General features: G+C 36.6%; 1 protein-coding gene across 1 annotated transcript; it reads right to left on the bottom strand.

The window, feature by feature from the left end:
* Window positions 1-14,254: 14,254 nt before the first annotated feature.
* Window positions 14,255-63,537, bottom strand: sema3d (sema domain, immunoglobulin domain (Ig), short basic domain, secreted, (semaphorin) 3D). The gene is made up of 18 exons (XM_067420138.1): window positions 63,305-63,537; window positions 50,231-50,443; window positions 37,801-37,961; window positions 35,612-35,674; window positions 34,803-34,922; window positions 34,547-34,640; window positions 33,477-33,605; window positions 31,611-31,753; window positions 29,365-29,479; window positions 29,187-29,256; window positions 28,797-28,941; window positions 28,294-28,516; window positions 27,920-28,008; window positions 27,765-27,806; window positions 26,749-26,906; window positions 25,693-25,757; window positions 25,052-25,188; window positions 14,255-15,805 (listed from the first exon to the last, which is right to left on the bottom strand). Exons 2-18 carry the CDS (start codon window positions 50,409-50,411, stop codon window positions 15,428-15,430), a joined length of 2,313 nt encoding a protein of 770 aa, XP_067276239.1. The 5' UTR covers window positions 50,412-50,443; window positions 63,305-63,537; the 3' UTR covers window positions 14,255-15,427.
* Between the last annotated feature and the right edge of the window lie 8,552 nt (window positions 63,538-72,089).

Genomic DNA, 72,089 nt, shown 5'->3' with positions numbered 1-72,089 from the left:
AGCAGGACTGTACAAACGGATGGATGGATGGATGGATGGATGGATGGATGGATGGATGGATGGATGGATGGATGGATTTAACTACTACACCAAACTATAGGCTACCCATGAATCAAAGCAAATACACAAACTTCGTTGAAATAAAAAAAATAAAAAAATAAAAAAAAAACAGATTGGTGAGATACAGATTTCCAGAGTTTCTGTACAACATAATGCTGACCAGCATGTTTATTAAATTATAAAGACCAGTTAATATGAAGCACTGGAATTTTTCAGCTATTGCATAATGTGTGTGTCTTACTTAGACAGAACAGGATGCATGATAAGGCCTGGAAAGAAAGAAAAAAAAACATAACACATGTCGGTAAATGTAATAACTCAATACAAATATAACTGGATAATCCAATAGAAAAACCTCATAGTCCACATCAGGACTGAAGTACAATTAGGCAGCTCCTTTATGTGTTGGATGCCAGTATATCATTTACCTGATTAAACAGTACATGCTGAGTGTTTCTTTTGGCATTGTTAGCTCTCGTTTACTCAGCTGGGGTTATTCGCTATGCAACATTCATGCAAATTCCAGCATGCAGTGGATTTAAAGTAATTAGTATTTTCACATGAGCTTTTGAGGCTTTCCACAACAAAACAGACTAGACTTTTGTTTCTAAGTGATTTAAAAAAGGATTAGATTGAATTGGCCCCCTCTCATTAGAAAACACACACACACACACACACACACACACACACACACACACACACACACACACACACACACACACACACACACACACACACACACACCCACACACCCACACACCTTTCTATATGTTAGCTCAGTCAATAAAAAAACTACAAAACTTTGAAGATACTCAAAACTAGTATTGCATTAAATGTGCATGCTGTGAAGTTTTATTTGTGATTAAAATACTAACAACGTTGACATGTGTGGAGGTGTTTTATGCACAGAATGGGCTGGCTTCCTGGACTCAATGGGTAGCCTGGGCTTTGGAACTTGAAATAATTGCAGAGATAAAACGCCTGGAGAAAAAGTCTTGACCCTTATCAGCTGACTAAAAATACATCCAGCGATCAGCCTGCCGTGTGCTGTCTGATTTCATTACACTGACAAAATATGAATGCAACTATTCATGCCTGCCGCATGCGCAAGTCTGACCAAATAAATCACCAAACATAATCAGAGTAAATCAGAGCCTCAGAGTAAAAGAAAAATCATGAGATAAAGTTTAAAATAATAAATAATGTTACATTGTGATGTATAACACCAAACTGTGAGAAATAAGGTCTCAATTTTTAGATATTAAGTCAAACTGTACACTCTTAGAAGAAAAGGTTCTATCTGCGCTACGTATTTATAACCCCTTAAATGTTCTATATAGAACCCTTTTAAAGGGTAAAAGGGGTTCTTTCTTTTCATTATAGAACTTTTTTAGCATAAAAGCTTCTTTGGAGTTGAGTAATGAACCCTATGGTTCTAGTAAGAAACCCAAGGAACCCTTTTTTGTAAGAGTGTACTCAACTCCAAAGAACCTTTTATGCTAAAAAGGATCTATAATGACAAGAAAGAACCCTTTCAAGAATCCTTTGGCACTTAAAAAGGGTTCTATATAGAACCTTTTAGGTGTTCCAAATATGTAGCACCGATAGAACCTTTTAAGGTTAATGTAGATAAAAAATAAATTGATGAAAATTGTAAAAAAAAAAAAAAAAAAAAAAAAATATATATATATATATATATATATATATATATATATATATATATATACTATAATATATATATATATATATATATATATATATATATATATATATATATATATATATATATATATATATACTATAATATAATATATATATATATATATATATATATATATATATATATATATATATATATATATATACTATAATATATAAAATATATATATATCAAGTCAGCTTAGATCTTCATCACCATTGGTGTCCACATGTTCAAATCCAAAGTCATCACCCTCTTCAGGAGTCTGGTGTGAGATTTGAAAGCAATGAAGGGCTTGAAAACTTCATTTCAAAAAACAAAAAAGTTTCCCACATTCAAATTACTCCCTTTTTAATGTGCAAATGGACAAATCAGAACATTTAAAGTGCATGATGGAAGCTACTAAACTCCATTCCTATAATTCTCCCAATTGGGAAAATATATAAAAATAAAAGTCTTAACATTAGATAAAAGTGAAATGCAAGTCTCTTAATAGTCTTACCAAGGTTAAGGAAAAAGCGTTGATGTGGTCAGTACTTCTGAATCTGTTTTTTTTAGGCAGGATTTTCAGCTGTTGTCACCTGCCATCATCCATGGATATAAAGAGATGGTGGAAGGAAGAAGACTGCATGAAGAAAAGAAGTAAGGGATATGGCAAAAGACATAATCTGACACAAAAGACATGTTCTGCGGTGTTCTTCAGAAACATGCTACCAGTCAGTGTGCTTTTAATTCCTGTGCAGGGGTGAATCTGATCTCTGTCTTGGCCTATAGTGAATGGGGGAGAGTGGAGAGTGTATCAGTGATCAATAGAGCACAAGAACACTAAATGACACATTAAAACCTGTCACAGGAAACCTGGTTTGTCAGTCATTTGTGTGTTAGTGTAGTGATTCATTACTTAGCTTTTTAAAGATATAATTTGATTATACAAAAATGCTAAAAACAGCAATTGGGTTGTTTTAAGCAAACATTTAACCCAACCATTGGGTTAAAACAACCTATTTGCTGGGTTTGTTCATATTCTACTCAGCTTGGGTTATTTGTAACTGATCAGTTCTTTCAGTTCTACGACTCCCACCAATCAAAGGTACTTCCTTATTTACGTGGCTTTATTTATACAGCCGCTACACTGTAAAAATGTTTTGTTGTTTTTTGTTGGTTTAACTTAAAAAAGTGAGTAACCTGGTTGCCTTAAAATTTTGAGTTTATTGAAATAAAAAAATTGAGTTGATACAATGAAGGAAATTTGTTTAATAAATAGAAACTCAAAATATTATTGAATCTGAACCACATAAAAAAAATTGATAAATCATGAAAATAGCACTATTTGGCATGTTTCACTGCGTTATTATATTATTAAAAGATTATAAAATATTATAATCTTTTAATAATATTTTAATAAAGGTTGTCGAATCTCAAAAAATGTTCATTGTATTAACTCAAAATTTTAATTTCAATGAACTCAAATTTTTAAGGCAACCAGGTAACTTTTTTTCTAAATATTTTTTTTTTTACAGTGTATAAGTATGCCGCACAATATAAGAACTCCTATCATCCCACCTCCTCCCCAGTGCCACCTGTAGAGATCTGCTAGGGGGGTTATGTTATTCTGTAGCAGCCTTTCCTTGTTGTTATCTAGACTAAACTGAACATTATGTATTTGCTCAGCAGCAGCAGCGTAGTAGATCTCGACCAAAATCAAGCCTATGTACATTACATGCTCTATGCTAATAAAATGCTGGCTGAATCTATCCACTTCGAGAGTTGTCACAATGAAACCTCTTAGATGTAAAAAGCTCAAGGAAAATGTATTTACCCCTTTAAAGACAGATTCATGTAGTTTGTTCACTAAACACTTTAATAAAAACATATTTTCTATACCAAAAGCTTACTGAATGGTGACTTCAAGATCAATGTTAATACCAGTCCATAATTAAAGAAAATTCCATGTCCTGGCAACCTACTTTACATCTTGTGGTTTAGGAAATAATTTCTAAATTTCATGTAAAATTACATGTCAAACCTGTGCTGTCTTAAAACCATGCTTTCTCTCAAGGCTCGCCAGGCGTATTCTACAATTCTGGCCAAGTAAAAGTAAGAGTTAGATTGATGTTTCTGCCTTAATAGATGTCCCAGAGGACAGAAGACTGACAGCATTCAATTAAATTTTCCGCTCTATTGTATTTTCTTCTGAAAAAAAAAAAAAAAATAGGAGCCTTTCTTCAAGGCCAATGAAATGATATTGTGATTTGTATTAAATAATCAGCACAGGAAATAGTGCTCATGGTTACGATAGTAAGACGTTTGAATGAAATTATCTCTGACATGCACTAAGAGGTTCATTGTGGTTTCCACAGCGCAGCTCTGAAAAATCGCCAAAATCCTGTCAAACGGCTGCTCACTTACGCAAGCTAACTGAGACAGAGTTTATGCACAGCACCGATTTAAAGCTCATTATGTTATTAGTGCCTAACATGCTTGCTGAGCTCCAACAAACTTGTCTTGTCAGTTCTGTCTATGGATAGGTCAGGTCAGCTATATCGGAAATAAACAGGTCGAATAGATGTTTGTTTGTTTGTTTGTTTTGTTAAATGAACTATATGTACACACCCACACACACCTATACATTAACACACTTTTATTTCACTTCTAGAATTATGTAAATACTCGATTGTCAATTACTGCACTATTGTGGTTTGTATGTCTTTATGTCAATAAAAAATAAATAAATAAATAAATAAATAAATAAATAAATAAATAAATAAATAAATAAATAAATAAATAAATAAATAAATAAATAAATAAATAAATAAATAAATAAATAAATAAAGTAAAATAAATGAACTATATGTAAAAATGTATTTAAATAAATAATGGGAGGGGTAATTAATTTTTTATTTCTATAATAAGTATAGAAATAAAAAGTTTATCCCTCTCTTGTCAGCTTGGTGCATGTGAGCGCAGCGCACGCTGTGGACGTCATATAAGGACGCACACTCAAAAGTAATCCGGTTAGGTTGCGTACATGGGGAAGCAGGTTGGTGTATTTACGTGCCAATTTTGCTAAGAGCGGATAGCGCTTTTCATTGTCTCTCCACCATGCTAGTGGATTAGCAGTAGAGACAATTGGTTGTTCTTGGAGATAGCGGGTTAACTCAGTGTCAGCGCGCGCTCTGATCGGTAAAGGGGCAGAGATTTCAGACCTCCGGTTATTAAGGAGATCTCCAAGATTTCTCTTCTTAATAGGGGGAGGTGCACAGACCTCTCCCGAATCATCTCGAGCAGTAGCAGCCTCCGAAGCACCACTAACTCCGCCCCCACTAGCGGCGTGCTCCACTTTATTCCTATGAGTGACATCAAGTGACTTCAACGCTTCAGCACAGTATTCCGGGAAGGCAGCGCTGCATTTGAACTGATTTGAACGCAGAAATGACGGGAAGCTTCACAACATCGCTTCAGTCGCATCTCAAAGTGGATTTCCACGCCATTGCTGTCACAGGACTTCACCAAATCATACCAAAGAAGTGTGTTTTTGACGGAGCGGTCCCAGCGATAAAGGTTCACGTCGGTGAGTAAAACTGCTTCAAATGTCTGTGCTGTTGCTTATCGTCGCGTGAGTAAACGTCAGTAAACGACACGATCGCGTGCTTCGTCATTCAAATGCGCTAACGGTTACTCCATTGTTGTTCTATGTATAACGTTACACTAGTCTGACGTGCAAAACCGTTTTGCTTGCTACTGCTAATGTTTAGTCGCATACAATTGTCCATAAACCGAATCATGTTCTCATAAACTGCGAGTAAACACACACAAATGTTGACAGGCCACTAAATACAGTACATACCACAGAGACGGACATCCTGATGTTGCCGTTTCTCCGGTTCAATTTATTTCAGCCTCAGATTTGATTCTGGATCACATATCTATTAGCTGAGATCGATAGCCATGGGTTTCTCCACGCTTGAGGACGTCACCGCTTTGTTCGCGATCGTCATTCTTTAGCTCCGCCCACACGATACGCCTCCAGGCGCTCTGTTTTTTCCGGAAAGACTCGGTACAGCCTATATTTCTTTTATAAATATAATAAAACTAAAGACTTTTCGGAGATATGAAGGATGCAATACTACTCTATAGGTACTCAAGATTGACATGAGATGAAACTGAGTGTTTCACCCCCCCTTTAAAATTTTGAGTTCATCGAAATAAAATTTTTGAGTTAATACAATGAACATTTTTTTGAGATTTGACAACCTTTATTAAAATATTATGAAAAGATTTTGTAAGCATATTGGGTAATTGTGTGTGTAATTGTGTGTGTTTTATTTCTGAGGACGCAGTGAAACATGCCAAATGATTTATCAAATTTTTTACAGTCCACTGCTGCAGATCTACAAACGTTCCTGCAGCCTATCTGGCAACCTCGAGTCAAAGGGGAGGGGCAGAGGGGATACATCGCTCTACAGTTGAAAGGGATTGCAGTACGAGTTTTGGCCACAATCTTACATATTCTTCCTCTAGTAATTTTGCAGTGTTGTTTTAAATGGAATGAACAGTTGGAGGATAACAGTTTATGACCCAAAACCAGTTGTGAAGAATGAAGTCCAACAGTCAGGAGTGCAATTAATTAAAGAACAATTTACTGAAGAATAGTTTGCAGTTTCAAGTCTCACAAGGAGTTCGTACTCCCCGCTCTCTCTCTACCAGATTTTTGTACTGAAATCCACTGCCGCTTCAGATTCAATGTAAACACACTAACAGTAACTGTAAAGTCTCAGCAGATAAACTCTTTTCTGATCATTTGAGGCTCTAAATTGATCCCCTTTAAAGCAATGAAGGGGTATGAAGGAAATTCAACAATACAATTATTGTCGGACTGACTGTTTGATGTCTGATGCTTTTTAGGTTATATCTGGTTAGTGTTATTGCAAATGACATTGTTCCTCTGTGTTGAGTGATCCATGAAAAGGCTGCAGTGCCCTGCCACAACCTTTTACCCCCAAACCCTGGGAGCGCAGGGTCAAAGGTCAGGCCAGTGGTTTGTGAGTTAACTGTCAGATTATTTAAAATATATTTAGGTGGGCAAAGGAAAAACAAAGCAGTCACAAAAATACTGTTGCCATTTTAATATAATTTACAAACTTCAAACATCATATATTTATTACCAGTCATCAAAATTGATTATTCTTTAATCTTCGAAACATCTGCATGGCGACGCTCAGCAACGGCAGGTTTAAGCCAAAAGGCATCCTCCGTCATCTTTGATGTCAGTGACATCAGCGGCCTTTTCAGAGCTCCTTCTGACCCCAAATCAACAAACATTTACCCATAACACATGATCAAGACGGGGCAGAACTGAATGCACGTCAGTCCATGCAACTCAATCCCAAACCATCCTACCTTTGACCTCCATCAGTTAAATCAATTCAGATAATTATGGGTCCAATGGAGGGAGATTATTTGTTCTTTACTGACTCAGTTATGTGCAATAGGGTGTTTCGTAAGATAGTATTTATTGCATTATTTTAGTGTAATTTGTCTTACCCTAATGGTGTCTTTTGAACATTATCAGGGTTGACTAGTAGGAATTCTCTGTAAATACAGGCTCATACTGTTCGTATCTTCAACCAGCTGTGGCCTGTAATTTCAGAGATGGTGGAACAAGGAAAATTATGATGCTGCCTAAACACAGACATACAAATGTTTCCTGTGAATGAAGCCATCACTCCACAGGTGTGTGTGTGTGTGTGTGTGTGTGTGTGTGTGTGTGTGTGTGTGTGTGTGTGTGTGTGTGTGTGTGTGTGTGTGTGTGTGTGTGTGTGTGTGTGTGTGTGTGTTCAGCATGCTGTGGCAGCGTTCAGGTGGAGAGACCCTGTGCATAAATCAGGTGTGAACCATATAGGTAGTCATTACCCTCTCAGGAGTAACAACTGTTTCTTTCTCTGTCATACATTCCTCCTGCCCTTCTTCCCTCAGGACACTATCAATATTATTCTCCTTGTCATTGGCTTAAAGGAAGCTCCTCTCTCTCTCTTTCTATCTGTCAGCGCTGTGGTACACATCTGGAGCAGTGTAATTGCCCTGTAATATTCTGCCAAACATACCTTGTACCTCCTTGATATCTCAATCCTTTAGATTTTTTCATGACATTTGTTTTGATAAGTCAATCCTGTCAGCTCCTTCATTCAAACACACACACAGACAAGCATGCCTGGGTATGTTTTTTTTTGTTTTTGTTTTGTTTTTTAAGCTTATCTTTAAGTAAATGATCAGTCAAAGAATGTAATCTGACATAAAAGTATTAATGAAACTTACCCACAATGAAGTGTTTAAAAAAGAGTCTTTTAAGCTAGAAAAAAAATGTAAACGTTTTTTTCCTCTTTTTTTAAAGCAAAGGCGCTGTTCTTTTTTTAAATATATATATTTTAAAAAAATATACATATATATATATATATATATATATATATATATATATATATATATATATATATATATATATATATATATATATATATACACACACACACACACACACACACACACACACACACACACAGACAGAATGCCATTACCTTATTTTATCTTTAATTCAATAAATACTTACTGTCATACCAATATAACTTCCAATATAAAATAGCCAATTCAGCTTAAATGATTAGTTTTTCATGTCCATCTAACCAATTTCACCTGCTGACATACATATTTACTTCTTAGATAAGCATAATTGTGCATAGTTTGATACTAGACTTTTAATATTATTTTTTTTTAAAAGGCCTAAATTTATAGCAAGAATCAAAACTGGCCTCTAGTTTTCCATTGGGTTCCTGCATTCTCTCTTGGATAGGTGTTCCGATTTGTTCTAGCTTTTAAATAAACAATGAAGCTTCAAAAACTCTCAAACGCATGGTCTGAAATATTCATCAGCTTTGTTAACAAAGAGAGAGGGCGAGAGAGTGAACGCTCTTATAAACTCAGCAACATAGCCGAGAATAATAGATAAGAAACCAACACAAAATATCAGTGCTCATTTCTCCATTTTCAACAGGCAAAACGTACAATTAAAGTGATAGTTCGCCCAAAAATTAAAATTCTGTCATCATTTAATCACCCAGTTGCTCCCCAAGTTGCTCCAAACCTTTATGAATTTCTTTGTTCTGCTGAACACAAAAGATTATATTTTGAAGAATATGGGTAACCAAACAGATGATGCACACCACTGACTTCCATAGCGGTGGAGAAAAAATACTATGGAAGTCAAGCAACCAGCAACAATTTGGTTCCAGCATAATTCAAAACATTTTCCTTTGTGTTCAGCAAAGGAAAGAAATTCATAGGTTTGAAGAATCCACATGAAGTTCGTATAATTATCTGTATCCCTCTTTTTTGCCTCTCCACAGGCTTTTGGAAAACCGCATGCTTGCCGTAAGGAATGCGCGAACCCCGTGCCGGACACCGCGGGAGCAAATCACAGAAAAAACTCTGCATATAACTACTGATGATACAACCACACATTCCTCAAATACTCAGATCTCAGCTGGAGAAGAAGCAACTTTATACAGTTATGATAATGCCGAAATGGTATGTGGTTTTGCGCCAGGTTTTGTAGATCATCTATTTGTATGTCCTGTAGAGGACGCAGTCATCTTGTGTCCTGTGTCCACTGGGACACTGTAAGACACATTAGTCAGTTTGAGTCATATCTGCAAACATGCACTTTTTGGGATCAAGAATGGACTGACCTACAGCAGTGTCTGCATCATGGCCCATGCACAGCTATATTTTGACAATGTAGTTTTGTTGACGTGAATTTTATGCAACTGACACATGCAAATGAAGTTGTGATCAATGACAGTTTCCACAGACCTAAAGCATCATTAGTGGTTGAATTAATCGACTGTCTGTGCAACTCATAATTTGTGATGTGTCAAACATTACTTCAGTTGCATAAAATTAATGACAACAAAACTGTTCGTTGTCACAATGTAGCTGTGTAACATTAGCTTTGCATGAGAACACGTAATAGCCAAATATAAGGAATTATATACACAAAGATAACGTAAACCTAAATCAGTTTAAAATCACAAAGCACAACAGCTGGTTATGTGTTAAAGTACCAGCTTATTAACGTGTTTACCAGAAATATGTTGATGCTCTAAAGGCTAAAATTAGACAAGCACTGAACACAGATAAGTGATGATTATAAAACGTTTCAGATCACAGTCCAACCCAACACATGGTAGCTGAGCGAAAACATCTTTACTTTCATTAAAGTCGGCAGCCAACATTGATAAAATATGCAAAATCTGAGCCAAGTTGCAAAACTGCGTCCCAATTCAGTCCAGACATCTTCCAAAAGACTAGAGGGAACCTGACTTGACTTTTGACCACATCGGATCAGACCTGCTCTTCTACTGCCTTTTTTATCGAGGCAAAATGATCATATTTACAAGATAAATTCACATAAATGCAACCACAATGTCATATATACCGTACTGTACCATGTGGGAAATTATTTTGAGCCATGACTTTTTGAGTTGAGCATGTGTCAATTAAAGAATCATTGAGAAACAAATGGGTACAGGTCAAATTCATACAGTTCATTTTTTGTATTGTGTACTGGTGGGGAAAAAATGCTACAAGTATTAATACATTATATTATATTAATTATATTATATTATATTATATTATATTATATTATATTATATTATATTATATTATATTATATTATATTATATTATATTATATTATATTATATTATATTATTATATGATGTATATAATTATATAATATAAATGTTTTACTGTTTTACATATTTACTAAAATATGATTTAGGTCTCTCTCTCTCTCTCTCTCTCTCTCTCTCTCTCGCTCTCTCTCTCTCTCTCTCTCTCTCTCTCTATATATATATATATATATTGGCATCTTTTACTATTACTAATACAAATACTGATGAAAATGGTTTTTAATTTTTTTTTAATTAATGATAGACATTCAACATTACAGTATAAGATATATCAATTTTAACATTCATTAGGTTTAAAAAGAATAACTTTTAATGTAAGTGAACTTAAAATAATCGTTACATAAACCCATTATAATCAATGCCATGATTTACCTGTGGCCTTACTTCCAATCGAACAGGTCGGAAATACACAGAAACGGAATAAAGTTATCAAACAGTCTACACTGCATAAATAATACATAAATATATGAATCCTACAATTTTCTCCGTTACCTTTGTTTTTGAGTAACAGTAATGACAGACATCACTGGTTTATTAGGCTGCTGTCACTTTAAGACCTGCCGCTGAGGTCTGCCCTGACGTTATTTAACTAATTTAAGACTGCTCATATGAGAAATTTTGGCATAATTCTGTGTGTTATTGTTCGTTCAGGCCTAAAATAGAACTCGATTCTGGTGCACTGTCTGTGACCACGATAGTGGCGCGTTCTCTTCTGTCTTGACGCGCTTAAAGGGTTTAAAAGCATTTGCATGAATAAGAGCGTGATCATATAATGTAACGCTATTATCTGGCTAGCACCAGACCAAGCTCAATGTAAGATTGAACATTGGTCTAGGGAGTCTGTTCTGTATTTTCTACGGCACAAGAGGCGATAAATGAGCATTATTCAAACTGATTAGGACTTTGGATAGTCCTAATCAGACCACAAGAGGCGTGATTAACGAGCATCGATCCATCGCTTCGCAGGTGGATAAACCAGTCTGTGATTGGTTGCCGCAAAAGTGTAACAGAAGCAGTAGAAATGAATGCAGAGGTTTCCAGACTAATTTGGCAGGCGAAATCAAATCGCCGGTTGATCAGGCTGGGTTTATCCAGTCTAGTAACGCTAGCCAAAAGATGATAGCAAAACGGATGTTGCATTAATTGCGTTAAAAAAAATGTATTGCGCTAAACTGAAAAAAAAAATTGCATACATTAACATACTAATTTTGAGAGCACTAAAATAAATAACACAAAAAGTAAATTAAATAAAAATGAATCAAAATTTTTAAAAGCATGTACAAATAAGATAAATGTTTTATTCGAACCAAAATTACATGAATCGCAATTTTAATTCCCAAACTCATAAGTAGCAGCATTTAAACTGACTATTATTAGCAAAGACACTCATTGTTACAGACAACACCCAGCTGAGTCTAATCTATCCGATTGAATCTCTCTCGCATGCTCTTTCTCTCCGCCTCGGTCTCTTTCTGTCAGTCCGCTCCACCTTTGACCTGCCACGGCACGAAGTAGAACATCTCTGTTAATAGATGCTCTTGTATGGTTAAAGAGCTCAAGCGATCACCACTACAGGAGGGCATTCTGGAGAGAAAAGATCACTTTCTGCTTGTCTTGGCCGTGGCAGGAGGTACGGGAAGAGAAAGCGGTATTACTCAAGACTTTAGCACTGATAAATGAGTTCACCCATCAGCCCAGAAACAGTCATTTCTCCTTCACTGCACTCCCCATGTGGTTGTCACTGCCATCCCCGGACGTGCCCCGACTCGGACAGAAAAGCCTTGTTGTCGGACCCAGAGCAAAAACGGATCCTGTGTTGGTTTACCGGAACAACGCAGTTCATTTAGGACTTGTTTACTTGTGTAAAATGATCATTAATTAAGTTTATAAAGGAGTAAATAGTTTATTTTCTCCCTTTAAATAAATGAACAAAACAGAAATAACATAATGAGTTTGTTCGTGTGTGCGAGTGTGACCTACTGACCTTGACTTCCTCAGCAGGGCACCACATGCACTATTGACCAAACGAGAGGAGAGGAGAGGAGCCCTGACCTTGAAAACACAAGCACACATGCTTCAGGCGGCGAGGTTATCTGAGGTCACACTCTATTGTAAAGTATGTGTGAGGACTTCACTCCCTCTCTAATTTGACCTCGATGAATCTCTCAGATCAATCATTACAGCAGCGCTGCGTGACTCTTGTTCAGATGTGAAGTCATGGGATATGAGATATAACTGTGCCTAGAGTGTGTATGTGCGTATAGAAGCGTGATTATGAGGCTGTGACAGAGATCTGGGGTCAGATTGTTTCATCTATATTACATCACAAATATTGAACTTGTGTTTAACCCTTAAATGATTTTTGTATCCTAAGGGATAGACATTTGAGAACATGGGGGAGGAAGTGAGTGCGACCATTTTCAATACAAAACAGAGGTATAACCCTCCTTTTCTTTTTCTAAATATAAAACACTGACATTATTACATTATTATTAGTGCTGGGCAATCGATTACTTGTGATTAATTGCAACCAAAATAGGGATATATATATACATATATATATATATATATATATATATATATATATATATATATATATATATATATATATATATATATATATATATATATATATATATATATATATATATATATATATATATATATAATAATTACTAAGGACTAATAATTATATTAAAATTAGTCCTGCCGAACCAATTAATTGTGATTAATCACATCTTAAATAAAAGTTTGTGTTTAGATAATACATGTGTGTGTACTGTGTATAATTATTATGTATATATAAATGCACACACATCCAGGAACATATATTTAAGAGAAATGTATTATATATAATATATGTAATATATATATATATATATATATATATATATATATATATATATATATATATATATATATATATATATATATATATATATATATATTTTTTTTTTTTTTTTTTTTTTTTTTTTTTTTTATATGTGTGTAAGCTGAATTGGCTATTTTATATTGGAAGTTATATTGGTATGACAGTAAGTATTTATTGAATTAAAGATAAAATAAGGTAATTGCATTCTGTATGTGTGTGTGTATATATATATATATATATATATATATATATATATATATATATATATATATATATATATATATATATATATATATACACACACGTTTTGTGTACCTTTATTTTGGATTGGATATGATTTATCACGAGTAATCGATTTGACAGCACTAATAAAAAAATTAAATGAAATGAAGACATTCAACTGAAATTATTATTATATTATGATATCCATGTCATTGCATATTATTAGTTATTTGTTTCTTAATAGTCTCAAATTAGCTAAGTAAATTGCTTACTTTAAAGATCGTAAAAAAGGCTATTCTGTCATCTAATCACCACATACACGTTTCATATGATTTTCATACTAGATATTGTATAGCTTTAAAAGTCTTGGAATGTAGTGCACATTACAGGGTCATATAGACTCCTTTTAGGGCACTTTTTTGTATTTTTGTAGCTTGATAAGACCGTGGTACCCATAAACTGACACTATGGAAAAATTAGCCTGGATAGTCTGCTAAATTTCCTCTTGTTTTCATCTGAAGAATAAAAATTCATACAGTTTGAGCAACATTAAGAGATGAAGACAACATCTCTTTAAATAATAAATAAGTCACTGTCCTTTCTCCATTGCGCAGTTAAGTAGAAATAAAAAAGAGTTTATTTCAACACCATGGTCATTTTAAATAATGTCATATGCCATAAACAAAAGACAAATTGCAAAAATAATGTATTTTACTCAGTTAAAATTAAATGCTTGGTTAAAACTGTAATCTCAAAAGAGAACTCTATGTAAATAATGCTAAAGCATGCACAATCTCATGTACAAATAATATAAATATTTACATACATTCAACATGAATGCATTTTTATTCTTGGTTAAAACTAAAGCGCAATGAACTGGTGCCATGTTATGACAAACCCTAATTTATGACATTTTTAGAATGAACAATTCTGGTTTCAAGCATCGCTTTTATGTTTATAGATACATGATTTTATTATACAATACATTGCTCCATAGATTTTGACCTTTTTTTAAGGCAAGACACTACAGGGAAATCGGGTAACATTTTAACTAATAAATATCACTGTACTTCCCCAGTTGATTAATCAGAGTACATTAAGACAGTTGTTTTGTATTACAAGTTTTCTAAAATTGTGTTTTTATATGAAAATGATGTATTGTTTAATTAAATATGCTCTAATTTATATAATTATAATTTGGTTAAAGTCAGGTTCAACATTATTTTACATATTAAAGTTGTATAGGGCTTTTGGATATCTCACAATAAATCAGAAAATACCATAAACAGGCAGAGAAATCTATATTTTTAGGAATAACATGATATATAAATCAGGTAAATATAAAACAATACAAAACCTCTATATAATTCTATACAAAACCCCTCTGTAAAAAAGTCTAAGTGTCAAATTGGAATGTTTGGTTCATGAAAGTACTACTAAAGTGGAGATTTTTGGCCCAAATAGCAAACAATATAAAAATTTACCAGTGCAAACAATATTTTTCCTGTAGTGTCTTGCCTTAAAGATCAGCCAAGAAGACTGGTCGCATTGATATTTTTGCAAAAAAAAAATATTTTTAAAAGTTAAAGAATCAGTGGGTCATATTTGATCAGTTAAAATGAAAACAAGATAAATGTTTAATGTAAGATTGATTACTGATTGAAATGTCCTTCCTGGAGGACATGTTGCTTTGCGTAAACAGACTGGTCAGGAGATTTCTGTATTTGTATTTGGTTTTGAGCTTGTTTGAGTTCATTTAATCCACATCCAGTGGCTCCCAGGGCACTGTGACCCTTCTAACCTCACTCGACTCCACGAGTCATTGGCACTCCTAGTGGTGACGTCGGTTCCTGCTCTTGCGGATCTCTTGGACATGCTTCCATTTGCCCTTCTGTTTTTGCTTCTTCTCTCTGTGCCAGAGCGTTTCACAGTACTCATCTAGAGAGCGTGCAGGGCCACTCAACATGCGCAGATAGTCCTTATAGCGCTGACGGGGTTCGGTCACGGTAGGGTTTTCTGATGATTCCCATATAGCAGGTTGGTGTCCGTGGAGCTGTCCGTGGTCCAGGACGTGCAGAGTGAGGTGGAGGAGGTTACGGGTGAAGCTGTGCTCCTGGGAGGTGCAGAAGTAGGAACCTGCGTCGCTACGCTGGAGCCAACGGATCAGCAAACCTCTCTCGGTTATCAGCACACGCTCATCTGGTTTGATCTGCAACAAACAGAATTGTTAGGTTTCTTTTATAAAAAATAAACCACATTAATATACTTTCTTGAACACACACACCAACTTAATCACATCCAAACAGTGAATTCATGTCACTTGCTGGGTTTATTCTCATAAATCATTCCGCCGAGGAACCCACAGCAAGACTCCCTGAAGGTCAGAGATCAGTCTTTAACCTCTGCGCTCCCCTTCCTGCTGACCTCACATTACACCATCTTGATTGGTCATTAGAGTCTTATTATACAAATTTGACAAGCTGACCACATGTTAATGCTAACAAGACAGAAAAGCAGAAGAAAAAGGGGGGTAGAGAAAGTTTTGAGAAATGACAGGGTCTACTTTCATCTCAGGATGTTTGCATGATCTATTGCACTGATCTATTTGCAAGGTGTCCATCTTTCTGGTCACCTCTGACATTATAAAGTGCTCTGTGCATACAAATCAGTTTGTGACCATACACACAAAAACATTTAAAAACAAGACTCATTTTAATCAATCAGCCTACTTCAATGAACCGATTCAAAGATGATTTGAATTTTATATTTTATAAATATAAAAGACGGTTTATATTTTAGAGCTCTGAAATGTGTACAGATTTCATAGTAATCTGCATACAAATGTCATTTTCCCATGCATGTCACACCATATTCTTATACAGAGAAAATTACCTGAGGATGCGAGTTGCGTAATGCTGGAAGTTATCGCAAAAATGTACCATGGATACAAAATACCAAAAATACAACATATTGCCAAAAGTATTGGGACACACCTCCAAATCATTGAATGCAGGTGTTCTAATACTTCTGTGGCCAAAGGTGTATATAATCAATCACCTAGGCATGCGTATGCTTCTACAAACTTTGTGAAAGAATAGGTTGATCTCAGGAGCTCAGTGAATTCATGTGTGGTACCGTGATAGGTTGACACCTGTGCAATAAGTCCATTCATGAAATTTCCTCACTACTAAATATTCCACAGTCAACTGTTAGTAGTATTATAACAAAGCAGAAGCAATTTGGAACAACAGCAACTCAGCCGTGAAGTGGTAGGCCATGTAAAAATCACAGAGTGGGGTCAGCGCATGCAGAGGTGCACAGTGCTCAGAGTCAATGACCTCCAAACTTTTTGTGGCCTCAAAGGGTTAGTTCACCCAAAAATGAAATTTATGTCATTAATAACTCACCCTAATGTTGCTCCACACCCATAAGACCTCCGTTCATCTTCAGAACACAGTTTAAGATATTTTATATTTAGTCCGAGAGGGTATCCAATTGAAAGGGAATAAAAACATCATCAGAGTAGTCCATATGTGACATCAGTTAGTTCATTAGAATCTCTTGAAGCATCGAAAATACAATTTGGTCCAAAAATAACAAAAACTACGACTTTATTCAGCATTGTCTTCTCTTCCCTGTTTGTTTTCAATCCTCAAATAAAGATTCAAAAGGTCATGAATCAGCAAATAGATTCATGATTTGGATCGTGTGTCAAACTGCCAAACTGCTGAAATCATGTGACATTGGTGATCCGAATCATGAATCAATAAGCTGATTGTGTGTGTGACCGTTTGAAACTTTATTTGAGGTTTGAAAACAAACGCGAAAGAGAAGACAATGCTAAATAAAGTCGTAGTTTTTGTTTTTTTTGCACCAAAATGTATTTTCGATGCTTCAAGAGATTCTAATTAATTAATATTTTAAACTGTGTTCTGAAGATGAACGGAGGTCTTACGGGTGTGGAGCGACATTAGAGTAAGTCATTAATGACATACATTTAATTTTTGGGTGAACTAACCCTTTAAGATTAGCTCAAGAAAAGTGCGTAGAGAGCTTCATGGAATGGCTGAGCAGCTGCATCCAAGCCTTGCATCACCAAGTGCAATCCAAACCGTCGGATGCAGTGGTGTAAAGCAAACCCTACTGGACTCTAGAGCAGTGGAGATGTGTTCTCTGGAGAGACTAATCACGATTCTCTATCTGGCAACCCAATGGACGAGTATGGGTTTGGCGGCTTCCAGGAGAACGTTACTTGTCTACCCAGTGCACAAAACAAGTTCCATTAAGACATGGATGAGTTAGTTTGGTGTGGAGGAACTTGACTGGGCTGCACAGAGTCCTGACCTCAACCTGACCGAACACATTTGGGATGAATTAGAGTGGAGGCTGCGAGCCAAGCCTTCTTGTCCAACATCAGTGACTGACCTCACAAATGCGCATCTAGAAGAATGGTCAAAAATTTCCATAGACATACTCCTAAATCTTGTGGAAAGCCTTCCCAGAAGAGTTGAAGCTGTTATAACTGCAGAATTAAAAACTGGATGTCATTAAAGGTCCTGTTCTTCACAATCCCATCTTTCAAACTTTAGTTAGTGTGAAATGTTGCTGTTAGAGCATAAATAATACCTGTAAAATTATAAAGCTCAAAGTTCAATACCAAGCGAGATATTTTATTTAACAGAAGTACCCTTTCAAAGCCTACAGCGAACGGCCGGTTTGGACTACACCCCTGCACTTCCTTTTGTAATGACGTCAGTTTGTTGACTAACCCTCCGCCCACAAGAAAATGCAAAAAAGGGGGCGTGGTCTTGTTGCTCTCCCACGTGGAGAAGAGCGCACATTGAGCGCTTGCATCTCCCCGTTATGGTAAGAGGCGGGACCTCTCCGGGCAAAGTGCGCTAAGCTGCTGTCCAATTACAACACGGGAAGCGCTGACCCAATCAGAGCTCGTTACGTATTTCTGAAGGAGGGACTTCATAGAACAAGGAAATCATCAGGCCCTTTTTAGGACAGAGAAAACAGCGGTGTACAGATAAGTAAATTGTGTGAAAAATACTGTTTTTTTACACGCGAAACATGAACTCATGTTATATTTTACACTGTAAACACAATCAAAGCTTCAAAAACACACGAAAAACGAGACCTTTAAAGTTAATGTGCATGTAAAGGAAGACGTCCCAAATCTTGCTGATAGATATCACAATCTTTTTTATTTAATTGTATAAATCAGTTTGATTTTAGTTTCATTGGTTGCATAAATTTGGGGTTTTGTTTGATGCTGTCAGTCAAAATAAGACCTTGATTATGTGAGATGAATTTCACATATTTTCACACATCATATTCCTTTCTGGCCATTGCACTCTTTAATATCAGTTTCTCCATCCATTCGCCTCCCTTCCTTCCGTTCATATCTGCCTATTATTTCTCTCCCTTTCATTTTTCCTGTTATCTGTGTTTTTGAGTTCTCCTGCTGTAGTCGTGGACTAAATCAATACAGCTGTGCAGTGCAGAGAGGAGGGAAAGAAAGCTTCAAAGCATACCAAATCCCTGTAAAACACACACAAACTGCTTATTGCTACATTGACTTGGGCTAATCTATCTGCCATCTAAAAGATGCTTAGAGGAAATGCAATTGTCATGATTGCACAAAACAACTTTTTCGATTTGGAATTTAAATTTGGAGTACAACTATAAATCATACCCTCCAGAAGCATGTCAGGAATAAAAGGAAATAGGGTGGTTTTGCACTGTTTACAGCACCTGTGACAGCTGGAACTAAAACATAAAGGCCAAGGGCACATGAGTGTCAAGATGAAACGTGTGTGTATGTCATGGAGATGTTCTGGTGTGTGAGTTTGTTGGAAGTGAATGCGTGTCTGTGTTTCGTATCTCAGTAGTATATCACACCGTATAACTGACGCTGAAGGTTTTACTGGGGGGTCAGGAGGAAACTGGCCTCTGATCACAGAAGCAGGTTTAAGCCCAGCATCGGTCTAAAAGCCGGGTCAACGGCATTAAAACTATGATACGAGGCCTCTGTCTCTCTGTGGCCCATCCGCATACTGCTGGGAAGGTCTGGAACCTTCAGCACAGGATCTGTCTCATATCTCAAATATGAGCTGGCCTGCCAGTGACCCACTATCCTCTGGGAAATTATATTTAGTTGTAAAAAGAGGGTAGTAGAGAGCATAGAAAAAAAGGGTAGCGGGGTGAAGGGGGAAAAGAGAATGTTTAGTGCAGGATAACAGGTACTTCAGATTAAAAAAATAATACAGGAAGGATTTTAATGACATTTCATTTCAGTTGGTTCTCAGATGTATGGATTATTCGACCTTCATGTATGGAAAATCATAAAGTCTATAAAGCGTTGATGTTGTAATGGCAATCAGCATGCATGCTTCTTTTTTTCATGCCAGCCCTGCAACAAGAATTAACAACTAAAATTAAAGTGAAAGCAACTCTTTTACACTTTAAAAAAATCTTAGTATAGTGTATTATTTATAACATTATTATTATTATTTTTTTACAGTATACTGTAAATCTTTTAGTTACCAAAATAATTAAACAATCATTTAAAAAGTATGAACATGGTTAAAATGTAGCCGGTTGAGGAATAAGCAATTAATTTAAATAAAATTTATGAGATTGGTTCACATATAATAACTCAGACTTATTGATGGTAAATATGTAAACCTAGTTATTGTGTAAAACACATTTTGCTTTTTGGCAATATTGCATAAATCTTGTTTTGTTTTATTTATGTGTGTCTGATATAAATAGCAATTTCATATTCAAGTTCATTAGTTTATGTTAAAACTGTAATGTAAATGGAATTCTCAATTCAAGGTGTTAAGTTTAGGCTTGCCTTTTGTTTTGTTTTTTTGTTTTTATAGTTTTTTAAACTTGTTTTCACGACATTGTTGAGGAACCCAAAATCAGAATTGGAACCATCCATTCCCATCCCATGTTTGATGTGTTCTCAGCTATATGGAATATGAAGCATCCATTCTGTTATTGCAAACAGATAATGTTTTTCACAGATTCGATAAACATTCACACAAACACGCAAGCCCTGTTTTCTTTTCTATCATTCATTGTTGTCTTTTACGAGGTGAAGTGTGGGGTGATATTTTAAGATTGCACTGCAGGTGTTTTGGGCAGCTGGGCGGTAGGGAGTCGTTTTGTGCTGTGGGAAAGATGGGAGAAAGAAAGGAGGAAAAGAAAAGCAGGAAGGGAAACTAAAAATAAAACGACTCCATCATAGCAAGACTAATGTTCACTTGAGACGTGGGACTGCGGGATATTTCCACAAGCAGGAAAATGCATGTTTCTTTCTAGAATTGCATCTATCCTGTGACATTTGTGCTGTGATTTGACCTTCTGCTGTCACCCCCCCTGCTTCCCCCCCCCCCCCCCCCCCACACACACACACACACACTCCTGTTGGGATTAATTGTTGTGGAAATGGATCAATAGAAGGATATGCTGATCTACCACTCCAGAGTCAGGTCTTGGCCCCCGTCTATTCATCACAGCTAATAAAGACGAGGGACACACACGGCACAAGGTTAAAATGACCTCTGTATCTGCACTATGAACTTTCATCCACAACACACATAGATCCATTACTACACACTTGAATAGACTCACGCTGCATAAAACAGTTACTCAAATAAACAAATGGACTATCTCTATCTTAGTAGAAAGCATAAATACACTCCATCAGAGTTTAAAGGGTATCAGTAGAAACCCTGGAGTATATTCAAATGGCCGTGCTCCCCTTCTCATATCCCCCTGAGAGAAGAGATTTATGCATTTAATTTCTGGAAAAATTCCTCCGATCGTCAATTTGTGTCATCTGAGGAATTTTTGGCCAGAGGCTAAAGACTTCAGTCAGCAGAGGGAGCTATTTCCGCATGTTTTCAACCTGCACATGGGGGATGGGAGATCACACTCACAGCTCAGCTCGCAGCTGCAGGCATTCATGTGAGTGTTTCAACTTCTGAAATTAATTCCTATGAAAGTTAAGCTTCCAAAGGCATTTTTTTGTTGCGACCCATTTATAGATCTACAACCATTTACATTCAAATCAAATAAGTCAAGCCAAGCATAACAATACATGTATAGGCTACAATGGGCCATTTGACTGTATTCTCCATTCAACCACTAGATGGCACACATTTTCAGCTCAGCACTTTTCCACACAACCGCTTTTGATCCTTGATGCGTTCGCAATGCAACATTAATTCTGCACTAATTTGATAGCTAGGCCTATGGGGCTAATTAATTGGTTAACCGTTAACCAACAAGACTTTTGAAAGCGAGAGAAAAACAGGTAAGTCACGTATAAGTTGGATTTGATTGCATTCGGAAATAATAGTAAATACAGCGAAATAATGTAGCTACACTACAAAAATTAAACACTACAAACAGGTTATTTTAGTTCCCCTCACTCCAAAACAAATCCTTCAAATTTAACGGTATTCAGATCTATATAAAGCCAAAACGAAATAATGAAATGAGGAACTGAAAGTAACCAGCATTGGACTAACGTAGTCTAACTCCCTCATTCGAGCCCAAATGTCTCCATATTTGTGATGGATTTGGATGCTAAACCATTATTTATTATAGGCTTTTGCTACTTAACTCGCGTCCAATATTGATGGAAAAAATCATCCTCTTTACATGCGCAAAAATGAGCTTGAGAATAGAGACTCGCGGGACTCGCGGAACCCAACGCATATAGAGTGCGGCGCGGGACTAGATTTGATGGCTGAGTGCGGACTTTGCATTACAACCGCAAAATAAAAAAAATCTAAAAAGAAACATCTAGAAACAAATAAATTGTTATAAAATAAAATAAAAACGATTTACAGGTGGAGGCAGAGTAGGCCTATAACACGTTTTGCTGCGTTGTGCAATGTAACCAATATATTGGTTAAACATAGCCTGTTTCTTTCTAGAACGCAATGGCCAAACAGATGCATTTAAGAGCAAATCCACTCACCGCTCTAAAGAGTTTTGGCGCAGTGCTGAATTCTGTATGCTGACAAATCCTCTGATTATAATAAAGAAAGTTTAGACATTATGAAAGATTCATTATTCAGTCATTTTTAATGATAACAGAGCTTTGTGAGATCGCGTTGAACTGAGATGATAGCTTTTTTAGAATTATGAAGGGAGCGCATTTTGCAAGTATTCTGTCACGCCAAACCATGCACACGCTTGCTTTTATGCTAAATTACTTGAAATAGTGTCATAGAAAAAAAAGATGTATACTTGTATGCGGACAGGAGCGGCACGAAACATGAATGTTGCGAGCAGGTATCTACTTGGAAACACCTCAGTGGAGCAGACAATGCTCACGCTGAATGGCAAGAATTGTTGGCTACTTCTGACTATTTAAACTGAGCTGTGTAACTTTTTATATATTAGGTTGGCTATTTTATTTTGATAATGAACTAACTGCGATGTCAAGTTTGTAATGACATCGCAGTTCGCATGTTGTGTGCGCGTGAGGCGCCTGTGCGTAATAGCAGAGGAAACAAATATATGTAATGGTCATACAGATAATAAGAGAAGGACATTGTTCAAAATTGCAAAAGTGTTTACTTACATTGTGCTATTGTAAAATAGCCTAAAGAAAACAAGATTTGCTCTCTGTCGTCTGGATTTCCATTTCGTGAGCTTGGAGGAGTGTCGCGCCTCACGATAATGAACCAAAGTCAGCAGCAACTGTCGCACATTTCTTTTCCTTTTTTTTTGTTAATCTGTTAATTATTTAAATCAAATATATTTAATGTATTTATTACTTTTATATAGGCCTATAGACTGATTTTATGAAAATGATTAGTTTTAATTTTTGATGTAAGCTAACTCAATTCTTCTTAATTGTCTTGGCGACCCATTTTTTAAGTCCCGCGACCCACCCGAGGGTTGCGACACAGGGTTTGAAAACCACTGCACTAGACTGAACATGCGCTGTGAATCTATGCCGCAAGCGCGGTCGCGTTTACCTCAGCTCTCATTACAAGCTCGTCCATGACTGTCAGTGTAATCTGACTCCAGCAGTATTTGTGCTGTGACACTCCTTCAGCGGCTAAATCACATTATATTGAACAGAAACGTTCAGTTTTTAATTATAGTGTCTGTTCTCTAACTGAACTGATTATATGAAAATGAACTTGTTTATGAAAATTAACTTATGGGAATTACATTTTATGGGAAAGTGAAAGTGATTCAGTAATCTAATAGCGGTGGCTTTGGGAATGGCCTCACAGGGCAGCGAAGCATTCTGGGAATTGTTGTCTTTCATCCCCATGAGACAAAAATAATTTTTTTGTCTTTTCTCAGTCTAGAAAGCACCAAATTAAAAAAAAATATTTCACATTTCAGCTACATTAATGACCCGGTTTAAATACAGATTCATCTTCCCACCGCTGAAGTACTCCTTTAAGAATATATGAAAGATGGGTGTATTTGTATGCATTACTAAAGTAAAAAAGGGAAACAGTATTCAGGACACCAGAAAAGACAGAAGTGAAGATGAGATGAGATTAAATGTGTAGGTGTAAAACATTGAAAGAGAGTGAGATGAATCCACCAGTAAAGGTCACTTCTTGACAGATCTGCTGTGTTGTGTATCTCCATGTTTGTGTTCCCTTAGTTTTCTGAGCCCCAGGCCATTTTCACGATTATCAACAGAACTGTTAGAGTTCTTTGTCTCTCTGTTACAATGCATTGTTTAGCAATTTGATCTTCAGAATTATGCAACATCTACTTTTTCTAAGCATCAGGGGGTTGAGAGTTACTGTAAATCTATTTCTGGAGTGTTTCCAATCATAAAAAGCCTGTGATCTCAAAAGAAATTGTTATGAAAGAGAAAATATGACTGGAATACACCAAGGCTATACATTACATTAATGCTGAATTGTGTTTAGAGCACTGCCACATTTTATGGTACTATTTATTTTGGTGAATCAGTTTGATTGCAGTTTATGTAAACAAGCAATGCACTGTCAAAATAAATGATTCAACATTTCATTTGCATGACCCCATGCACTGCTTTTATTTGTATCAAATATTTAGTTAAATGCTGATGCTCCTTATGCAAATTACTTAATTGTAAAATTAGTTACATTTAAAGCTATCACTTCTATTTAGATGATTTTGTGTTAAATATATTGTATGTTCTAATTTCAGAATTAAATGACAATCATTTAATACTTAGGCAGACAGTTATCTTAAATTGATCCAAAGTAGTTAGATAAAAAAAAATAAAAAAAATGTAAAAAGGTAAATGTTGTAGTGTATCTAACTACTTAACAACTGTCATGCTAGATACAACTAGGAGTGGGTGAATCAAACACACACACACACACACACACACACACACACACACACACACACACACACACACACACACACCAGTGAGGCAGATGTATGTTGGTGATACCTCGTGGCGGTGGTCCGTTCCTGGCTTCAGTATGAACCAGCGGATCAAGGCCTGCTGGGATTTAGAAACACACTCAAGAAAAGAGGAGTTACTCTCCACTCCGTACAACACCTTTTCCTCGACATTCCTCCCAAACACTGCCAAAGAGAGAAAAAAGAGAGAGAGAGAGAGCAATCAGTATATAAGAAAGACAGTAAAGGCATTTTTTGGGTTAGCATTGTCCATTAGTTGAGCCCCACAGGACAATGCGGCATCTTAAAACAAAACAGAGCTTTTAGTGCTTTTATGCTCCATATGCAGGCGTGCACACCCACCCACACACACACACGTTGGGTTTCCATGTTTTATGGCAACTTTCCATCGACATAATTTTTATACAGTACAAACTCTATGTTCTATCCCCTAACCCCATACCTAGACAAAATCTACCCATAACAGAAAACTTTTTCAATTTTTACAAATCACTTAGTATGATTTATAAGCTGTTTCGCTCCTGGGTGCCAAAAAATGTCCCCACAAGGTCAAGGATTTCAGATCTGGCCACTTTTGTGGGGACATTTTGTCCTCATAAGGTAGGGTTTACCTGAACCCCCACTCCCCACCCCACAATCACTTACATACACCCTCATATGCCTCCTTACCATCCTCTGTGTCCCAACAATGGCTGGATGGATCTCCATGTTTAATGTCCTGCCTTCTGGCCCTCCTGTAAGCACACATGAAAAAAGCTTTTTATTTAGATTCAGATTCATTTTGATTACATTTCAGACTCCTTGAACAACCAAGCAAATAATATAACCAAGGCAACCGAGAGCTACATACTAGACCTAAAAAAGTCATGTGAAATAAACGTATTACTCTATGGAAGTTTTTACATTTGTCTTGTTATGTCAAGCTAAAAATATCTCATCCAGTAGAAATTGAGTAAAAAAAATATGGCTAATCTAAAGTTAATCTTCAGAGCAAGAAAACAGACATTAAGACTATGTCATGCTATGAATTTTATTTTATTTCAAACACAAAAGCATTGACGCCACGATTTTAATGAAAACACCCTTAGCTCTCTCTGTAATAAACCAGACTTCAATGACAGATATGAATAGTAATGAAGTCGCAAAGTGTATTTCAAACAGAGCCATCTGACAGCCAAACAATCTCCAAAACAAACTACAATTCCTCTCTCTGTGTGTCTCCCCTCTCTCTTGCTCTTTCTCTCTGCAGGACTGACCTGGCCTCCTTGCGTCAGTGGCGGACCAGAGAGCCGGGGAGAGAAAGGGCAAGAAAACTTATCTGGCAGCTCACATACATCATCTCAACAACAAAGCAACTTTAATCAATTTGCCTGTCCAGTCCAGTCCCACTACACCCTATGGCACAGGAAAAATCAAATATTTATCATTTTCTTCTCTGTGCTGAACTCCAGGAAACAACTCACCCAGGAGAAGTAGGTCAGAAAGAGGGCACCACAAAGCCCTCTCTCTCTTTTAACTTTCTGCTATCCCAAACACCTCAGAGCAACAAACTGCACACGGTGCACATCTCTGGGATACCATAGGATACATGTGGCGTTGCAGTTTTGCGCGTGCCGATAAGAAGACCGTTAAACAGAACTGCTGACTCTGTGAATCAATGTCAAGGCTTTGCATCGGCTCATCTTTGGGACAATGACTTTATCGGTTCATGTGGATGTGTGTTACCTCTTAGAGGCTGGAATGTATCTGGAACACTGGGTGCCGTCCCAAGCGCAGTAGGGGTCTCTAGCCAGGCAGCATTCTGCACAGCCCTGCCCATAAATATGGCACCTGTGCAGGGACACCTGCACTAACCCGTCGCTTCCTCCAACAAACAGCTGCTGCTGTACACAGCACACACACACACACAAATTACTAAACCAGGTGCAATGACAAAAAAAGTGCTTACTGGAGCAATCCCTCTAATAGAGTTATCAGTAAATGTCATTCGTTTGCAGTCTTTTTTGGTCCAAAAAAAATCTAAAAAGAAGCATGTGTACATGTGACGAAACAAAACCTAAGCACAACAACAATAAGTACAATAAAAGTTGTGGTGCTCTTGTTTTTCTTACACAGGTCTGAAAATAAACAGGCAGTTAGAGTAGACCTTCCCATATAACACCCTTGTAAAATGCAAATGCTGTTCAGGATCTTTTTTAAAACCATTTAATGGTTTCAGGTGTTAGCATTCACCAGAGAGAATTAAGAGGCAGAAGTAAAACTTATTAGATTTCTTATTTTACAAACTGCGGTTTTTCTATAAAAATTATTATCTGTAATCTATTATCATCTGCTATTCAATAAAAAAGGCCCTAAAAAATAATAGTTACAAAAGAAATTGTAGCCATAAGGTTCTATCTTCGTGCAGAGAGAGGATAAAAGCTTTTGGGTGAACTGCAACCTAAACATGAACTCCAAAAGATAATAAGAGATGATTAGACAAACGAGATTGTAAAGAAAAAAAGAAAGGAATGGCACAAGAACAGAAGAAACAGACTTATCTGTAAGGCTTAAAACAGAATAAAACAATGAAGACCTAACACATCTATTATGAGACAGAGGCTTGAAAACTTTGACTTTTTAATAGCTAAAATATGACAAATAGTCCCGTGGAACCTCTGAGAAAGAAAAAAAAGATAGCTTGCTGATGAATGCTGTTTGCAATTTTTATTTTATTTTTTAGGAAAAGGTTCTGTTCTTACCTGCTTTGAGGAGATTTCCATGTTGAGGATGGGTGAGGGACTCTAAGAGGAAAATATAAAGAAATGTGCCATGGATATTACACTAGGTGAACTTGTTTTGTGTTGTTTTTCATTAATCCATGAATGCTTCATATTTGAATGTTTGTGACTTTTACCTTGAACACCTGAAGCTCCTCTAAGATGATCTCCTCTGTGGACCAGTTTTCTTGAGTGATGCTGACAACCTTCAAAACTGATCCCATATCTGTACAGACAAACATGCATGTTTGTGTTTCTTATAAAGATAAGCTCTACTGCCATCTGCTGGTTGGTCAAAATAAAAGCTCTTTTTTAAGCTTATTTCGGACCATCTTAACTGTTTTCAAACCTTTACTGCATATTTATACATTATAGGTATTTAGAACAAGCCTATGTTTAGCAAAATGCTGTCTTTATAGACAGTTCACTAGGTCACAACTTTTTTTCCCCAAATACACCATCATATGTGTTTTTTGCATACCCCTAATAATATCTGTGTAGTCTTTCTTACCAGTGCCCAAGAACATAACAGCATACTGTCCATCCTCAGCTGCCACACGGTCCACTACAATCTGAGTGAGTCGGTACTCTGTATTGATACGAGTGAAAATTGGTCGGCCCGTCATTGGGTGCACGGAGCGGTGCATGAGCGGGTGCAATCGTATAAAACTGATGACTTCATCTGGAAAGTCTTTAGTCGTTTTTATATGAGGATCATATGTCAGACTGGGGCACTACGAAAGAAAACAAGATTTATCGTTATTGGTTTCGAATATTTAACAGCAAACATTTCTGGAAGTAATTACAAATATGCACTCATATGAAATTATGTAACTGCCTTTGATATTATCATGACTGTTGTGTTTGTGTAACGCTTATTTGAAATATGTAAGGGAAAAGGTATATTTTGTGTTATGTCTCCCTCTAGCGGTAATGTATAAAACTTCTCAAAGTGTCAATGACTGAAAGAGGGGCCATAAAAACAGAGAATAGAAGTGTAAGAGTGTTACTAACAGTGCCCGGTCGTGGGTAGGGGATTCTGCCTTCATATTCCACCCAGCGATGGTCTGGTCCCTCTTTATGAGCGTAAGGTCCATTAAACACCGCTCGGATGTCTTCCATGTTATAGACACACACTGCTGATCCTTTAAAGATAGAACTGACCCCCCAAAAAATGTTACAAAAACATAAGAAGCTGAATGCCACAGTAAAAACTAATTTCACATTACAAACGGGCAAATATATTCATCTTAAGATACATATCTATATATGTATCTTAAAAATATATTTAAACTAATTTAATAGCACATCAACAAGTTAAAAAATAGAGTTCAAGCTACAGTACCCAGACAAAAAGCAATGCAATATTGTGACGCTCACTGTATATTAGGACCTGGTTCTCACCTGGTGGTGGTGAACACTCCATACACCATTGGATTTCTCTCATCTCTGCTAGGAAGGAGAAAGATGTCCTCTGTAACACACAAATACATGATGAACTTATTTTTAAATGCCAAGAAGTATGATAAAACTGAATTATGTGTTGGTGAGAGGGAGCAGGAACAGAAAACACATCACTCACGGAGCTCATCAAAGTGTGTGTCCACTCCATCTGGTCCAGGAATGGAGCACACAAGTCTTGCTTTGAGGAATGTTGTCCACTTGTTGGTAAGACTTCTCAAACCCCCAACATCATTCTGCGAGCAAACACAAGCATATAGGGTCTGTTAATGTTGTAATGAAAGCATATGTTTATAATCTAAATCATTTTAGTTATAGGCCTTACAATAAAAATGTAAAACCAGCATTTGCTTCTGATTAGAGCAGCTTATTTTAATTAAGCATGCAACTACAGAACACCACAAACCCCTCAGTTACACATAAACTTAAGAGGTGCACAAACACACACACACAAGAGAGACAAACAAAGAGAGTTCGAGAATTTGAGAAGAGAGAGTGAGGCGAGTTTATAAAGGGGATATAACGACCCTCTCCATGAATACTCAGGTTTATGTCTTTAGATGCACAATAGATGGTCTTAGCACTGAGAGGTCTTAGAACGAGAAGACATGCTGAGAACACTTAAATGAATCTCATCATTATAGCTAGAAGGGTTTAATCAAAGGACTCCAATGATTTCACCTACACCCACTTAAAGCAGCAAACATATTCTTCCTCTGCCATTATCCAAGTTGAATAACACACACTTGAGAAAAAGGGGGGCAAAAACCTAAAAGAGGTTTAGGAGTGGCGTTTTCCAAATTCTTTAATCTTCAAAGATGCCCTCTCTAGTGTTAAGCCAGTTATCCAGTGAGGAATCTGGCCTCGGATAGCTTTACAGCTCACTCCTAAAGCTATAAAAACCCGCCTGCTTCGAACCAAGAATTTTGCAATAGAGCTTGGAATTTTTATAGTATACGGCCCGGGAGGATGAGTCTACAGCATTAAGGAAACTGCTTTAAATCATCGACTTTTTATAATTGCAGGTTGACAGCTGAGTTGCATGGACAATTGCTTTAAACCACTACCCAGAGCTCTACAATCTTTGAAGTCAATTACAAGTCAATTGTCGCACTCTGAAATAAAACTCTGTTTTCAACATATACACAGACAAAGAAATCTCTTATTCTCACTAAGGCTATTATTTGACTAAAATAAAGTTACATTTAAGATTTAATTCTCTATTTTAATTACATTTTATAAGTATCCAGATCAAAATCAATATTAAATTGTTTTTGGTCTGGGTACTACAGCATGGCATTTTATACTGACATTCTATTCTATACATGACATTCTATATAATTCTAAAATTCTAAAACTTTCAGCAGCATGAAAAAAAAAAAAAAAACCTACTGATCAAGCCTTTAACCCATTTGACCCAAGCTTTTTGAACAATAGGCATATCAATTCTGAATTCATGTCACTCATTTAACTCTCTGTGGTCTTGTTCTTGTCTCATATAATGCACTAATGTTAATTTAAAACAATATTTAATGTCTATTATTTAAATTTTTTTGGTAAGCGACTGTAAGCAGTATAATACTCTTTTACAGTAATATTTCATGATAATAATCAATTGACTATACATTATTCTCTTCATAAATTAAAAATAAAAAACTGAATCTGAGAGAATCTGAATCTGTTTTTTCATGTTTTTGTTAAAAACACATTTATCTAACATTGGGTACATGAGAGGAATTGAGGGTTTAAAAGCTCAAAACAATGTTAATGTTAAAAATGTTGTTGAGGATTTGTCACCATGGATCGCAAACAGCAAAAAAACTTCCATCCTCTGTATTCTTTGTTGATGACCTTGCGGAAATTGACCCTTCTGAAGGGATTCAATTGCTCACTTTCTTTAGGAATGACCTTGGCACTGGAGTTCACTTCCCACAGTGCCCTTCGAGGGGGAAAAAAATGTAAAAATTACAAATTTGAGCTGTTGTTCCCCATTGTTCATTAGATGACATTAAATCTAACATTGACTTCTTTATGGATGCTATTAGTGTAATGCCCCCAGCCTTCATAGTGAACTGATGTTAGGGGATGTGTGGAACACAATGGAGTCACTTAGCACACTTATTTCCCTTCACAAGGGACGTCCACTGTTATCATGAACTTAGGTGGCAATTACATAGCCAGACCTCTGCTATGATTTACCCTGCCTGACAACAGTGGTTTGGTCCGCTTTTAGCAGATCACATCAAGGGAAACATACCAGGAAGCCTCCCCTCCCAGGGGAAGTACATTTAATCTTATGTCCAGAAGAAGTATCAGAGCGATGAGGTGAGTTTGTCTCTGATCAGGCAGCGTGAGGACAGGACTTACCCGGCAGATACGGGCGACACGAGACAGCACACTCTTGTCCGAGGTGCTCCCATCCCGGGATGCCTCACGGAAAAATAAGTAAATCTTGTCATCGTCAGGGTTGTAGGTGTCTGCGATGGGATGGGCAGAAATAAACTTGCCCTCTATGGACAAGAGACAAAAAAGCTGGTCAGCTTTAATTTATATCTGATGCTAATCCAACAGTACACTTATAAGAAAGTGTGGAAGCCTATTTAAACAGCCTTTTATCCATTGTTTGTGTGTGAGAGAGTATAAAGACAAAACTGTATCCCACTGTTTAGTGTAAATGCTAGGCATTTCCTTTTGGACTCACAGCAGACCGTTAATGAGTGTTTAGGGTTGGAAAATAGACTGTGTGGGTTTAAACTCCATTAAATTGCATCAGCCACTAGAAGAGCTCTAACATTCAGAAGGAAAATCAAAGGTGGAAGAAAGACAGTCATTAGCTAGATGACTAGACAAAGACTGTATTATATTAGATTCTCTGCAAATGACTAAGAGACAAAGAGAGAGAAGAGAAGAGAAGAGAAGAGAAGAGAAGAGAAGAGAAGAGAAGAGAAGAGAAGAGAAGAGAAGAGAAGAGAAGAGAAGAGAAGAGAAGAGAAGAGAAGAGAAGAGAAGAGAAGAGAAGAGAAGAGAAGAGAAGAGAAGAGAAGAGAAGAGAAGAGAAGAGAAGAGAAGAGAAGAGAAGAGAAGCTTTTCTCCAGCAGTTTGTAACACAAGAGTATTTTAAAATATGTCTAAAGGTTTGGAGCGTCATGAATCCCAGAGTCCAAGCAGCAAGATATATTGTCACATTTAGTTTTTAGTAATTCTTCAACATATTTAAGAGGTGGAAGTCTAAAAATGATATTTATAAGCTACTTGACACTTTTTATGGGTAAATCTAATCTAATTACTCAGCCTTGAGCTGAGTAATGAAAACCAAATGCACTTTAGTACACACTGGCAACTCATACAGATCATTTCACTCCTTTCTGTTGAGTGATTTAACTCATCGACTCATGCGAGTTATATATCATAACTTAGTGCTGTAATGACTGTTTTTCACAGACTGTATCAGTATATGTAGACAGACTCTGCATTTGCTATTTTCTGTGGTTTTACCCGTTCTCTGACATGTTTGGATATGTGTTAGCGTGAATGTGGGCTTGTGTGTTTGGCCATGAAGAAGTTTTTTTTAATGCAACCACTTTTTTTTTTGACAGAATACTTTTATGCAGCAAGAACACATTAAATTGATTAAAAGTGACAGTAAATGCATGTATACAAAAGCATTACAAAAGAGACTAAGCTAAAACTTTACAAAAAATATACAAAAGTATCACGCAAAGATACAGTGAGAAGCGTGCCGGAAAGTGTTCAGCAGGCATACTGTAAAGTTTTGCGTGAAAGAAACCTTATTATTCAGTCAAACGGCTGGCACACACTCACAAGAACACGCACAAAGTTACGACCGAGCTCAGTATTTTGACTGAATAATAAGGTTTCTTTCTCGCAAACCCTTAGTATGCAGAGAAAGTATGCATCCTGAACTTTCCATATATGGAGCGCGTCTCACTGTATCTTTGTGTGATACTTTTGTATCATTTTTGTAAAGTTTTAGCCTGGTCACCATTCACTGTCATTGTATGGAGGAACGCGTGCAGGACGTTTTTCAAAATATCTCCTTTTGACGCACAAAAAAGATAGGGCATTAGAACAACAACAGGGTGTGTAAAATATTACTTTATTTTCATTTTACAGTGAACTATCCCTTTAAAAATTAAACCAAAAAATTCTGTAAGATTTGTCTGTATGCTATTGTTATGAGTGTATTAAACTGTAATGGTGGGGAAAGCTGACCGTTGATCCAGTAGTCCTCAGAGATGTCTGTGCGAATGTACTGCTGGTCTGGGGGTGGGCCAAGAGAGCGGCTAAATGTGCTGTCCTTGCCCAGGAAATCAGACGCTGTGCCAGCATAGAGATACTGATCTAAAAAACAAATAAAGGAGCATGTCAGAGTAAACATTAAGCTGTGGTCAGTCAGGCTCCAGGCACAGTTACAACAACTGACCATCAGCCATCGCCATCGTGTTCTCTTTTTCTCACACATGTGATATACAAGCACAGAGATCTAAAGTTATAAACAAATTACCATCTCCACAGTATCCATGACAACCAAGAGGTTTTTATGGATTATGTTTTCAGAATCACTCAGTGAGTTCTATCATCATCATCCACCCTACTTCACCCATCTTTGTATGCATGTGGTTTGGAACAAATCTCTATGACATAGAATGTGCTCTGTGTTCTCCCAGAGATGTTCCCTTTCGATTATGCCTGTCTGAACCAAACCAAACCACACTGTTAAAAGAGTTATTATATTCATTACTTTAGATATGATTGCTACAGTAGCGATACAATTTTTTTTTTCTTAAAATTTCAATTTCTGAATGACTTTTTGATACCTTTTGGAGCTGGTCACAATTTGGTTTTGTTCTACATTGTCTTCAAAACTCTTGGAATTAGATGAAGGTGAGTAAATAATGATATAAGTTTCGCTATTGAGTAAACTATTTATTTAAAACTTTCCTAATTCAAGCCTTCTCAGGAAGGAAGGACCTGTAATGACTAATGGTTGTAATTAATCAATCTTTGCTCAGCTGGAATAATTCAGGCTTTAGAACAACCCACAAAAATGGAACACAAGAAAAAAAAATGACATTTTGGAAAGTTTACAGCTGGTACTCTTGACAGGGTGTGACATTTCTCCACAGACCTCCACTGGAAACATACGGGTAAGTTTAAAATGTCTGACAGTCAGAACAGACGAACCAGATTTTTCTTGGGTGAAAGCCGATCACGTGTAAAAAGTAAAATGCTCTTTACATTAGGTTTTTGTTTAAGAAAAGAAAGATCTGATTCATTCTCACCTGTGAGTACTGAAGCAAAAGGCTGTTTTGGATCAAAAGGGCATTTCATTCGGCCAGATTCCACAGTGTTGCTGTGGAGGTGCAGCCAGCTGTCCTGTAATCATTATACAAAAAACGCATTAATCATTAATAGTTGCCATGCAGGAGAAATTACTTAATAAAACTTTAAAATTATTTCAAGAATACTAGTCAATCATATAGAAATCTTGGCAAACTCAATATACTCTGTTTGGAAGCCAGTAATTTAATTTCTTGCCTCTTTGTGACCTTTGACCTCTAAGAAAGCACAGATGGGGTGGAAGGCTCCAGTGCCACAGGCGTAGACATGTGTCCGGTTATAGCCGTGCAAAACTCTTATGAAATTAGCACATTCGGTCTGAGGCAGAAATAAAAACAGTATGAGCATGTGCAGTGTAGTCAAAAAGTATGTGTATATTTAAAACACACACAAAAAATCCATTAATGTCATTGCAATAAATAGCAAACCGTCTAATTAAGTGGTCTTTATTAAAAAAGATACCGCAGCCATAATTTTTCAAGTAAAACTTTTCACAAAATGATGTCCGTTTGGTTTCAAATGATAAAACGATCAATATACTGTTTAAAATATGCTGCTTATCTATGTTCCTGTTATGACAAAAGCTGAATTGTCAGAATCATTATGTCATGTGATCCTTCTGAAATCATTCTAATAAGCTGCTCAAGATATTTTTTATATTATCTATTTATTTTGGTAATAATATAGTTACATATGTATGCTTTACACAAAAATAAATATATGTAATTATACAGTTTTTTATTATTATATTTAGTTTTAGTTTTTTTTTATTTTTGGTCAATAGAAAGTTCAAAAGAATAGCATTTGTTGTTTAAAATATTAATATTTTGTAACATTGTGAAAGCTTAAATCACTTTGGATCAGTTGAATGCATCCTTGCTTAAAAAAGTTATGTCTTCCTTTCAACTCTAGTTTACTGCTCTTTTTTACAAGACAGGTTTGAGTTAGAGAAGACAGTCTGTGTATTAAAATTTTCTTTCAGCAGACATATTCTTACTGATACTTACAAGAGGGTTTTTTCCAGCAAGTATGCACATATCCACCCTGTCTCTTGAAGCTGGCCAGCTCAGCTGCAAGTAAGAAACACACAAATGTTGGGTTTCCATGTTGCATAAGAAATTTTCATACACATAGTGATTTTTATACTGTACAAACATTATACACTATTCCCTAACCCTAAACCCCTAAACACAAACCTCACAGAAAACTTCTGTTATGGGCCATTTGGTCCCCATAATGTATGGTTTACCAAGACACCACACACACACACACACATGCAGTTATTTCAATTAAAATAGCAACAATTACCTTAAAACTGAAATAGTCAGAGTAAGAGTTTACAGTTGTCTCTTATGGCATTGTTACAGAAAAGTAAATTAACCATGAAGTGTAAACCATACAAAAATTCTTATTTAGAATGAGATCATGTTGTGACTCCAAGTAGGATTTTAAACAGAGTAATTCACTGTGTATTTAACAGATGAAAAGCTGCACACATGAAATACTGTACAAACATGGTTCCTGGGTTAAGCTCACGAGAGGGAGGATCACGTTCAGATAAAGAGTGATGAAGGGGCTGCTGGCCTTGTCTCTGCACACATGCGTTATGAAAGCTTAACTGCTTAGCCTACACAGGGCTGACCTTTGACCTTGACCTCCAAGAGCCGTCTCTATATGTAATATGCAATCCATGATTACACATGCTCGTGAGACGACTTTACATGACGGCCCTTTGAAGATTGTCGTGCCTTCCACAAACAGACAAAAGGGCTCTATACGTACCCGCCACATACAGTACAAATGGGAAAAAAATGCATGAAAATACATATGAGTCATAAACCCACACATGCATGACTTATGCATTTTATTATCTTTCTAAATATTTCCCATAACATATAGTTCATATGCTAAATATATGTTGTACAAAGCAAGACCTAAGCAAAATAAATATTCTTTCAAATGGCAAAATAAATGACAAAATCTGAGGGCAAATTTTAGGAGCAAAAAAGTACACTTGGCAAATTAAAATATATTTACATTGCAATACATACAACATTTTGGCAATACATTTTGGCATACTTTAAAAGCAAATTAACGCAAATCAACCCAAGGTTCGTATCTGCCTTTTGCCGAACTTGCTCTACTCCCTTTTCCAATCACACATCAGATCGGAAAGGCATTTATTTTCAATAAAAGTGAAGAAAACGTTCGAAAAGTTGAAATAAAGCACCTAACGTGTGTCTAATAATACAGTGTTTCTTGATTAGGGGTAGGTGAACAGAAGTATAGACCGTAAAAGTGAGTGGGTCCAATATCATTGGTCTTAAAAAGTGGTTGGGTCTTGTCTCACCCTCATGCAATGGTGCTGACACCCGTGACTGTATGTGAGAAAGAAAGAAAAAGAAAGAAAATACATTTTGTGTTTATGTGTGAGGGTCTTGTCATGGGACCACTGTGGAGACAGTGATTGACAGGTGTGATAATGGTAGGGTCAGCTCAGAAGCTCTATAGGGTGATGCTATGGGAATATCTAGATGTATTTAGAAATAACTGTGAGAACTTGTTGGGGAGAAAGTTTAAAGTGAACTAAAGGACCTCTTATGGCAGAGACACAAAATTACAGCTACTACCATAAATGTAATCTTAAGCTAAACAGATCCAGAGACTCTCAAACCATTCTATCAATTCATCTATCCAAGAATTTTTATGAGATTAGAAAGATATAAACAATTTTGATTTGTATTTGATGCAGATTATGTTATCCAAGAACAGGAGTTTTTGAAACAAAAAAGGAAAAATACATTTGCTCCCACAATAAAAACATGCACCTGTTTGGCAAAGGACGCTACGTTTTAATGGTTCAGTGACAGCAAAGATTGCTTGCGGCATGATAATTCCATGCTATGTTCTAAATTATAAAAACCTCATGATCTGACAAAATATTTTTGTGCTTATAGTGATCAGTGATCACTTGGCTTGTCATTCTAACTCTCACATCTATTGAAAACCTCATGCAAGGCTGCTTTTCCACATGAAAGAAATATGTCAAACAATCAGAGTGAATGAATGCTTTTCTGCAGAGAAATCTGCTACGTTCTGCCCCAGACCACACATAGTGTAAAGTCTTTACGTGCCTATTCAGAGACCTGATTCTGCATGTCTGCAGGTGTTAGCCCTTTAAGGTGTGTGTGTTTACCCTTTTGGGGTGTTTATTGATGTTGTCTGGGTCCAGTAGGTAAATGTGGTCTTTGGCTCCCAGCAGTAATCGGCTTCTCTCCTCATCCAAAAGTACTGTCTGAAACTTCTGTCCCTGGCTGGAACCCACAAATGGCACCACACTTCGAGAATGGATCAGCTCTGGAGAAGTCAAATGAGGGTCATCAATACAAAAATACACATGCATAAACAAAAAGTATTTACTGTATGCACAAACAGATTCAGAATAATGACTGGAGGTTTTCTAATGCAAATTTTTCTAATGCAAAAAAATATATATATATACATATAAAAATAAAAAAATATATACATATATTGTGATTGTGTTTGCATCTTGACGTCATCTAGTGGCGAAACACTGCCTTCAAAGAATAATAAGCACGTGTAATTCAGTAGCCCTGCCCACCGACTCGTGGCTGCATAAGCCTTCTTTGGATCCTAATATTAGGAATGTGTGATACTACATTTATTTTTAATGAAGTTCCAGCTCAAGTGGGGAAGAACGTTTGTGTGTTCGCTTCATTTAAATGCAGAATCATTTGTAAACAAGTCTCAAGTGCTCGATTTGCTGACACAATGTTGTGCCTTCTATACTGGATCCGACAAGAATGGTGCAACAAACTTATGTGAGTAAAATTAATTTTTTATATGTAGGCTAACAGTAGTCCTGGGGCTGTGTGTTTTCCAGGCTATCAAAATGTACGCCTGTCGGCAGAAATAATATTTTATTGATCTGGGCTGTGTGTGTGGATGAGAAATAAATCATTGTGTTTGTTAGATAAAGACGTTTACGAGCCCTGTGAGAGAATCCCGTTTGCCGCTTTCAAATCAATCCCTCACTCATGTGAACTGAACTGAGAAGGGGAGCTGAAGTTAAGTTAAAGTTGAAAGATGAAACATATAATGGAGAACTCAAGTAAGTTTGCTGAGCAACTTTCCTTCCAGCAAAATGGGCATCCAAATTCAAAACCTCAAAAATAAAATAGTGACTTGTGTGAGCAAGAGCATTTGTGCATGAATGAGGAGCATTAATGTGAGTGTGTGGTCCTGGTAAATCCTATATTATGGGGAAAAATGTCCCCACAAAGATGGCAAAATCCTGATTCCTTGTCCTGAAGACATTGTTTGGTCCTCATTAGGAAAACCACTTATAAATCATACAGAGTGATATGTTTTTGAAAATGTAAAAATGTTGTCTGTGATGGGTAGGTTTAGAGGTGGGTTAGAAGATAGAATATACAGTTTGTACAGTATAAAATTATTGTCTATGAAAAGTCCCCATAAAACATGAAAACCCAACAACAACCCAATCTCTTTTTTTCCAATGTACTGAGAGGCTCCATTATCTCTGTATTCAATATGATCTACAGTACCTATAACCTCAGGGCTATCTGTCACCTATGTGTTCAGATTCCATCATGATAAAGTGTTATCCTCTCTTTCACATCCGCCCATCTACAAAACCTCTCTTCACCTGCCAAACATAAACCAAGAGCCTCTGGGCTGTCTATAAGAATTCAGCTGGATCTAATTGCTCCACCTATCATTTCTCACATGTCAACACAGAGGCAGATTAGCTTGGTTCATTTGCAAGTTCGTTTCATACTTCACCTCCTGTGCTCTCTGGGTGAGCAATGACACATTCTGTTATTCTAGCAGAAGAATGCTGGTTAACAGCTTAGACAGCTGAGATGCGGTTGAGATTGGCGTTTGCGCATACAATGAAGGTAAGCCAAAATTTGTCACGATAACACAAATCAGCACATAGTTGATAGTTACAAGCTATCAACACCAACATAAGAGAGATGGAAACTCTCTAAAGGTGACGTTGTTAAGCCTTGTTCATATTCTCTTCGGTGCGTACAATCCAAACTCTCTGGATACATAATTCTTGAGATATTTTTGAAACACGTCATGACGTTTGACTAAAGCACACAGTCTTTGTAGACTTGGACAGAGTCCTAAAATTTCTCCACCCTATGTTCTGCTCTCCATGCACTCAAACATAACCATCTGCCAGCAGCCTCAAAGCAAGGAAATCTGGCAGTGTGCACATAAACACCATGGAAAGCAGGTCTGTAGATTATTTTATTTTTTTCTGATCCTCTTTTTGTTCTGTCTTATATTATGAATTTCACATATACTCATACCATTTGGTGGTAATTCTTTACATCTTCAGATTTTCAGCTACGTCTCTGCATCTGCTGTTTGCCATGGACGCAAATATTGTTTAAACATCCCTGTTGTGGTCGGGTCATGAGGTGTCAGAGCATCAAGAAGTTGAATAAATCTTAGGACTTAACTATTAATTCTCTGGGGTGCAGGGTCGAGAATGGGTCATTTCTGATCAATATTTACAAGACAACCAATCCCCTCCAAAATAAAACTTCATTCATGCTAATACCTGACTAGCTGAAGCTAATCTACTCTGCAAACAGTATTAGTTCAGAGCCCTGCTGAAAGATCCCCGCTTAGCAATGAGGTCTACAGAGATTTATCTGGAGCTATGGGGCTTTATCGGGATCCCTCATGAGAATAAAGCCCTCACTTCCACTCATAAGAGTACTCTATTAACTAAAGCAGGACACAACCACAAACATGTATGGAAGAAATCGCAACATTCAATATTGCAGCTATAGTAATAGAACTCCTGGCTTTAGAGTGACAACCTTAAAAAATACTGTAATAATTTACTCACTCTTAAAGAGTCACAAAAAAAATTACTTATTGTCTGTCATTAATTACTTATGTCGTCCGACACCCGTAAGACCTTTGTTTATCTTCGGAACACAATGAAGATATTTTTGTTGAAAACCGATGGCTCTGAAAGGCCACAATGTAATTTCCTCTCTCAAGGCCCATAAAAGGCACTAAAGACATCATTACGAAGCCCATCTCACTACAGTGGATCTTCGATCATTTTATAAAGCGACAAGAATAGTTTTTGTGCTCAGAAAAAAAAAATAGCGACTTATGTATTGTGGGCCGATTTAAAAAAAAAAATTGCTTCATAAAGCTTCGAACGGTTATGAATCAGTGTGTCAAATCAGCAGTTCGGATCGCCAAATTTCGCTTCGTAAAGCTTCGAACCGTTATGAATCAGTGTGTCAAATCAGCGGTTTGGATCGCCAAAGTCACAGGATTTCAGCAGTTTAGTGGTTTGACATGCGATCCGCATCATAATACGCTGATTCATTAAGCTCCGAGGAAAGAAGAAGTGTTTTGAAATAGGCTATAACTATATATGTCGTTATTTAGTTGTTGTTTTTCTATTCTCATCGCTTCATAAAATTTTTGTAGAACCACTGTAGTGAGATGGGCTTTGTAACAATGTCTTTAGTGCCTTTTATGGGTCTTGACAGAGGAAATGACATTGTGGTTGACACACAATTGAGATCAACCTTATTGCATTTTAACATTAACTATGAATAACATTTTTTTTGAAAAACTACATTGATGCGATACACACAGAAAAAACGAGAGCCATAAAGCATTAGACCTAGCCTACTGAAGCAGTCTAAACACATGCAGGGCTTGACATTAACATTTTTCCATGTCAGGACACCTGGAAAATGAATTTTTTTAAAGGGGCAAAATAAATGTACTTGCCAAACTGATCAAGTAGCCTAGCATGATTAAAACGCAAATAACAAAAAATATTTAGAGAATCTTCAAAACACGATTATGCTTCTGCATTCAAGTGGATAATATGCAGCAGACACAAAGAAACTGAGTTACAGTGGTAAAAATTCACACAACCAAGAGTACTGAATACCACCACAATCGAAAATATGACACTGATGTCTATGAGTTCAATAAATAAGTAAATAATATTAAGTCACTTACATTTTAGATGCAATATTGACTGTTTTAAGTTCTATTTTAGCAGCAAAAATTGTTCCAAACAAAGATCACAGCAGAACCATAGCACATCTCAGCAACACACAGCGCAGTATCAACAAACCAATCAAATCCATTTCAAATTATTTTGTCTAAAAATCACTGTTATGCATATACAAAATGATAACTTTTAATAACTGTAGCTTATTTGAAAATAATAATAATAATTGACTCACAGGATTGGCTAGGTCCCCCCAATAAAAAAAATAAAAAAATACTATAAATAATAAAAAGATTAATAATGAATAAATAAATAAACACAAATATATATACAAATCACTTTAATTTTTATAGTACTTTATACAATACAGATACAGATACAAAAGCAGCTTTACAGTGATAATAGGAAAACGGTTCAACGATGCAAACAATTTATTCGGCTGTACAGCAGCTCTATAAGAAAATAGTGTCATTGTTCTAATATGCATATATTTTATTTCAGTAGAAGACCCTTTTTATATTTGTGATTTGAACATTTGATATATTTTAAAAAGTAGGTTTGGCAAACAGTTTTGGTAATTTGAGTCTATTCCCATTCAAATACAAAGAGGCTATACTTCCATGCCTAGAAAGGCAATTGTCAAAATGGCCACAAAGTAAAATTACTTCGATAAGAACTTCTTTCTTATAAGTCACAATTTATAAGCTTGTAGTGTAAAGAAGGTATTGTCCATTCAGTTCAAACTTTACACATTGCTGTGCAGTTCAACCTTTACATTGCAAGCTATTTCAGCCCTATACTGTACATCATTTATCTTTAGGCAACAGCAAAGAATAAAGGTTGATGAGTGAAATACAAACCTATGAAGTAATGCACAATTTGAGGGGTTGACAAATGAAGATACCCCCAGCTATTCACCAGAAACTGGGCCACATGTTCAAGCTAATGTCACAGAGTAAGACTTCTTATAACATTTCTCAGACACTAAAGGATTACACTCTTAGGTGTAATCAATATTCTGGCTGTGGTTTGGGAAGAGAGCCAAACTAGTGGAAACTAGTTTAACTCTGTGTACAGTACATTAGGAAGACGCATGACTATATTTATGACCTGCTTGTTTTACATCTGTTTAGAGAGCCTCAGCCAACTGGGAGCCACAGTTATAAATTCATTGTATACTATACTGCGAGCCCTTAAATTGCTGTTTTCCTATTGCAAAACTAGGCTTTGTGTTTGCACAGCTTCACGTTCATGCATGTCTATACTATCACTTTATGTCAAACACAAGAAAATATAGCACTCATAAAACAATCAATAACCCACACTCAAGACCCCCCTGCCGAGGGAATCTGTCTTTAATAGAAATATTTACACAACCTGAAGATAATATTTTGATGAGTTTCACTGGACATTGTCATCTGGGAGTGATGTTAATGACAGAAAGGATATTGTTTAGTTGACTCCAGAGAACATTATGAGATGTATCTAATGCAGATCAGATGTTCTCCTTTAACCTTCCTTTCAGAGAAAAACAAGAAGAATCTACTGTCGGCCAGCCTTGAGGTGTGCACGCAGTCCTGCATACTTCTGGATAATGACACACTCTGTTTTAAAGGAGTGCACTAATACAGAAAAGGTGCCAATGCTTTTATGAGAGCATCTGCACAGATGAGGAATTGTGAAAGACTGTACTTCTGCATCCTCTCCAACAGGACCAAACATGGAGCGAAACAGCAAGTTTTAAGATCAAACTGACCTGTTCACTGTACTAAAAGGATAAGATAATCTTTTAAAGCCAAGCTCATACAAGACTGATGACTTTTTAATCTGTATTTTTGTTTTGTTTCCAGTAAAATATCTTAATATAAATAACCTAACTAAAAACAAGATTGATATTGTGTACAATATTAAGATTTGTTTTCAGAAAAGATACCAAGACTTAAGTTACCATTTCCACTGGGGAATTGCAGTGTGAAATGTTTAGTTATTTGCACTTTAACCCTTAAATGCATGACTGTTTCGCCAAACATTCTTACATATTCGGGTCGTTAGCGACCCGGATCTATATTTAACATGGATAGACCTCTACCTGTCGTGATTATATATAAAACTCCTGATTTTAGAGTAACATTTACAGAAGAATAAAATAAAACCTATTTCGTTACCTTTTGGAGCTTGGAAGGATTCAGTTTGAGCAGATGTTTAATACCATCATCATCTGTCCTCGTCAGAGTTCGTTTACCAGTATATTCAGCATCTGCCTCATATTCGCGATCTTGAGCATATTCTCCAAACTCTTTTTCAACGTCTTCAAAATAAATATTTTGATCACTAGCAGCTTCTTGAGCACATCCATCATCAAGAGACATGTGACACTAAAATTTGATTGTGTTTAGTACTTGCTCTCTGCTGTAAATCACTAAGCCATTTCAAGTTTTGCAGATTATAATTATTATTGTTTCGTTTTCTGACAGAGATAACTGAGTGAAACGTCACTTCATCATTGCGTATCAGACATAAAGGTGAATTGCGCCCTATTTCGTCATTACAGATTAATTTATCATTGTGCAAAAAAAATATAGATACAATCCTACACACCTTGGGTCGTTAGCGACCCTATACAATTTTGACAAAAAACTAGTGAAAAAACAGGCATTCAATTATAATTCTTTTTTTTTTTTTTCTTGTTATATTGTTTAAAATGGATTGATTGAGGAATACTAAGAAGGTTGATGTCTAACTTTAAAAAAATAATGAGGAGCAGGGTAGTGAATGACGTTAAAATATATGTATCAGACATGTTCCTAAAGGCCAAGTCCAAGTCAAGTCTCAAGTCTTCGCGGTTTAAATCCAAGCCAAGTCTCAAGTCTGTGTTCCATTTTTAGCAATAATTATTTCAACTAAATGCAAAAGTTGTAAAAAGTTATTATTTCAACTAGTTGTAAATTACTTGTAATTATAAATTTTCTGCTTCAAAAAATGTCCAATAAAGCACACAACGTATTACTTAACTCATTCATAAAACAATTATTCACAATAAAAAAAAGATTACTTTTTAAACTATATAACATTATACCATTTGGAATGTAGGGTTGAAATGTTGCCATCATGACAACATTTTTTATTTTGAGCTATTTGAGTTGCCGTAGTTTGTTGTTGTAGTCCTCAAGCAGTCATGGGTAATTTAGTCTCCTGGTGAGTGTTGGCTGTAACAAAACCAGTGTATAAATAAGTGTTACAGCAAACAATATTCCCATGACGTTTGTGATAAAGCAATATAATAAACGTATATTATTTACAATATAATAATTTTTCACAACTCTGTTTTTAAGTCCAAGTCCAATTGGAAGTTATTTTTTACGACTTAGGTGCGACTCGAGTCCAAGTCCAAGACTCGCGTTTCCATCACTGGTATGTATATACAACATTATAATACATTAATTATTATTATTAATTTCATATCAAAGCATAAAAGTATCCCAAAATTGGTCATAAAATCAACATACTGTACAGAATTTCATTGTAGAAATGTCAAGAAATTTTTTTCAGAGGTCGGACAATGCACAAAGCATAATTTCTAGCATAAGCCAGGCAGCTGTCTGTTCTTTCCACTCATTCACATTACATTCTCTTCAGAACATCAACTAAAATATGGCAAACTGACGCACAGCATGAAGGATTTTTATGCTAAAGAAACTAAAAATAAACAGAGGGCTCACCACAGTCATTCATATTTTTATTAGCATGAGTTTCCTGATGTGGATGAGGGTCTGTTTCAGTAGTTCTGGCATGCTGTGGGTCAGTTTTAGAGAGCAATACATTTTATTTTTCTCAGTGGCATAAAACAAACGCTGTATTCAGTTAACTTGACAAATTGAGGCAGGGATCGAATGCAGAAAGTGAGAAATAGAGAAAAGGCCTTTATCGCTTCTTGTTGGTTAGAAAGAACATTGATGTCTGGGACACTTTATCAATTGTCAGCACTATCTAAAATACATTCTGAAACAACATGCTATCTAATCAGTGGTGCTACTGATGTTGTAAAGCTCAGTGCAGATATATCATGCTTCTACAACCGTGGACAAAGTATGCATGACTTTTAACAATCTATGTGTCAGTGCACTTAAATGAGTATGGACAGGCTACTTTTAACAAATGTTTCTTTTACGCCTCACTGACTTTATAGCATTGTAGGTTTATCTTGCACTTCACTCCCACAAATTATACACACAGCTTAAATATGTGTGTGTTTGAGCGTGTAGCACTGCTACGTGTTGTCAGTGTAAGTCCAGCGATAAGCTCAAATGTGCTGTGCTCGTGGGATCACTGTTGAGATCAGAGCGTTAACGCCTTATTGACTTATCAAACCTTTGAAGCCGCAGCTGCAGTCGAGTGATCAAACACAACCACAGGTAGAGGGAGAGAGCGCTCACAGCATGCAACAGTAGTTAGCAAATAACACGAGAGATGCAGCCAGTTACAGTGAGGTACTGGGTAAAATCCCAGACCAGTGTAGTCATGGCCTTATGCACTCTCATTATGAAAAAAAAAACTTTTGTCCTAGAACTTCTGGCGTAGCAAGAGGTGGCTGTTATGACCATAATCACAATATGAGACATTTTATTTCAAGATAACAATATCATAATATAGTTATTTTGGCTTGAAATAAGGTTGATATAAAGTGACCATGTGAGACCAATTTCGATATTGCTGCAGAAACTAATACTAACCTAGCTAAAGATAGGTGCACAGTGTAAGATTTTGGCCATGATTTGGCCATCTGAGACAAATTTTGCAAATCCTAAAAGATTTATCTGATTCTAGGCTGAAATCCGAAGTCTATGATCGTTAGTTTGACATGTTCACCAGCAGCCGATTAATGACCGCTGCAATCAAATTTTACCTTAGATGAAATTCTGGCAGTGTCAGAAGATTTGCCGCACGATCCTGCAGATCTTCTCCTACGACGACAGTCAAATATCTTGGTTTTTTCAAAACGAACTATGACCAAAATGAGAACTAGAAATTTCTTTGCACCCACCATTTCAATCCCGCATGTAATGCACCTCACCGTCACCGAATGAGTTAAATTTTCTTGCTCGTGTCCTTGACTATCATACAGTCTGACATTAATGACAACTAAGATCGTACAGTGTGCCATGGCTTACAGCAGAGATCATATTTTGCACAGTCTGACAAGGAACAATCGTAAAGGACTATTATAAATCGCCAGGGGCGTAGCCATCTTTTTAGAAGTGAGGGGGACAGAAATGTCGTAATTATCCCCCCCCCCCCCCCCCTTTTTTTTTTGGACCAATATAATTTATCACATCTCTTGCTTTTAATTGGGCAAGATATCAAATACACTGCTGAACAATAACCACTAATTAATATCTATAATATTATTCTCCTATTTTTTATGCCAATTTTATGATTGGTTTATATACTACAAACAATTGTGCATTAATATTCCATAGATTTTATGCAATGTAAAAAAATATAGATATATTCTGATGTAAACCATGCTGTTCTCCATGTGAAGATATAGTAAAGTGTCATTTATTCCTGTGATCAAAGCTGAATTTATCGTCATTACTCCAGTCTTCAGTGTCACATGATCCTTCACTAATCATTCTAAGATGAGGATCTGATTATCAACACACATTTAGGATTAGTATCAGTTTTGCTGCTCAAGGTGCTGCTTAATTTTTGTGGAAACCATCTAAACATTTGTGGTAAAATTAAAAAAGAGAGAAATTAATACTTTTATTGATCAGGCATGCATTAAATTGATCACAAGTGATATTTTTAATATTAAAAAAGATAATGTATTTAATAAATGCAAATAAATGCTGTCCATTGAACTTTCTATTCATTAAAGAATCCTGAAAAATAACATGTAGGCTATCGTGGTTTCCACAACATTTTTAAGCAGCACAACTGTTTTCAACACAGATAATAATTATAAATGTTTCTTGATTATAAAATTATTTTTTATATCTTATATCTTGATTATATCTTGATTATTATATCTTGGTTATAACGATTAGTGAAGGATCTTGTGACACTGAAGACTGGAGTAATGATTATAAATTCAGCTTTGATCACAGGAATAAATTACTATATATATTCACATAGAAAAAAAGCTGTTTTAATTTGTAATAATATTTCAAAATAGTACTGTTTTAACTATTTTTGATTACATAAATGCAGCCTTGGTGAGCAGAAGATACTAAACATTAAAAGCTGCATTATTCATATAGCCTACTTTATTGTCAATAAATAGACTACATTGAGATGACTTGAAAAACACACATAAAGCATATATTGTCGCAATCGTCTGATTGTCGTCGTCACGTTTCATCACTCATAACGATTGTTTTCCTTCAGCTCAGCTACAGCTCCAGAGGTATTACCTCTACGAATCCGCTTTTGGACTTTCTGTGAGAGCGCGCCCTCCTCATATTTAGATTCGAATAAAATTACAGGTCCTGCATAGATAATTTTTTTGTCTCTGAATTTAAATCTTGATGTATTCACTTTGGTTTCTATGTAAATACATTTGCCCGTGACCTAAAGCTGTTTTTTAGCGTCCCTGTTAACTTGCCCAAACTCGCGCAGGTCCGAATCCCGCTTGGAGCGGGTCGACTAGGATCGGTGAGACCCAGTAAAAGTGCGGGGGACGAAAATACATTTTATTAAAAGTGAGGGGGACACGTCCCCCGCGTAATCTACGCCCATGTAAATCGCACAGTGTGCACCCGGCTTAACACAAGTAAACAAGCTCTCAAACTTACTGAAATAGTAACAGTACAAGTAAATAATAATAAAAAAACAAAGAAACTAATTACACACAATCAACTCGTAATTTTAAGACCTATTACATGCAAACCTACTGTTTTTACGTGAATACTTGCCAAGATGATCATTTGACCAAATATTTGTGCTTATTTGACCTTTTAAGTGCAATAAAAAAACCATAATCTCTAAGAACAAATAGGCTATTAGGTAAGTGTATCACTACTCTCGGTACATTGCAATGCAGTCTGAACTAGTGGCTGAATCCTGTCGCTGGTATTACTGCAGTGTAAATAGCTGCTCTAATTTAAAAAAAACAACACTCTTACCGCATGATTTCCCAACATAAAAATAATTGAGGAAAGCATGGGTGAGACTAATACGGTGGGATGGAGGTTCTTTTCCTAAAATAATATACGGGAATACGTCCATAGTAGGCCTGTGCATTTCGGAACTGAGGATGTTTACATCTCATATGTTCAACTTGCTGAAATGTTAAATATATTTCCCTTCCAAATTTGCATTCTGAATAAGAAATACATTAATTTCCCAACTAACCCTCCACAGTCCAGTGCTCATCTTCTCATTAACAGTGTTTTTCTTTTACTGATCATATTTCATACTTGAATTGACATTGTTGAATGAATCTGACTGATAAACACCCTTACGATGTTACCATGTTTTTTCGCGAAAAAAAAATTATCATTTGTATTAGTTTTACGCCAAATACCATGGTTAAACTGTGGTTAGCAAAACCATGTTTGATAAGCGGTTACTATGGTTTAACTACAACCATGTTGTTGTTTTTTTATTTGTAGTAAAACCATGGTTAATTTTTGTAAGAGAAGTTTTAAAATAGCGCGACTGCTTTGAATATTAATTTAGAATTTTGGCATAAATGTGTGAATTACATAGTGCAATGATGGTCAATAAAAATAACAGAGAAAATGACTAAAATACTTAATACATATATGTTCATTTAATCTCATTCATTAGGTCTCGCAGACTGTAGCATCCCGGTTGTTGCCAAAGCATTACAATCTATTTGCTATGGTGTTCTTGGTGGCCACTAGGGCATTAGTAATTGAATACTAGTCAAAAACTATGCTACTGCTTGAGAGACAGTGATTACAGGATAATCTTATATTACCATGACATTTGATATATCAAAAGCTCAAGGGAAAGTTGATTTCTCAATTCAACACCCCTTTAAGTAAAAAAAAATCTCTAGAAGTAAGCCAAATCGTTGTGAACAATTGGGGACATAAAACAAAATCATAAAATTAAAAGAAAAAGTTTTTATATTCTGAAGATGCAACATTTTATTTGAGGAATTATTTGAAGGATAGCCATTAAAATTAGCTTTATATAAAACCAATAGACCTCTATGGTATATCATCGTTTAGATAGTGAAGTGTGTGTGTGTGTCTGTTCCCAGTATATACAATATACAAAACTTGCATACTGCTACTGTGATATGCAGCACATCCCTTATGTACACTCAATCAGTTACATGGGCAGTCTAAATATTGACCTCATACAAGTGAGTTGTAAACCTCTCATCACACTCCAAAAAGTACTTCAAAATGTATCCTTTAAAAATGACTAACGTTCCAGCAGATGTTTAAAAATAAACATGGAGATTTAGCAAAACACAAAAGATTTAATAGATAATTCTAAAAATAAATTGCAGACATAGAGAAAATTAAAAGCTTTAGTAATAAATAGAATGTTGAATAAAGTTGGAAAGTCACATAAGGACACGTTTTACCTTTGTAGCCAAGTTTAACTCTTGGCACACTCTCCTTCATGCAGTCCACCTTGGGTAGAGAGAAGAAGAGCATCATCAAGGTAGACCACCAGACACTGGAGAACCGGCCCATCCCGATCTGGTGGTGATGCTGATGTCTGCTCCTCCGCTGCTTTTTGTTTTTCCCCCCAGCAGATTTCATGATGGATAGAGTGCAGTTCTGCTGCTGCGGACCTGTGATGGAGTGGACAGTTAGATGGAGTCATAAGGGAGTGGCTGGGCATCTCCGTGGGAGGTGTGTGTGTGTGTGTGTGTGTGTGTGTGTGTGTGTGTGTGTGTGTGTGTGTGTGTGTGTGTGTGTGTGTGTGTGTGTGTGTGTGTGTGTGTGTGTGTGTGTGTGTGTGTGTGTGTGTGTGTGTGTGTGTGGTGTTTGAGGTCTTGTTAAATCCCAAACAAATGTTCAGCTGCTTTACTGTGGTCTCTTTCAGGCATGTCTATGCATTTTAGCAGCTCTGCATCAGCTGCTGCTCTATTCAAGTCCTTTCTTTTGTCCACCAACACACATACTTTCTCTCCCTTTCTAAATCTGTTTGTCTCTAAACAAAAGGTCAGCTTGATGAGAGCAGCCACTTTCAGCCTTCTTTCAGATGCCTTCCTTTTATTTTCTCACATCATCTCTCATCTGCTCTGTCCCCGTCTCCCTTTCTTGCTTCTACAACAAACAGTATTGTAAAAGCTGAACGGCTGGGGTGACGATCATGTCTAAATCTCTGCTTCATTAGTCAACAGAGTGCCATGAAATTGTGGGACAGAGCGAAAAGACTGTTGTAGTCCATCTTCATTAGGAGATTTCCTTCAGCAGGGAATCATTGAGAACAAGGATTCACACACTCCAGAGCAGGGGCTCTCAATGAATGGATGAATGAAAGAGGGGATAGAGAGACTTCAACCTTGTTGTCCAACAACCAACTAGTGGGTTTATGTAGATTTTTTTTATCAGGGATGCTTTAAAGAAAATTAATTAAATGACTTATCAGTGAGTGCTTGAGCATGCTTACAGCACGCTGCGCTTTGGCATGTTGAGTAAAATCCTCGCGAAAAGTTTTGTCTCTAAACTCATCTTTCAAAGCACCCTTTTTTCTAAATGGCAAAGCTAAAATTCCAAATTCTGGAAGAATCGTATCACCTTCAATACATTTTAAGACATACATACTGTCAGACATCAAATCACCTACCAAGCAATGTTTTTATTATTATGTGATAACTATGACAACTCTGTAGGTTTAAGTTAGTTTAAAGCATTCAAGCGTGAGAAGACGTAAAGTCAACTCAGAACTTGTGCGGTGTTTTCCATGCATGCACACAGAAAGCACAGCACACAACCAGCGATTTCAGTTTTCGTTCTCATCTTTTTAGTGCTTAAAAAAAAAACATTCATGCAAAATTGTCAAAATGCCATTTCGCCAAGTATCCTTGTAATTACAGTCGCATTTGTCTTAAGTGGATGTAAATGATTAAGAAAGAAAACGGATGCGGATCATTATTTTGGATCCATGAAAATCACTTTTGTAGCTTTAACAAAGATTATATTCAATGATTACAGTGAAGTCCATCCAGTGTTATTGTATTAATAAAGCACTGTTTTTGTTTGTTTGTTTGTTTGTTTTTTGTATATTTGTTATATTGTATTTACCCATGTCTGTAATTTGTTTATTATTTTCTATGCAGGTTTCTTCCTCTACAAAAGCACAATCGTTTTAGAATATTGAAATTGAGCTAATAAATTCATCTGGTGATTTTCTATTTTTTTTTATATTACAACATAGCCGAAAAACGTCTCAGGTTACGACTGTAACCTTGGTTCCCTGAGAAGGGAACAACATATTGCAAATCCAATATTATGCTACCTATTTTAGACAAACTGATCGCACAGAATTCCATGAAATGAACACGGACACTTAACTCAAAAATCCGTGGTAGTTTCACGGAATCGCTGAAAATTCCGTGATGGGTCCACGGAAGTGATGTCTATGTATGTCAATGACAGGCAGCATCCGTGATCCACACACGGATTCCCAACACACATTTAATTATTTGCATTTGTAAAAATAGACATGATTTTATGAATATTTATAGCCTACTTTTTATATGTCGGAGCAACTAGCTCCACTCCTACCCTAAACCTACCCACTCAACAATCTAAAACACATAACAGGCAAATAAATGTACAGTCAGTTATTTATTGCAAAAACTGACAAAAAACAGTATAGAAGGATTAACTCATGTTGCATTCTAAGTCTTCTAAAGTCATACGATGTCTTCATGTGAAGAACAGAATTGATCTTAATGTTTTAATCGTTGAAATGATGATCGCGCTCCACACACGCACTCATTCATATTTCTCATTCAAATGACACACGAGACCTAATGGCATTTTACAATCAAAGCTGTTGTAATGACGCAATTGGTCACGCGACATACAACAGCCAATGCTGTTAAACCTGACCTGACGTTTCTTCCGGCAGCAATATTTGAAATGTATTAATATTCGGCGGATGGACTCAACGTTACTGATCGCTTTTGGGGATTTTCTTCACAGAAATCAATCGTTTGGCCTCGGAACACTTAGAATATTTGTAGTTTCTGAATAAATTGTGCCTGCAGTATCTGTGTATCTGTATCTATGTATCTGTTATCCTGTTTTTTTTATAATACACAAATGGGTAGGTTTAGGAAAGGGATTGATTTACGTGTTCAAAACGTGTCTGAATAAAAAAAATTTTTTTTTAAATAAAATTATGCTGACTGAATCCAACTGATGAATATAAGGTGTTGGAACTGGGAATCTGTGTGTGGATCACGGATGCTGCCTGTCATTGACATTCATAGACATCACTTCCGTGGACCCATCACAGAATTTTCTGTGATTCCGTGAAACTACCACGGAGACCAGGTTGATTTTAGACCTTTTATTTGTTGAATACCATACTATATTTCATGCAAATAGGGTCCATTTAAACACATCCACTGCATTGTTGTAATTTATTTTTAAATTGATTAATAATACACTGTTATCTAACTGTATGCTTTGTATGTACATTTCTGAAATACATACCTTGGAACGATATGTATTGTGAAAAGCACTATACAAATAAATGTGAATTGAACTGAATTGTTAAACAGAACAGAAACACGGTTAATCTTTGTTGTGTTTTTTTTTTTTTTTTTGACAATTAAATTTGTTTGACAAAGACATATATTGTCACTAAGGAATGCACACTTACTCTATTGCTGCCATTTGCACCCTTAAATATATCTCTAACTCTTACATAAAGATAAGTCAGATTTGTCTGTTTATTTAAAAGAACAAGGCGGCATCACAGCTTTGATGATGATTGATTTGCATTCGTGACATATAGAGCAGATTTAAAGGGGCTGAGGGAGCCATCTCAGAGAGCAAGTGTCATGACTGTATCTGCACAGGGGCTCTTGGGTAATGCCTGAGTCTTGGAAGTTCATATATCAAACAATAGAAAGTCTTACCCGTGTTTTTTATGATTTCTTTCTCCTACAGAAAGACAAATTTTTCCTCTGATTTGACATCACAGCTATTATGTGCTATAGCAAGCATCCCCTGGACACCTTACACCTACCACAGACATAGTCCACTACATTATTTTACCGTTTAGCTTCACAAAAGGTCAGGGCAAGGACATTATTATGAGCTTGGGTTACGTATTTGTGTTATTCTTGGCAGAGGTCAATTTTTTCACTGTGGTCATAGTTGATGTAAGCATTACCCCTTGCTCTGTGTAAATAATATTCATATCAACAAGCACACACAGACACTGAGGCCATGTTATGTTTTCATAATACTAATCACAACATACGAATAAAATTTGTCTTCGTTACGTCACAAGAAATTCATATCAGGTTCAAGGTGGTGGTTGGACTCTCTAAGACCAACACAATTTGCCCCCTCAGAATTACCATCATTGCTCTGCGGATATATGGCTCTATTTTCTGGTTTCAATATTTTATATAACCTAAGCCTAGTTATATTACTAGTTATATTACTATAGCTCACATGATCGTTATCTGTACAGCTACTATTTTGCTCATTAAAGAGGATAAATTTGAAGGCTAAAAAATATAATTATGACAAACAGAAATATGATTTTGTTGTTGCCAGAGATGCCAGCAAAAAAAAAGAAATTGGTTTGACTGAACTGAAATTGAGCTAAGTTAGTTTGGCAGCATTTATTTATTATTCCACATGACTAATTATACTTAAATAACTGAATTTGAATCACTTAAAATAGAGCTACGGCTATTTATTCTGAGTGTAACTGGTACAGTGGATACTGTTTGCTTGAGTATAAAATAGCAACTGCATTTTACACTATGCACTATAAGCATAGTGTAAAAATTACACTATGCACTTGTGTACTATAAGAAATGTTGAAGTGTAAATATGCTTTTCACACAAAATGTAAGTAAGTAACATATCTAAGCAAGGGTGGTCAGTAAAAGAAGTTAGTGAAACTATCCTTTCCCAACAAGTTTTCCAAATTTAAATATTTATATGTAAATATTTTTCCTATCAAGGTTTTAATCTATAGCTACATGAATGTAAGCTCTATGATCTACTTCGAAAGCTTTTTTTGTTTTCGTGTTTGCTGGATTTTATCTAGGTCTTGGACTTTATACTGACACCTACAGGTGTAAATGTAAAGTGAAAGTTTTCAATACTCTATTATTAGTTTTACTATATATATATATATATATATATATATATATATATATATATATATATATATATATATATATATATATATATATATATACACACACACACATTATAGTTATACTGTACTAGATACAGTAAAACTATAATAGATACTGTACAGTATATTGTACTAGATGCACTATATGTTACTACTGTACTGTACTAGATACACTATGTTAATGTGGTTTCCAAAGCATCAATTACTCTTATTCATAGAAATATTAAAAGCAAATTTAATGTTTTAAGTGCAGACCATAGAGCATATTTTCACTATGTAAACTTAAAGGTGATTTTAGATTTTCTACTAAGAAAAGTTTTACATATGAAGACATTTTCATAAATATTAAAAATTTTAAAGGACATTTTGCTATGTTGAGATCACATGATCAGCTGTTACTACTATCTTCTTTTAGTTAAATATTTTCAGGACAGGCATACATGTAATGACATACACAACAATTAGGCATAACATTATGGTATTTTATTGCTCTGTGGTCCAGTTCTGATACTCATGTGCCCACTGTTGGTGCTTTCGGTAATGGACATGGGTCAGCATGGCAACCCTGACTGGTCTGTGGCTATGCAGCCCCATACACAACAAACTGCAACGCATTGTATATTCTGACACCTTTCTATCAGAACCAGCATGAACTTGAGCAATTTGAGCTACAGTAGCTCGTCTGTTTTATAGGACACACGGGCCAGCCTTCGCTCCCTACGTGCATCAATTAGCCTTGGTATTGTCAGGTCAGTATCTTTTGATAGATACTGGCCGTGACCCGTTTGCCGGTTCACCACTGTTCCTTCCTTGTACCACTTTTGATAGATACTGACCAATGCAGACCAGGAACTCCCCAAAAGAGCTGCAGTTTTGGCAATGCTCTGACCCAGTCATCTAGCCATCACAATTTGGCCCTTGTCAGGCTCACTCAAATTCTTACGCTTGCCAATTTTCCCTGCTTCTAACACATCAACTTTGAGGACGAAATGTTGACTTTCTGACTAATATATCCCACCCACTAGTAGGTGCTGTGTATTCTACTTAATGCATTTACCCACACAGACTGACATAAAAAACACCATTTATTCCAGTCATAACTCTACTTGTATGTCTTAAATCTGTGTATACATGATTCTATGACCCGGAATGTGTATACACCTCAACTTAATACCTATAATGAAAACATTTGTAAAATCGTATTTCCTTTTATTTGTTGTGAATACATTGTAACTGCCTCAGGACATAACTGAATTGAACTGACAGGTTACATATGGAGCAAAAGTAAAAGCAGACCTTTAGGTCAACTCGCTAAATAGTATTTGCATGACACTTTGGGCAGTCCTTTGGCCTCAACTTAAATGTCATATCACACGGCATGAAAGCAGACAAAGACGATGTCATAACTATTTAATCTCAAATTTCATTTCTAATCCTCAACAACTGTTTCCTACAGTCTGTAAATTTGACTTTTTTTTATATGTATACAGCCATCCATGAATGTAATCATCATCATCAGTGGATCACTGCAATCTGGATGTTATGGTAAAGGCAAATGAAAAAGATATCAAGTATCCCCACAAAGTTCGAGAGAGGAAAGAGTAAAAAAAAAAAGGCTTTCAATTGTGTTCTGCAAACATTAAAAAGGGCGAAGCTCTCTCTTTAGACCTGTTTGTTTGAGCCAAGTCCATGTTTAATGATATGTTTTTAATCCCCCTTCTCATCTTTAAAGGAAGACAATGTTTTAGCTCTCATACCTGCACTTAGCTCAAGGAGAGCCAGGTGCATATCGGAGAGCAGAAAGAGAGCGAAGAAATTCCACCCTGCCAACATTCCAAAACCTCATTAGGAGTTTGGAATACCTGACACTCTGTCTGTCTGTCTGTCTTTCTGTGAGTGACAGGTTTAGAGAATTATGGGTAATTCAATACATCCTGGAACCTCCATAGCCGTAATTGAGAGCAGACAAAGTGCTCGGATAATGCCTCCTGTCGATTAGCTGTGTTTGGAGTGAGCGGATTAAAAACTGTACTGTTACACGCACACAGGTGAAGAGGGTGTAAGGTTTAGGTCGTGTGAAGGATGAATAAAAGATGAGGGGTTTGACATAGTTCTGTTTTTATCAAGGGTGTTCAGGTGTGTAAGGCCGTTGACAGGAGCCCTTTGAGGGAGACAAAGCTGAACACAACATGTCAGTCAGTCATTTTAAGATACAAACATTCACACACTTAAAATAGAAAAAAAAAACACACAGACAGACTCAGGTAACACAGGTTATATTAGGAAGAACAGAATGGTTGTGTCCAAAGCATAATAGATCTGCTCCAAAACCTATGGCCTATTTTATGAAGCCAGTTATAGTGGCTCTACTCTAGTTCGAGTTTACTTTCAGCAAAATCTGTTTTTGTTGGTACTAAGAGGAGGTTTTATTCCAGGCAAGAGATCGCTAAACAAAACTGGACCAATCAGTTGTGAGAAATATGACATGTACTTAATGGGATAAAGCCACTGCCCTGTATCTCTTGATCCAAATGAAAGAAATTGCCTTGCTTTTGATGCAAATGATTTATTTGTATGGGAAAATACAATTCCGGTGCTCCAACACAGACCCCTAGACACCCGCGGATAAAAAAAAAAAAAAAGCACTCCAACCTAATTGGCTATTTTGGCCTTTTTATTATTGGCCATTGGGCAATTTTTGTTGTGCAGACCTGGAAACCCTGGCAATCATTGTAACAAACATGTGGCAATCACCCTGTATATCATTATGATGGAACTTTTGCATTTGCAGGACCAGAGAGGTTAAAATGGTTAAAATGGCGCAGTGACCCGGATGAGAGTGAGGTTTAAGGGGGTGAGTGTAACGGATGTTTGCTAGTAATCGCTGTGTGAGTAATCTTAACTCCCTTAATCTCAGGAGGCACATTAAAACAAATGCTGGACACTGCGGTCTTTAGCGTTCTTGTTAGCACACCTGCCTCCCATGCCGGAGACGCTGGTGCGAAGTGAGGTTTAGGGGGGTGAGTGTAATGGATAGAGGCCAGTAAGAGCTGTGCGAGTAATCCTCACTTTCATAACATCAAAAGGCACATTAGTAACTGTTGCTAGAGACTGCGTTCTTTAGCATCCTTGTTGTCATGCCTAACTCCCTTGCCGGAGATGCCAGTTTGAGTCCCGATTAGAGTGGGCCAAGTAGGACCGGAGGGATTACAATGGTGCCGTGGCCCAGATGAGAGTGCGGTTTAAGAGGGTAAGTGTGACGGACGTTGGCCAGTAAGAGTTATGGGAGTAAACCTCACTCCCTGATCTCAAAAAGCACATTAGAAACTGACACTAGACACTGCTGTCTTTAGAGTCCTTGTTAGCACCCCACATCCCATGCTGGAGACGGCGATTCGAGTCCCAATCAGACTAGGACCAGAGGGGTTATACATGGTGAGCACCCCTTTTTCTTCAAAAAGAAAAATAATTTATATTTTCTTTTCTTTGAACCCCTTATTATTTTTTAACATCATATTATTCTTAATATTTCAAAATATTAAAATATATTGTTAAATGTATAAAAATATTATGTGAATGTAGTATAACAACTTATAACCACAACTAATGTGAAGCCACAAGTGTGGCCATGCTTCATTTCAAATCTGAGGATTAAATCTCCAAAAATATCCATTTTATGAAGCATATTGTATGTCATGTGAATTTTCAAAGAATGCTAAAATAAGCTGCTCTCCTTATGTTATTGGCCTGTAAAACACATACTTGCAGTCTACTAACTAGTCTTTCAAATGCTCAAATCACAGTCTATTGTTTTCACTCAATGAACTTTTCACACGTCTGTCATGAATGACTTAATCCTCATTATTCTTTTATAGTAATTCTTTTGTTTCTATTCAAGCATTATAACCTATTCAGGCATTCTGGATTGGCCACCAATCCCACATTCATTCCAATTTACATTAAAACCTACTATCTGAAGTCTTATTAGCAAACAGACAACCAAAAAAAGCATGCTTGTGGTACCTTATGTGAAATAAAATACAGACATAACAGATGTATTAGAGCTACAGTTAGTATCAAGCTACATTAACACAATATAAATTATTAATATTTAGGGGTGACCCCTAATAGTCGAAGATTCGATGCATCGATATGCAGGACCGGATTCGACCACTGATCTCATGGTCGAATCTTCGACGGTGTTATGAAACAAGGATCATACCATTTTGGCAATATGGGGGTGCTCAATATTAGTGTTATAAAGATGTGCCGCGGCGCTGAGCGATCGCCCCTTTAATAAGGGCACTGAGCTTCGCACCGGACACGCCGCGGCTTTAAAACTCGAACACATACACCGACGGCGGCATTCGACACCTGTCCGCGGCGATTAAATGTATATTTCCCTCAAATCTACAGTATGAATGTACATACTGATTTCACCCGGTGCTACAAGATACACTCATCATGCAGCTCTTCTCTCAGAAGTCGATTCAAAATTGAGCTTGCGCGTATAATGTCCACGTCTGCCTGGTGTGAGATACCTGAGACACGGCGCTGAGCTTCAGTCCGGTGTGCGACCCCCTTTAGGCACAATCAGCTTATGAACGTGCATATAAACACACTCAAAGTGTTCTTTTCCTCTCTAGGTAGGTATTTTTTTAGGTTTATTTGTCAAAATGTTCTTATATATTTGTGATGTTCTGTGTTTCGATCGTGGCTTTTAAATGTTATGAGAGAACGGTTAATTTACGAATGTGTAGTTTTGCCTAGTTTTGATCACTTTATTAAAAGTGGTGGCTGTGTGCCATGTGTAAAGTAAAATAAAAATAGTCTTAGCCTCCTGCTTAATAGTTAGGGTTAGGGTTAGGGTTAGTCTTAGCCTCCCTCCCCAACCCGTTTATACCGTTTATTTTTTTACGGTCTATGGTTTACACATACATAGATGATTCGACTATCGGTCGACCATAGAGAGATTCGAAAATTCTGATTCGAATGTGTAAATCCTTAGTCGGGGACAACCCTATTAATATTACACTTTAACTCCAAACTCCCTATAAACAGCCAGTGAGCGTTTATATTTATTTCCGATCATCGCGACATACTGTGGGTTTCAGTGATGTTTAATGATGTTAAAATGTTATATTTAGCATTTTATATAAAGCTAATCGCTACACCTGCTTAGCATGTTACTAAACACATTTTTTATTCATATGAAAATACACCAAATCGCATGCAAAACACACAAACCATATGCCATCGTAATCATGCATTAATTCGCTTCGTTTTCACGAGTTGGTAATGTTTACAAAAGAGAGATGAGAATGAGGAAGTGTACTGAACAGCATGACCAGATGGGGCAAGATTGTTGTCAGGTTGAGTCACGTAAGATGATTGACAGCTGTACAGCGAATGAGAGAGCTCTGAGAGCATAAGTGACATGCAGGAGGAAGTAGCAGACGCAGAAATCGCTCTGAATGTCATTCAGCCCTTCAGATCAGCATAATTCAGAGATAAATCAATACAAATCTAATTCTGGATGACAAAATGTTTGGAAACATGTGATAAAAAATCTATGTTAGTCCAAATATGCGCACATTTTGACTAAGAGCACATGTGGTTAAGTGTATGTATGTGACCACAAATAAAATGAAGAAGATGTAACTGGCTTTTGATTCTTGTTGATATTCCATTCAAAATATTGTATTATAGATCAATTATTTTACATGCCTGACAAAAAGTATTGTCACTGCAACATCATTTTATCATAAACAGTGGTCAAATAACGAAACATGTAGGCTTTTATCTTTATACCAAGGTTTTTCCCAGATAAAGTTAGAGTGTGATGTTTTTAATGTGCTTTGAATGTTGACAACAGTAATCTGGAGCCAATGGCGATCTTTGACTGCAAAGAGGTTTACACAGAAGTTGCATAGGGCACAGTCTGTTGCTTTCTAAATGAGTCAAGAAACTTGGGAATTTTAAACGAATCAAAGGTTTTTTTTGTCTTACTGCCTCATATACAGCTGATGTAGTGAGGAGAGACAGTGAGGCGAGACAGTCAGAGAGAAAATGTACGAGAAAGAACACTTCTGTGCAAGAACCTTTTAACACCCAGGTGGCACTATGCTCCACGGGCGTACAATAAACACACTTAGACACACACACACACACACACACACACACACACACACACACACACACACACACACACACACACACACACACACACACACACACACACACACACACACACACACACACAAACACACACACACACAGTTGTGTTTTTGTGAACTGTCCTTTCCTGTATACCTACCCATCACAGGAAACATTCTGCATTTTTAAATTTTCAAAAAAACATCACCGGTGGCTGCACCCCACAATGTAGGTGATCTCAGGTTTATATTAAATTGTGGGGATATTTGGTCCTATCAATGTAATATAAACAAGTACACACACATACACTCTCACACACACAGCAACTAGAATCCATCACTCTGCCACTTACTGCCCTACTTTGACTCTTCAGCATACACAGAGGAAATCCAGCTCCCCCACCCTCTCTGGTATCATGCTTTCCTCTCCAAATATATGTCAGAAGTCCAGCTTGCTAAACTAACAAAAGCTAAACATTATATCGAGAACACAGGTACAACTGTGCTGTACAGCATATGCTTGTGCGTGCAATTTAAATAAAAACAGATACGATCATGTTTTATCGTGAAAAAAATATTTTTACAATATAGATAAATTGACTGCTAATATTTATTTTAATTATTCAATACTTAATAAGAAACACACTTACATAATCCGTAAAGTGTGTGTACTCCATCTGTGGCTTATGACTGAGACTTTCTCTTGGTCTCACCCCATAAAACGGTGGGGTGTGTGAGAGAGAGTTTCCATAAAGTCTGTGTGCATCATAGAGAGGTATTATCCGGCCCGTTAACACGAGGCAAACACTGCTGGAAGAGAAAGAGCCCCCTCTAACCCACCCAAGAACTACGTCCTGGCTTACTTTAGTCCCCTTTACTCTTCTGAAGAACCACAGACTCAAGAGTTTATGCCCAACCCAGCTCAGCTGTTGGCGTGGACGTGTGAGAAGGACCAGAGGCAGACCGAGAATCTCCCAACTTTTATTCCCTTGACAGACACAACAGACACACTTTACTCCCATTAAACATTCCTCACCAGCAAATCTGGCCAGCAGTTTAAAAACGAATCTTATCTGCTTTCATAACCTTATTAATCTTTTCCTTAATTTAAAGTCACCCATGGAAGGTTTTTTGAGGCTTTTAATCCATGTTTTGAAGCGATACATTTTTTTAAATGTGAATAAAAGTTGTAAACAAAAACTGCTTATCACATGGTCAATAATGATAATGACACTGTGTCAAATGCTGCCCTTAGCCTTTGGCCCCCCTCCTTTAGGTCCACACTTAGTTTACGTAATGCCAAATAGACTGTCTGATGGTCTGCCCCATGGTGCCTGCATCAAAACGCAATTTTCTTAAACTTAAAATGATAGCCCATGCAAATGCTATGCACATCACAAGTCCAATTCCTCTAAAACCACCTGCAACTGACTAGCAATACCAGTAGTAGCAAATCATTCACAGCAAAGAAAACTTCATTGGCACAGGAAAGAAATTACATGGCGCTTAGCAAGCTGAAGTTCATATATAATTATTACTTATAAATAAATAAAATATTAAATATATTTATAAGTAAATAAAATAATGTATAAATACATTCATAACAATATATGCAAATAAAAAATAAAATGGGCATCTAGGCCTACAATAGCAATCGAGAATGTTGATGTCTTGCGCTTTTGTTTTGTTTTTTATAACGTGCACTATGTTAAACTCAAATATTTTAAGTTGCCAGTAAGATAATGCTAAATAAATCGCAGATGGGATTATCATTTAAATCTTCCGAAGTTATGCATTTGTCCTATCACATAATAACGGGAGAAGAGAAAAGGGGAGAGCCGTGCAATGCATGATCAATACCTCAAAGAACATAACTCCAAATATTTATCATCATGAAAGTTAGCCATTCTGAGCAGAAATGTTCTGATAGCCTATAACTGATATAAAAATAATATTAAGATGAGGAAATATTATCGTTGATGACTATCGCCCGTCATAACACAAACACAAACTGTCACTATGGGTGATGCACCATAACTTAATTATGTCTAAACTGCTGATTATGGGCGTTTTTATTAGGGTTTGGTGCTTTTCTGCCCAAAATCTAGCATTGAAATGCAATAAAATAATGAAATAATAATAATAAAGGGTACCTGTGAGAGCTGGTGTCTGTCGTTATTTTCTGGAAGTTTGAGGCGCAGTTTGACACTTCAAGATCAGTTATTATCCAAAGTCATGCTTGAAATGTCTTCCTTCCCAAACTAAACTCTCTTCAACTTAATTGAGGGGAGACACATGAAACGAAAACAAATAAAAAGAGCAATGAGCGGTTCTCTGAGTGTGTCTGGACTGTGTGAATTTGGCTGAGGGGTCCGCGTCTGTGGCGCTCGTGTCTGCTGGCTAGAGCTGAGAGCGCCAATTAGCGCCGCGTGCAGCAGGGAGGGGAGGGCGGGGATCGCGAGAGAGCAGCGCACGCGAACAACATATCCACATATTTTCCATGGGTTAGAGATGCTGTCATTTGAGCTGAGTAGTTTCATCTACAGTTTCAGTTTATTTGTAAGATATAAATTACATTTAAATTGTGAAAAATTATTACATTATGTTTAAAACAAAATGCGAACAACATATTCACACATTTTCCATGGGTTGGAGATACTGTCATTAGAGCTGAGTAGTTTAATCAGCAGTTTCAGTTTATTTGTAAGATATAAATTACATTTAAACTATGAAAAATTATTACATTATGTTTAAACAAAATGATCAGAATAAATAATCTCAGAATTTGCCCCCTATATGTGAAAATGATGTCTAACAGCACTCAAAGTCGGATTTGATCGATTTAGCCTAATCCATACTTCAGCTATAAGCATGTAAAAAAATAAAATAAATTAAAAAAACATTATCATTGCGCAAAATTATTGACCGATGTCAAACTTTCACTTTATAGCTATGACCTGTTAAAAGCTGTTTCTGATTGATTGATGAACGTTCTTTTGCAATTCTTTTTCAGGAAAAGGTCTTGATAGCATAGTTTCATATTTTGCCAACTTATTTGTTATTTCAAATCTTCTTACAGCTTACAACAGCAAAAGAACTAAAACCCTCAATGACACTGACTACTCTAAAAAATGCTGGGTTGTTTTAACCCAATGTTGGGTCAACTAACCCAGCAATTGGGTTGTTTTAACCCAGCGATTGGGTTGTTTTAACCCTGCGTTTTGGGTTAAATATTTGCTTAAGACAACCCAATAACTCTGAAGTGCTGTAAGCCACGCTTGTTGTTTTGACTGCAAGGTATTTTGACTCTGAAGCAGTTGTGATTCACCTCTCACCATGCTTTAATCACACCTCTTAAAGGTTTAGTTCACCTAAAAATGAAAATACTATCAATAATTACTTACCCTAATGTTTTTCGACACCCGCAAGAACTCTGTTCATCTTCGGAACACAAATGAAGATATTTGTGTTGAAATCCGATGGCTCTGAAAGGCCTTCATTGACACTAAAGACATAAAAGGCACTAAAGACAATAATTTTATGAAGTTACGAGAATAGTTTTTGTGCGCAAAAAAAGCTAAAAAAAATGACCTATATAGTGATGGGCCTATTTCAAAACAAAGTTTTGAACATTATGAATCAGTGTATCGATTCATGATTCAGATCACCAATGTCACGTGATTTCAGCAATTTGATAGTTTGACACGCGATCTGAATCATGAATTAATATGCTGATTTATAACCGTTCGAAACTTTGTTCTATAAACACTATACAAGTCATTATTTAGTATTTCACTGGTTCCCACCTCCTTCTTCCCTTACCAACAAACCATTACAAAGTGCATTAAACATTACATTATGTCATGGTTTTCCTAACTAGGGTTTGGGAAAGAACAGCAGGTGACTCATAAATGTATAAAAATATTAATTAAATAATTAAATTACACAAAAAAATAAAAAAATAAATTAATCGTTTTGTTTTGTTTTTGTCTATGCTGTGCGGCATCTCAATGTTCCATATAATTATAGTCACCTAGTGGCCAATCTCTGTGTGAAATTCCACAAAACTTTTGGGAAAGGAAAATTTAAAACAAAATGAAGAATTAGGGAAAATATATGAATTCTGAATAAGCGCCCTTTTACTGTGTAATATATAATACAGAATAATACTGTCATTTTGTGAATATTAAGTAATCATGTGATGTCCGCAAAGTGAACAAAAAGGGTGGTTCACAAACAGTTAAAGAAAGACTTACTGTAAGTTGTAACTATCCGAAGATGTTAAAGTATGCATTTGTAAAGTCAGCTTATTTTTAAAGAAAATGTTTATTCTTATTTATTATACTTATTTTAATTATGTTTATTAATGATATTTACTTATAATAGGCTACTTACATTTATTATAGTATGCTAAATTTATAATATAATTATTTATGCTATAGGGCAGCAAAATTCAAATGGTGGATTGCAATCTGATTCCGGACCCAGACTTGGTTCCATCTGGACCTTGAGACAAAATTGCTCAATTTTTTGTTTCTACAGATTATAGTGAGCAGTGCATCAAAACAACGGAGCAGTACACACCATAAGCACCACAAGAGTCATTTATGGTAATGATCTTTCAGTGCTCCATCCTCTATTTTTTTTAATATCTAGAGCTTAATTCAAACCCTTTCCTGCAGCCTGTAGCACGATGACGTTGCTGGATCAGATCCAATACGTACTGGATGGTGGATCGTTATGGCAATGTCATTCATACAGATCTCTGAGTTAATTTATAATGCGTATGCGCTAGTCATAATGTATGATCATTATTGTATATAGATGATGTTCTAAACTGTGTAGTTGTAGAACTGATAAATAGTATTAAGTAATTATTGATTAATAAATCATTTTTTCATAAATGTGATGCTTAAATTATCCTAGTTTCGCTGTGCATGCATGCAAAACAGTTAATTTTTTATATATTCTGATCATACTTGCTGTTGAGTGGAAGGAAAAATGAGTCAAGTAATTGTCTCTGTAATCTTAATCCTCAATGCAACACGATCTGTAAAGAACTTTAAAATACCAGTAGCCTACACATTCAAGGAAAAATGCAAAACGCGTGTCCTGATGGCGTGAGCATGTTATTAATCATTATTTTTGCGCGAGCGGTTTGAGTATTTATCTATCCAGCAAACTCTCCTGTGCATTCAATGTCCCCAAAACTCTTCTGCGCATGCGTATATGACGTCATCGAATTGTGAATGAAACCACCGCGCATGCCCGTCCAGTACGCGTTGGATCTGATCCAGTACGTCATCGTGCTACAGGCTGCAGCGAGGACTTCTTGTATTGCTTCCCTCTCCAGATAAAGACATAAAGCTGCAGATACATGGTTATTTTGACTATATATATATATATATATATATATATATATATATATATATATATATATATATATATATATATATAAATCAACAAATCACATGGCAGTTGTTTCAGTGCATTTAGGGGTCCTGGTCAAGACAATCTGCTGAACTCCAAAACTAAATGTCAGAATGGGAAAGAAAGGTGATTTAAAGGGGGGGTGAAACACTCAGTTTCAGTCAGTGTCATGTCAATCTTGAGTACCTATAGAGTAGCATTGCATCCTGCATATCTCCGAAAAGTCTTTATGTTTTTAATAATTATATAAGAAAGATGCGCTGTTCCGAGTCTTTCCGAAAAAAGCAGAGCGGGTGGGGGCGTGTCGTGTGAGCGGAGCTAAATAATGACGTGTGCAGCAGCGTGCTGTGTGTTGAGTCGAGCGTCATCCCTAACAGCGGGAAAAAAACTTTATTCAAAATAAAAATATGGCTTTTAATCAGATACAGCCATACATCTATGATCCGGAATCAGACCCAGAGGCTGCAGTTGAACAGGAGCAGCAGCAAAAACGACTAGAGCAGGACGTCTCCATGTGGTACAAGTTATACACTAACTATATAATATGCTTAGCGGCTTGTGTTATTTACATATTTATACTTGAATTATATCGTCGTATTTTTGTCTTTGAAGGTGTACATGTGGGAAGTGCAGTTGTGCACGTGTGTTTGTGTGTTTACGCGTGGTTTGTGTAGACAGTAAGCGGACTAAAAAAAACACAGACATTTGAAGCAGTCTCACTCACCCTTCTAACGTTGGGACTGCTCCATCCTTCAGCATTAGGCGATTGGGAAAATTCGGCGTCGAGCTGGGCCTTGTTTATGAAACAGTCGGCACCGAAATGCAGCGAACAGATATAAACATTCGCGCAACTCAGTTGCTGATCCGGAAAAGCAAATTCCATCCACTGTTGCCTTAACGCGGGGTTTTTGGCGAATCTGTGCAGGACTGTCTTGGACTGGCAACCAAAAACCCACTTTTTTGGTGACATTGTTATGTGCTATGTGTAATTGTCACCTGTCCAGTATCCTACAAGCCAGCGCTTTGATGGGCGTAGGCTGTTGCTTTCGCTCTCTCCCTCGCTCTCTCTCACGCGCTTCCGGTAGAATTGTCCGTAAGGCCCATACAAGGAAATTCCGCCCCCATTAACGTCAATGGGGACGCATGATCTCAAAAAACTTGCCGAAACTTATGACTAACCGGAAGTAGTATTTTTGACAAAGAAATACTCCCATCAAACGTCCACCTTAACTTTTGAAACTTTGTCTATGTTTAGTATGGGATTCCAAGTCTTTAACAGTGTAAAAAGATCAGTATGCATGAAACAGCATTTCACCCCCCCTTTAAGCAATTTTGAGTGTGGCATGGTTGTTGGTGCCAGATGGACCAGTCTGAGTATTTCCCAATCTGCTCAGTTACTGGGATTTTCACGCACAACCATTTCTAGGGTTTACAAAGAATGGTGTGAAAAGGGAAAAACATCCAGTATGCGGCAGTCCTGTGGGCGAAAAATGCCTCTTTGATGCTAGAGTTCAGAGGAGAATGGGCCGACTGATTCACGCTGATAGAAGAGCAACTTTGACTGAAATAACCACTCGTTGCAACTGAGGTATGCAGCAAAGCATTTGTAAAGCCACAACATGCACAGCCTTGAGGCGGATGGGCTAACAGCAGAAGACCCCAACCGGTCCCCATTATACACTCATCTCTACTACAAATAGGAAAAAGAGACTACAATTTGCTCAAGCTCGCCAAAATTGGACAGTTGAAGACTGGAAAAATGTCACCTGGTCTGATGAGTCTTTTTTGTGAACAATTGTTTTTATTGAATAGTCAGAACAATAAGGAGAAGACAACATATTTGAATGTTACCCTCCCCCCACCCCCCATGGTAGACTTGTACTGTACTGAGAAATTACAGATCATTGCAGTGGAAAAGGTGAAAAGAAATATCTAGTCGTCAGATAAAAATAAGTAAATGAAAGGTAAAAATACAGTAAAAATTAAAACATATACACATACATATAAGTTAAATTAACATCAAAAAGAAGAAACAAAGGATTTAACCATATCAAAAATAGCACTCCAGATCTTCAAGGTCTTTATCTTTGCTCCATGAATGCGAGCTGTTGATAGTTCCAAAGAAATAATATCCAGCAGAGATAAGCCCCAAACACGTCTGCACATCGTATGCGGAGGAATCCAGCGACTAACTAACATTTTCTTTGCAGCAGTGAGAGCAGCTAAAAGTAATTTTCTCTGTTGCAAAGACAACACCATTTCAGAGAAGTTATTTAAGAAGAAGAGTTCTGGAGTCAAGACCATATCCTTATTCAACAGAAATGATATGTCATGAGCAAGCTGAGACCAGAAGTGAAAAAGTGCAGGGCATTCCCAAAAGAAATGTAAATATGTACCAAGTGCCTTCTGCGGACATAAATTACAGTTTGGCGAAGGTGACAGATGCATATAAAAGCGTTTTAAAGGGGACAGATAAAGTCTATGCAGAAGTTTCCAATGGATCATCTGATGATTTGGGTTTCTTGAGGATGATGTAATTGTCTCCCAAATTTGGTCAAAAAATAAAGTTTGAGCGTCACCACTGATATCCTTGGACCAGACAGTTGCTATGGATAATGGTTTGTATGAGTTTTTAAGGAGAAAAGAGTAAATACCTGAACCAGAAATAACCGAATTATCAGTTGGAAGTAATACTTTCAGTAAGGGGTGTACAGGCAGTCGTGTATCCCAGGGAACTCCATATGCGCGAAGAGCTGACCTAATGCGAAGGTACATGAAAAAAGAAGTTCCTGGTATACTAAAAAGAGCCTTAATATCTTGAAATGATTTCAGGCCTTTGTCATCATAGATATCACCAAAGGAGTATACTTTACATTTAACCCATTGTGGACAGTGAAATGGGTTCTTTCCTGATAAAAAATTATTATTATGGAACAGAGGTGAATGACGATGCCACATCAAATTTGGCTCTATCTTTCTCGCCACCATTCTCCAAGTAGAAATAAAATGTGTTATGATAGGGCCAAAATGAAGTTTACATTGTCTAAGTGAGACACCAGCAAAAATCAAATGCTTTATATTGTGAGGAGAAACCAGAGATTCCTCAATAGCCCACCATGAAGTTGACACATTTGAAATAAACCATGTTGACAGTGCATGGAGAGTAAAGGAGTCTGCATATAACTTAAAATTTGGAAAGGACCAGCCCCCATCTGATCTGCTGCGCTGTAGAGTAGATAACTTAATTCGAGGACGTTTACCGTTCCAAATATAACGAGAAATTACTGAATTAAGTTTTTTCCAATAGCCAGCTGGTGGAGGTAAAGGAATCATAAAGGAATAGAAATTAACACGAGGAAGGATGTTCATTTTAACAACAGATATTCTAGCATGTAAAGAAGAAGGAAGGTGTGTCCAATTTGCAAGATCTGAGGTGACTCTAGCCAAGTTGTTGTTAAAGTTTTTTGAAACAATGTCTTGCAGAGATGGATAAATATCTACACCTAAATATTTGAAGAAATGCACCACTGGAATGAAACCAGAAAATGTCAAAGACCCAACACAGAAATTAAGAGGGAGCAGATATGATTTTGTCCAGTTAATTGTGTACCCAGATAGGTTACTGAACTGATTAAATAAATTTAAAACGTGGGGGACTGATTGAACTGGCTTGTCTAAAAAAAGCAATATGTCATCCGCAAATAAAGATATGTGATGTGAGGTGTTCTTAACCGATATAGGGAGTATAAGTTCTGACTGACGCACAGCTTGAGCAAGAGGTTCTAAAGATAAAGCAAAGAGTAAAGGTGAAAGAGGACAACCCTGACGAGTGCCTCTTCCAATTGGAAGTCGTTGTGAACATACCTGACCTGTAAGAATGGAAGCTGAGGGATTAGCATACAGGATTTTAATCATGTTTATAAAGTTAGAGCTAAAACCTAAGTGATCTAGCACTGCCCACAAATAGTTCCACTCCAAATGGTCAAATGCTTTCATTGCATCTAAAGAGAGTATTGCAGAGGGAGAAATCAATTGTTCTGATGAGTGAATTATGTGAAGCAGTCTACGCAGGTTGTCTGAGGCAGAGCGAGATTTGATAAACCCTGTTTGATCATGATGAATAAGTTTGGTCATAAAGCCTTCTAGACGGCAAGCTAAAACTTTTGCATAAATTTTAACATCTGTACCAATTAGAGAGAGTGGGCGGTAACTAGAGCATGATGTTGAGTCCTTATCTTTTTTTAACAGAAGAGATATAATAGCTATGTTCATATTTTGTGGAAAGGATCCTTGATCAATTGAATATTGTATCATATCCAGCATAAGTGGACCCAAACTGGACCAGAAGGTCAAATAAAGCTCAACTGGTATGCCATCTAGGCCTGGGGATTTCCCTTTGCTCATTCGTTTGACCGATGATTCTAATTCGACAAGTGATATAGGTCTAGCTAAAAACTCAGAGTCTGAATCTGACAGATGTGGGAGATTAAGAGTAGATAAAAAAGAAGTATAGGAGGTAGATTTGCATTTAGAGCTGGAGCTGTACAATTCGCAATAGAAGGAACGGAAAGTGTCATTTATACTCTTCTGGTCAGTCAGAACTTCACCATTCGCTGATTTCACTGCTGTAATATTGGCAAATTTTTCGCTATTACGAAGTCTTAAAGCCAACAGATGGCTAGGTCTGCTACCTTGAAAATAATAGTTTTGTCTGGATCTTTGAATAAGAAATTCAGCTTTGTATCTATATAATAAATTAAGTTCTTTCCTAACAGTTTCAATTTTGGCTGCAGTACTATCAGAAAAAAAGAGTTGGTTTGCCTGTTCTAGTGATCGGAGTTCAGATTCTAAGTCATAGATTTTCTTACGGTGAGTTTTTTGGCGAAAAGAAGCATATGAAATCGAGAAATTCCTTATAAAACCCTTTGTCGCCTCCCACAGTATTCGTGGGTCATCTACCGAGCCTTTGTTGATGTCAATAAATTCACAAAATTTAGACCTGAATTGATCACAAAAAACCTCATCTTTTAATAGATTTGTATTAAAACGCCATCTGGGGGCTCGCGGAGGTCTCTGGGTAATTGAAAGTTTCAAAAAATTGGTACAATGGTCTGACAGAGAGAGGGGAGAAATGTCGACTTCAAGTATCATTGAAGTCAATGAAGAGGAAACAAAAATGTAGTCGATCCGTGAATATGATTTGTGTCTGGCTGAGAAAAATGTATATGATTTTTGGGAAGGGTTAAATAACCGCCACGCGTCTACTAATGAAAAAGAGACTATACATTGTTTAAGTTGCTCAGTAGAAGCAGTCTGGGAATAAGAAAAACTGTTACCAGATCTATCAAGGTCATGGGACATTACAGCGTTCATATCTGCACCCATTACTATCTCAAAGTCTGTTAGATCAGTGAGATAGCTGGATAATTCTGAAAAAAAAGTTGGATCTGGACTACATGGTGCATAAACTGAGAGAAAAGCTATTTTCTTATTCTCAACCACCGTTTT

Source organism: Pseudorasbora parva, chromosome 16 (genome assembly GCF_024679245.1).
Source record: "Pseudorasbora parva isolate DD20220531a chromosome 16, ASM2467924v1, whole genome shotgun sequence".
Classification (NCBI taxonomy): domain Eukaryota; kingdom Metazoa; phylum Chordata; class Actinopteri; order Cypriniformes; family Gobionidae; genus Pseudorasbora; species Pseudorasbora parva.
The sequence above is the reverse complement of the archived record's forward strand: the minus strand, read 5'-3'. Positions and strand labels throughout refer to the sequence as shown.

Coding starts and splice junctions, on each gene's coding strand:
- sema3d (XM_067420138.1), bottom strand. CDS start 50,411: ATGAAATCTGCTGGGGGGAAAAACAAAAAGCAGCGGAGGAGCAGACAT. Junction 31,754..33,476: donor TGAGGACTACTGGATCAACG/GTCAGCTTTCCC, acceptor TCTTGTCCATAG/AGGGCAAGTTTATTTCTGCC. Junction 28,517..28,796: donor CCTACCCACGACCGGGCACT/GTTAGTAACACT, acceptor TTTCTTTCGTAG/TGCCCCAGTCTGACATATGA.